This window comes from Euprymna scolopes, chromosome 12, assembly GCF_053919585.1.
Source record: "Euprymna scolopes isolate OS-2025 chromosome 12, ASM5391958v1, whole genome shotgun sequence".
Classification (NCBI taxonomy): domain Eukaryota; kingdom Metazoa; phylum Mollusca; class Cephalopoda; order Sepiida; family Sepiolidae; genus Euprymna; species Euprymna scolopes.
The window spans coordinates 11,698,747-11,759,694 of NC_136493.1; the positions used below are offsets into that span (position 1 = coordinate 11,698,747).

Sequence of the window (60,948 nt, forward strand, 5' to 3'; positions counted from 1 at the left end):
ACATTCTCTCTGTGTACATTTTTCTACATAACAGTTAATACAATAATAATGTTCATTTTCTAACATTTTACTTTTTTAATAATAATAGTCAATTTAGGAAAATCAGCAAGGCAACCCGATATCACTCCGCATAATCTAACAATCGTCCAAACCTGATGAGTATCAACAGCCACTCCAAGCGAGACTATCATCACCATCAAGAAGTTCGCCAACAATCACCAAGTTTCTAAGTATGACAAAGATACCTCAGCTATGGATGCAACTGCAAAATTTGGCACCTGCGACACACTGAAACACAGGCTCACGTCGCAACCACAGACGATGATACTCCAAAGATAGAGGATCAAAATTTTCACTCCAGTCAGGACGAGATGTGATACCTCGTTCAACTCACTCCAACCAGTCATCACATTTTCAACTAACAGGGACACATTCACCATTTGCTCACTCCACTTTCAGCATGTGCTTCTCTGGCATAGTGATGCTAGATTCTGGAAGCTCAACCTGAATCATACCAGCATCTCACCTGCCAGATAAAGCTAGGAAATATATTACCCACCCCAATGTACAAGTGAAGAGAATCAGTGGCAGCATCAACGCCCTTGGAAAAAAAAAATGTGTGATATCACAGTCCGTGGCCACAAATCACCCATATTAAAAAACATTGATATACTGATTACGACCCAGAAAACTCCAATTCTGATCTGGCCAAACGTCCTATTCCTATGCCACAGCACAGTCTACTCTTACCTGATCAACAACCAAAAGACAGAAGTTCAATTCAGTCACACACTGATGTTAAGACCCTCTATATACACGGCCTCTATCATTGATCCATACTCCTAATTATGGCAGTCATATTGACTTCATTCAAGATCATGCTACGATCAGATTAAAACCCAATCTTTACTCTTTAGAGGAGAAGCTAACCTGACTGAAAAACAGGATTATCACTGCCAATCTATCCTGTCTGAGATTATTTAGAAGCTACAGCTGATTTACTCATTCATCGGTACCAATAATGATGACAAGGGCACATTTATCTGACCTATTCGGATACCAACAAATGGCCAATCCCACAGTGAGAAACAAACATTAGAAACTGAGGTTGACTGAGAGATCACACGCATGGCAAATGAGAGCATCATAGAAAAGTGCAGCGACCCAAAAGTCTTTGATAGTCCAATAATCGCAGTGCGCAAAAAAGACAGATTCAGCCGCATTGTCACTAATTTCAAAAAGTCTTAGTCGATTTAGATTTAGACCCTAATCCAACACCGAAGATCAATTACTTATTCAACAAAATCAGAAAAGGAAACAAGCACTTTGCCTCCCTCGACCTACATAGTAGATATCAGCAAATCGAAATCAATGAATGAGACTGACACAAAACGGCATTCACATGAAAAGACCAATGCTATCAATGCACATCCCTAGCATCACCTCTGCAGGACAAATATTTTCATGCTGCATAGCAGAAGCCTTAGCCACAGTCAACTCTCGTGACAACATCTCATCCTACATCAACAACAACTTGATTCATACCAGAACATTTAATGAATACATACTTGCTCTTGAACAACTCTTTGCTGCTCTCTGTAAATTCGGCCTCAAACTAAACCCGAACAAATGCTCATTCCTCATGCCCGAAGAAAAAATCCTTGAAACCATGAAAAACCATGAAAGATTCAAAGCAGACCCTGAATACGTTTGAGCTATCAAAGAAATGAAGTCACCAACTTCAAAAAAGGAATTACAGAGTCTCATCGGCTGATTAGTATGGATCAGGTAATTCCTCAAAACATGATTGGATATTTTTTCAAAAATTATGGTTCCTATGCATGAACTGAACGGAAAATAGTGACAGGTCATTTAAAAAAATCAAGGACTGTCTCCCCTCTCTTCCTATCACCTCCTTTCTTGACTTCTCAAAACTTTTCACACTAATGCCAAGGACGTAATATGTGGAGAAAAAAGAGTATTGTTGCGATCATCTCTTATACATTCAACCGTGTAAAATGGACTTAAAAGTCTACCAAGTCTGAGGCTAGTGCTGAATTTATAACACCACATGACGACCGGTGTTCCACTTTTTCCCGACCAGTCTCAGCGGTCATTCCCATTCTCTACATGCCACCTCCACTTTATGACCGCAACACCGATGTTTTGTTCACTTGTTGAGACAGTTCTGTATAGTTGCGAGTTCGTCCTCGCACTTGTGGAGACAATGGTCTCAGTGGTCGTGTTACTCTCATGCTGCGTCATGAAATCGGGCTTGTTGGTTTGTGCCTGATCGAGTCTTGGTTATCCACCTCCATATCTGTCAGATGTGCTGTCTGCCATCACTACGTCATCATCTGTCTTTTTCTTGTCCATCCTCTCGTGTATGTTATACGGGAATACGATGTCCTCCATTCTTTGGGGAGGTGATTGAAGAGATGGTTGTATGAGCGAATAATCTGGTGTATCCATGATAGTTTGGATCTTCCAGAGAAAATGACAATTGCGTAGTGTGACCCTGTCGCTTCCATCCAACTATATCTGGTATTGTCTATTACCCATGGTCTTGACAATCCTCCCAGTTTTTGTCCATCACCGCAGATATGGCCCCTTCTGATTCTGCACCTGAACGGATTCACCAACCTAAAGCTGTTAGCGTGGACGGTTCTTCATGTTCTTTGTTCAGCACATGCCTTTTTGCCATCGCCCTTTCTCTTAATTCTTTAGTTTCTGTCTACTGATCGTGAATCTGGTGCTTCTCACAAAGTATAGGGAGGTGATCCCTTATTGTTTGACTATATAACATTTCGACTGATGATTATCTGATGTTCTGGTGAGGCATGATTCAATGAGTCATCATTGCCTGTGCTGCTTGATCGTGACGTAGGTGGTCGTAGCCATCAATGCAGTCCATGAGTATTCTTTTGGCTGTTTTTACGGCCAGTTCAGCTCAGCCATTACATTGGGGATAATGTGTGGATGATATATGTCTCTTTACGTCCCAGTTTCCCAGGAACGATTTATACTCCAATAAAGCGAATGGTGGCCCTCCATCAGATGATATCTTCTCCAGTGCACCATATGTGCAAAACCAACTCCTCAATGCATTGCATACTGCTGTAGCCTTCCCTGATGGTAGCAGGACAACTTCAATCTAGCCAGTGTATTGGTCTGCATATTCAGTAGGTCTGTGACAGTCTTTGGGAATGGGAATTCTGAGTTTGAGGGTGGCAATGGTGGTTCTCTAAGTTGGGATGGGGCGAATGAATTGCATTTTCGACATTGTGCCCTTGTTTGTCGAATACTAGCATCTAGACCAGGCCAAAATAATCGTTGTCTAGCGTTAGCTAACATTCCATTCACCCCTTGATGGGCAGAGTGCAGTGCCTCTAGTACCTCAGCTCTAAGCTGATTTGGTATTAGAATTTTATCCTCTTTTATGGGTACCCCTTCCAAAACATATATAGTTGGTCTGCCATTGCCCAGAATTGCAAGACTTTTGGTGGTAGTTCATGCCATAACTTCAGGAATCCGTCTTGTATATATATCACTAATGTTCGGCATTTCTCATCAGTAGCCGCAGCTGCCACGATTCTATCCCAGGTTATAGCTTTAAATTTGGGGTCATGTGTGTATGCTGTTGTGATTGATGCTTGCATGGCCCCCTCAATTTGCTGAGTAGTATCGGTAGTCCTTAATCTGATAAATCTTGACGGTCCAGGTATCAAGAAGTGCAGTCTGGTGCGGCGTTAAGTTTTCTAGAAATGTGCTTAATCTGGAACCTGTACATTAACAACCGTTCTTTAAAAGAAAACAAGCAAGGGTTTTATTTTTGTTTTCCAGGACCTGATCTGAGAATATTTTTACCAGTGGCTGGTGGTCCACTGTAACCAATAAATCTGGGCACCCCAAAACAAACATCTTACAAGACTCCAATCGATATATCAATGCTAGAGCCTCACCCTCTATGGGGGAGTAGTGAGATTCTGCATCCTTCATAAACCAAGATCCGGTCAAAATCATTTTCCAGTGGTCCTTACCACAGTTAGATCCTAATTCCATTGGACATTAGCAGTGTTTCTGAAACAGAAAATACTTGATGCCAACCTTGCTATAGTCTATTGTTCATCTCAAATGTTTTCACCTTCTCCTCGATTTTCTGAACAATGCTTTGTTTTGGCTTTTCGAGAAGCTCATTTAGAGTAGCATCCCAATAGAATTTGCAGTCCTTCATACACAACAATTCTCAAAAGGGGGACATGATATCGGCCTGTGAAAATGCATACGATACCTGGTTAACCAATTCAAACCATGATCTGACGTCGATGATGTTTGTCGATGTAGGAAAGTTGAAATAGCTTGTAATTTTTTTTTAGTTGGCCTTACGCTGTCAGCCATTATTAAAAAGCTGGCAAATTCAACTTCATCACTTGCAAATTGAAAGACAATTCCATTTCTGCCTCAATGGGTGATATAGTCAACTGTGTGCCAGAAAGCAGATTCCATAGTTTTATCCCAGAGAAGGGTATCATCAATGCAATGAGTCCTTTGGGGCATCTCTACCATAATGTCGTCGAACCGGTGAGTGTACCCTTCATCAGAGGTGTGGAAACCTTAGGGTGCTCTAAGGTACCAATAACGGCCCCACTCTTATGAATGTGGTTGCGTCTCGGGCCGTTGGGGAGAACAGTAAACTGTGATATCCGTTCCACGCATCTAACACTGTTTTCTTGGATCGCACAGACACAACAGACACTTGATTAAATGGAGACAGAGTGCGATGGTTTCCCTCATAATTGCGGCATTCAATTTTTATAGGTCCATAGGCCTTCTTGGTGACCCATCCTTTTTTAGTGCAGCCACCATCCTAGAACACTAGACCATAAGCGTACCTGCTGGTACTGACTCGATGATGCTCAATCCAACATCCTTATCTAAATCTTGTTTCACTTTCTTTTTCCAATGATGGAGGACAGGAATAGAAGTGTGTACAGCTGATGGTTTTGCTTCCGGTGTGAACGTTATATCCAATGTTCTCCCTGACATCACTTGTAATAGTTGATGGGGGCAGGTATTGAATGCACTTGATTTAAAGTACTCCCGTAACCATTATTCCAAATGTTCCCTATTATTTTCAATAGGGGTAAACAGGATTCTTGTAGGTTTGTTTGAAACCATTTCTCTCTGGGGACATCCATATGGTGCTATTCCATTATTTGAGGTTGACATGTCAGCTTTTGATATCTGGTGCAGAAAGTCATGAGAGATTAATTCTAAGTCTTTCAGTGCAGACTCGGATAAGTAAAATCTCAACATATTCTCTGATATATAAACGACTTGTTTAGTTTCTTTAAGGCCAACTTTAATATGTGTAAAAATTATTCCCTTAATGTGTAGTGGGTCATCCGTGATCCCACGTGTCCAATGGGTAGTTGGTATTAGCATGTCATTAGTGCATTCCAATACTTCAGTATTTCCAGGCCACGCAAACATATTTGTGCACGATGGCCTGGATATGGTGTATTCAACAGCAAGTCCTCTTATCTAAGGCGCACCCAAATTCAGCAAAGATTCAAAGATACTTCGACTTTTATGGAGGGTGACGGTTGGGGGGGGTGCTTCTTTTAAGTCTACCTCTGCTCCATGCAAGATGTGGTATTGCTGCTAATTCCTGTCTTCGTTCACCAAATGCTGGTCTTCCTTCTCCTCCTCTGCTTCTGAGTATTTTTGACTGGTGTTGTGTTGAATCACTCATTGACTCCATTGTTATTCTCTCTGGTTTTCAACACACTTTTCGTAAGTGTCCAGTAATTCCACAAGTATGGCATCTGAGCTCCCTCCCTGCAGAGTTTCTCCATCCTTTTAGTCTGTTGGGGTGTGATATCCCCCCACACCCTTCACAAGGTTTATTTCGAGGGATTCTGGGTTCCTCCCTCTCCAGAGACAGGTCCTTTTCGGACCTTGTTGAGCCAAACATCGAACACTCATTTAGGCTGCTTTGCAAATAAGGAGTCGACATATCCATTGTCTCTAGACTAACCAGCCTGTGGAATTTCTGTTCCACTATTGTCAAAATATTGGTTTTGGCCAACAACTTGCACTGTTATTCTGTATTTGCAAGTCTAGCTATGATTTGGTCAGCCACCATGTCCTCCAAATAGTTTATGGTTAGTCAGCAGCTCTCATTAGGACACTGGACGATAAAATTGCAAAACCTTGCTTGGGACCAAAGCTAAAAACTGTTTAGGATCCTCCCCTTCTTACTGTCTTGTATTGTTGAATCTATGTCTATGCACTTCTTGATGTAGACCTTTCACTGCAACGAGTCATATATGCCATGGGAGCTGTTCTTCTGTGGCTATATTGGGAGTTTCAGGCCCTACTAGTTCGAACAAAAGTCCGTTTACCTCATTTGAGCAAGCCGTTCTTAATTCATTGAGTATTTCTATGGGGTCAGTTAAACTGCACATTTGTTTGTACCAGGTCCATGTGTTGATGAATAACGCCCAGTCCCTGTCAGTGTAACCATCCTCAATCACAGGTTTGTCTGTTTTTTAGTGTGGAGTCAATTTGACACATTTTCCTTGCTGGCGCGAAGCTCATTGTTTTCTTTTTGTAAATTTATCGACTGCTGAACTTGTTGCAAGTAATGTTCGCTATCTCACGATGTCCTGACATCATTACTGTTCCAATTTCAATAAGAAAAATAATCCAGTAAAAATAAATCCTGTAGAAATGGATCCTGTTCATAGTGCCTTGTAAAGTGGACTTAAAAGTCTACTGAGACTAGCGCTGAATTTATAACACCACATGATGACTGGTGTTCCACTTTTTCCCAATTAGTCTCATTGATCGTTCCCATGCTCTACAAACAGAACTGGTCTACGACAGAATGCAAAGCATTTACGATGAAATACGCAATACAGAAATTTGATTATTTCATATGCAACCGCCCCTTTGTAATATTTACAAACCACAAATCACTGACATATTTCTTGCCTTGATCGAGTAGAAAACCATCATCAAAATCTATCGGGTAAGGACTATTTCACCTCTCTACTTCCTCTTTCTCAAAGAAGAGACGTTGAAAGTCTATCTCTGCTCCATCATAACTCTCATGGCAGGTGCTTGACTGAGCTTCAACCTATGGTCTCTCCCACCCCATAAAACATTCGCAGCAAATATTCTTCTAGTTACACTAATTGTCAACAATTTCCATCACTCTCTATCTGTGCCTAGAACTAAACGAAAATTCCATGAGTGAAGTTTACTTACTAGAACTGTCCACCCATAGAAACCAATACTGTGAGACTGCTTCACAGTTGACTATAACATAGTCGTTTTCATCTAATGTAAATAAGTTCCTGTTAGGCCGTCCTCTTATATTAATTAGTTCAACTATTACTGATCATCGTCTGCCTAACACTCATTAACTATTATACTAGAGTGGCCCTCAGACCTTGATAAGCGATGCCCCTGCCCCAAGTATAAAAAAAATCATTTTCTGTTTTAAAGGAAAAAGCAATGGTAAAAAGACCCTAACTTTCAAACACGCTGGCAGGTGATGTCTACGCCTGTCAATTGAGGTATGGAAGCACAACATCGATAAAATATTTCCACTATTCTTCAAAACTGTTTACTATATATTTGGCCAAAATATTAACATATTTTTTGTTAATATATTTTTTCAAACATATTTACGTTTTTTTTTCAAATATAGTTATGTTTTTTTTTTAATATGCTTTTTTTAAACCTGTGCAATCTATTATGATTGTCATCGATTTAAAAATAAATGTTTCGGCAATATCATCTACTGGATTCGTACTTATGTCGTTTGAACTTAATGTTTTTTTTAACGACTTTAGGAAAACTCGTCCATGGAAAACTCGTCCCCGGAAAACTCATCCGTTTTTACTAGGTAGGAAAACTCGTCCATTATTGAATAATAATCTTGAAGGAGATATTGTTTTTAAAAGAGACTACACCCCTATAATATTTTAAAAAAAAATATTTTTACTTGTTTACTGTTTTAGAAAGATAAAATCAATTTTCTAAGTGTTCGTTTTCTATCTAACTTGCTATGTTGTTAGTGGTTTCACTTATTTTAAAGCGTTTATTCAGTGCAAAAACCAAACTACAAACCGCATAATATTTTTAAAAATATTTATACTTACTTACTGTCGTTTTTTAAACGGGCAAAATCGATTTTTCTGCCTAGCTGGCTAAGTTGTTAATGGTTCAATTTATTTTAAAGCATTTATTCAGTAAAAACAATTAAATAAATAAGTAGCGTTGAGTATTACACAAGAACGAGAAATAATGTCCGACGTGAGGGTATCACATCTTAGGGGTCTTGATGATCGCTCAAAAATAGAAAATTAAAGAAAATACTGAGGGAGATTTAGTTTTAAAAAGAGCTCTCACCTTCCAAAAGAAAATAAATTTTAATATTTTTGAAATATAATTTAGGGAGGTGGGTTTTTTTTAAAAACTATATCTCCCTAAAAAAACAAAACGATAAACAACAAAAATGAAATTAAAAATGTTCTTGATAAAAGGTAGTAGAGTTTCCGATAAAATAGATGAATAAATGTCTTTATTGATTACTGTTTTCTTAATGATTGATTTAACAATTTTGAAGTAAAAATTAAAAAAATAAAAATGAGTTTATGAGAGATTTTCAACACACGGTCTCTCTCCCGTCAAAACAATGTTTTGCTTTTTATTTATTAGTTAATTACAATTTTTATATTTCTCGCATTTAGGCATTAAATTTTCGGCAAATGTGTATTTCAGCGGCGTAAATTATTTGACAGACAAAAATTTATAAAAATTATTCATTTTTATATAAAACACATTATTAGACCCTAAGGCTGAAATAAGACCCGAAAAAATTTAATTTTTATTATTTTTTCAACATTTTTTATTCGACTAAATGTACAACAATCGAGGCCGCCATCTTGTTTTGAAATTTTGGCCTTTCTAAGGCTTACCAGATTGGCCTTTTTGAGGCTAAATTTGGCCTCTTTTTACATTTTTGCATGGAACCATGGTCTATGCAAGAGCGTAAAAAGGTCAAATTTGGCCTCAAAAAGGCTAATCTGGCAATCCTTACAAAGGCCGAATTTCCAAACAAGATGGCGGCCTTGATTGTTGTACATTTAGTCTAATAAAAAATGTTAAAAAATAATAAAAATTAAATTTTTTCGAGTTTTATTTCAGTCTTAGTGTCTAATAATGTGTTTTATATAAAAATAAATAATTTTTATAAATTTTTGTCTTTCAAATAATTTACGCCGCTCAAATACACATTTTCCAAATTTTCTTATTTTAACGATATTTTTGGGATTAATAGAAAAAATAAAACAAAACAAAATAACAATTTAAAAAAATATGGGAAGGTTCGATTCTTCGGTACGTTTTGTTTTGTTTTTTATTAATTTTTTCTCTCTCGCTCTCTTATATGCCAACTAACAACTTAGCCAGCTAGGTAGAAAAATCGATTTTGCCTTTTTAAAAACAACAGCAAATAAGAAATAAAATATAAATATTTAAAAAAGTAGTATCAATTAAGATAAAAATGAAATATAATAAGTCCCCAGACGTACCTCTCCACCGTACAGTATATCGATACACTATGGCTGACTGAGATAGCTTCCGTACATTTATATCAGATCTACCTCTGTGTTCCATGTTTAAAAAGGATGTGTCCTCTATAGTATCAGACCTGAAGGAATGGTTAATTGTAGATATAGACCGTTTCATACCCTCAAAAAAGTTCCAGCAAAAACCTAACAGCCAGCCATGGTTCTCTCCAGAATGTGCTGCTGCCATTGAACACAGAAATCAATTTTTCCATTGCTTCCAACGTAATAGATGTATGGAAACTACTAAAGCCACTTTCAGGGCTGCCAGCAACCATTGTAAGAAAGTAATAAAGAACGCAAGAGAGTTGTATACTCAGTCCATCAAGTCCAAAGTAACTGAGCAGTGGCTTGGTTCCCACCATTTTTGGCAAATAGCAAACAGAATCCTGAACAGAAGCGTGTGCTCTATCCCAACTATCATCAATGAACCTGAGGTAATCTCATCAGCATCAGACAACGCCAAACTCTTTGCCAAGAACTTTGCAGCTAATTCTACCCTTTGCGACCAAGGCTGCCAACCCCCAATATTTCCTCCTGTATCAGAAAACACACTATGTGATATACATATAACTGTATGTGATGTAGCCAAGCTAATCAAAAACCTTGATTCCAGTAAAGCAACCAACCCTGACGGTATTCCACTTATAGGGCTCAAAAAACTTCAACCAGAACTAGCGCCCATACTTACAAAACTGTTTAAACTTTGTCTTAAAGAGAATTGCTTCCCATCACCTTGGAAAATCTCATCAGTATGCCCTGTATTTAAGAATTCAGGTGATCGCTCATCCCCCTCTCGGTACAGGCCAATAAGTCTCCTGTGCGTCATGAGTAAGTTGCTGGAATCTGTGTTAAATACAGAAGTAATCAACCATCTCAGCAAAAATAACCTTCTTAGTGACACACAATATGGTTTCCGTTCTGCTAGATCTACAGCAGATGTGCTTACAGTTATATCTCATAGGATTAGTGAATCTCTCGACGGAGGCAACCTTTCTAGGGCAATTGCTCTTGACATATCTAAGGCCTTTGATAGGGTATGGCATGAAGATTTACTTCACAAAATCTCTAGCTATGGTATAGCTGGAAATATCTTCTCAATTATTAAATCATTTCTTTCTGACAGGTTCATAAGAGTAGTAGTTGATGGGCAAAAATCAGAAGCTCACAATATTAATGCTGGAGTCCCTCAGGGGTCCATCCTGGGCCCAACTCTTTTTTTGATCTACATTAATGATCTTCCAAATCACATTCTTACATCATTTGTAGACATTTATGCTGATGACACTACCATCTATGGTAGCACATCTAAGTCAGTAAACGACCAAATTCTCTCCGATTCTCTCTCCTCTGATCTTGAGCATGTGGTATAATGGGGAAAGGAGTGGCTGGTTACTTTTAATGCATCTAAAACCAAGCTTCTCTCTTTACATCATCAATATTCTGATCCCCATCTGGCGTCAACTGAAATGAATGGCTCTCGTCTTTAGGAGGCCTCAAGTTTTGACAAGCTTCTGGGCTTGACCTTTACTCCTGATCTTAAATGGAACAGGTACATCAAATTTGTTGCCAAGGTCGCTGGAAAAATGGTGGGATCTTTCTATCGATCCAGTAGATATCTCACTGCTGATGCAATTCTCTATCTATATAAGAGCCAGGTACGTCCAAGGATGGAATACTGTTGCCACATCTGGGCAGGAGCTGCTAGAAAGGACTTGTCCTGCCTTGATAGAGTTCAAAATAGACTTTGTAGCCTCATAGGAGATGTCCTTTTCTCTTCCCTGCAACCTCTATCTCACAGAAGAAATGTTGCGAGTTTGTCTCTGCTGCATCGTTATTTTCATGGAAAGTATTCGACTGAGCTTCAGTCTATGGTTCCCCCTCACCAAACTTTCACAGGAAACACTCGTCCAGCTGAAAACACTATCTCGTTATCTGTGCCTAAACCTAAACGTAGACTCCATGAACAAAGCTTCTTTCTTAGAACTGCACGCGGTGCACGCCTGTGGAATTGTCTTCCTTTTCCTGCTTTCCAGCTGACTACAATATAGTTGTGTTCAAGTCTAACGTAAACAAGTTCTTGATGATCCGTCCAACTTGTTAACAAATTTACTGAATTTCCATTACTAACGATTACTATATTGTCCAATTTCTACTGTACACTCTTTAACCCTTATCCTCGAGTGGCCTCTTGGCCTTGATAAGTGGTGTTGTCTATGTAAAAAAAAATATGCGGTCTGTAGTCTCGTTTTTGAACTGAATAAACGCTTTATATAAGTGAAACCACTAACAACTTAGCCAGTTGCAGTTAGGTAGAAAACGAACACTTAGAAAATTGATTTTATCTTTTTTAAAACAGCAAAAATATGTTTTTTATATTATGGGGGGGTATAGTCTCTTTTAAAAACAATATCTCCTTCAAGAACGGTTATAAAATGTGTTTTTAATCGATATTTATTCAATAATGGACGAGTTTTCCTACTTAGTAAAAATGGATAAGTTTTCCAGAGACGAGTTTTCCGGGCACTTTTTTTTAGCATATGTGAAATGTTAAACTATTAAACTATTTTCTGTTGCACATTCACTGTTTTGAAACTGCTAAAACTGTTAAAAAAAAAATGTTTTTTTCATGTTTCTGTAAATAAATATATTTTTAAAATATCTAAATAGTTTAAATATATAGCATATTAACTTAAATAAACATAGTTATTTGAAAAATATGCGATTAAAAAATAAAAAAGTTTACGTATTTGGCACTTCACAGGGAACGTGGACGTGGTGGACCTGCGTAAACGGGTTATAATTTAATGTCTTCTCCCTGAGGTTTTCTTTCACTTTCTTCCTACACTTTTAATCGAGTGTGTATTTATTTTATTTTATTTTAACTTTTTCTATTTCTTTAATTAAATTTAATTTTATTTCGTGCTTTTTTTTAATTTTATTTCGATTTTATTAAACATTTTTTTATTTTATTTCCATTTTATTAAACATTTTTCCGACTAAATATTTATATTTTTGCTACATTTATTTTTTTTATACATATTCAAATAATGCTTTTAGCTTATTTTTTTTTTGCCTCAAATTGTACTTTAAAAAAGTTTTCGTGATTAAATAAAATGAAAATAAATAAAAATAAAAACAAGCACGAAATAAAAGTATGAACCAAATTTAATTAAAGAAATAAAAAAAAGTTTAGAAAATAAAATAAATACACGCTCGATTAAAAAAAAAAAAAAAAAGAAAAAAAAAAGTGAGATATATACGAAGAAAGTTAAAGAAAACCCCAGGGCAGACAACGCTCAGCAGCAGCTATTAAATTAAAACCCGTTTATGCAGGGTCCACGCTCCTCGTGAAGTACCACGTATTTTTATATATATTTATTTTAAGGGGTGAAAAAATAAGCATAAAATATATTTGAAAATTGTATCCATTTTGTGCTTCCATACCTCAATTGACAGACGCAAGCGCAACCTGCCGGCGTGTTTAAAAGTTAGGGTCTGGTTTTATGCACAATTACCAAATTAATTTCATTTTCATTGATTGCCTTTATCAAGGACGATAACTCGATTAAGAGTTTTTGCTCGAATAGAGTTGTCGTCCTTAGTTATGGTCTGTAATTGTACCTATTTACTATGCCTCCCCACGAGACAGAGTTAGACACCAGTGTCGTTTTTTAACGTGGAGAAAAGGTACAAAAATAAAAATTGTCTCAGTCGTGAAGGATTTCTCCTCCACCGAAAGAGAACAAGAAATAGAAGTGCAGCATCTGAAGAACAGATACTACACTTTGATTTTGTCCCTAGGGAAGGAGAGTTCCTTGTAGACTGAGACAATTGTTATTTTTTGTGCCGATCCAGAGTACCTCATTTTCATGAGATGGATTTTCACCACATAAAAAAGCGACCTTGTGTCTAACTTTGCTCTAGTGAGAAGGCAAGTAAATAGGAATGTTAGTGAACTATTTCACAGAATAAACTATTAAAAAAAAACTTGAATTAAAAAGAAATGTTTCTTCTTTACTAAATCTTTAAATATAACTTTTTTATACCCAATAAACGATTATCTCTATAAAATCAGATGTAGGTTTTAAAGAAGCAAACATATCTTTTTTTAAGAAGGGATAGTTTTCCAGCGAACACCGTGGCGTGAAAACAATAACAAACACCGGAGAACATTTTATATCCTGTTCTAATTCGACATTATGATCTGATGGAAAATCACGGACTGTATAGTTTATCCATTAACGAATGGTAAATAAATCCATTGTAAAAAGAAACGGTACTTGTACACTTTATCGCCGAAACTGAAGACGCCATTTTATTTCACGCACCTGCTGAAAATGGGAAAGTTTTTAGGGTTTGTACACTACACATAGATTCGAAAAAAGTTGTCAAAAAACAAATATATAACAAATAAATGTTATCAAAGGCAAAATAAGTTACTTTTCTACCTAACTGGATCATTTTCTAGTGTTTTTATTTAATGTAACATGTTTATTCAGCTCGAAAAACATAGTGTTTACCGATGTATTGGAAAATTTAAAATGGCGCCCAACTCTCTCTTTGACACGGTAAGTTTGGGAAAAGGGGTTAAAAATAAAAAAAATATGCAAAATACTGTTAAACACCCACCGAATATGTCAGCCTATGTTTGTTACGGTAACATATATTGAGCGAGTTTCTAACAGTATTTTGTCTAATTTTTTTTTACCTCCTTTTTCCAAACTTACCATGTCAAAGAGAGAGTCGGGCGCCATTTTTAATTTTCCAATACATCGGTAAACACTATGTTTTTCGAGCTGAATAAACATGTTGCATTAAATAAAAACACTAAACACATATCCAGTTACGTAGAAAAGTAACTTATCTTGCCTTTGATAACATTTATTTGTTATATATTTGTTTTTTGACAACTTTTTCGAATCTGTGTACGCAATAATACAACCCCTTGTGTTCATTTTACGTTACCCTCCCCCCCTCCAAAGAAAAAGTGAAATTAATATTGAAAAGTGATTCCCCATGTCTTCTGTAATTTTATTTTCGTTATTTTCGTTTTCAGCACCTCCGAAAACTTCCAATAGTGGGCGCGGTTTTACAATTTGACACTAATTAATCAGATTATTAAAAAAAAAAAAAAAAAAAAAAAAAAATCATTTCGACATTTGAAAGGTGTGTTCATTTTTTAGTTACAACGTTCTGGTAAATCGGGCACCCATTTTTTTTTTTTTTTTCTAAATACGGAAGTGTCTTCGGGAGATGAAATGGTCCCATGTTGACGAAGCAATGTATCGGGAGGCGTACGATATGAAAATTGACAACGGGATGGAAAATTATGAAACATTTCTCCAGCATGTTAGTGAAATTTATAATACTTTTTAAAAAAAAGATGCTACATTAAATAAACACACTAAAAACATATCCAGTTAGGTAGAAAAGTAACTTTTATTGCTTTTGATAACATTATTTGTTATATATTTGTTTTTTGTTTTTTTGCGACTTTTTCGAATCTGTGTGTACAGTAATACAAACCCCAAAAACTAAATCAGTTAAAAAAAAAACTCGAAACTTATTTTGATAAAAAACAATTAAAAAAAAAAGTCATGTCCTATCTTTTTTTTTTTTCTTTAGAAAAAAAAATATTTCTGACTTCCAAATGCGGTAGGCTCATGTCATTTTTACTTTCTATGGTTTTGATGTACCCGCGTTTTTATTGGTTACAAAATGGGTGACTGATTTACCAGAACGTTGTAACTAAAAAGTGAGCACCCCTTTGAAATGTCGAAATAATGATTTTTTTTTTTTTATATAATTTGGTTAATTTAGTGTCCAATCAATAATAATCCAGTGAAAAAATTTCAAAAAAAAAAAAAAAAAAACTATCAGTATAGAAATTACGCATGGGGGTGATGGTTGTACAACTCCAACTCCGCCTTATAGGTAATTATTAACAGGAAACTTGGTGCAAGTTCACATTAGCACTTGCGACGATAAACAAAAATAACCAAAAACCCACCAGCCACGCTGTGTGGCCACTGTGCACTGATTTTCCTCATATCGAACCCCCCCCCCGTCTCCATGTTAAGAATGGCTTTCTAAATAATAACGCTATTATTTCAGCACGGGAAATTTTCAATTTGGCTTGAACTTGGCGATTTTTTTTTTTAGCCGGATTTAACAAACTATTAAAAAAAAAATAAAAAAATAGCGCGGATCAATAAGTGCACACACGCACGCGCAAAAATTCTTTCCTTCGCTGTTTTCGAATATGAGGAAAAACACTGATGACATTCCGTGAGAGGTAGGTACACGATAAAGCTTTTCTTTATTTGGACTTGCACGAATTTCCCTGGTAATAATTACCTATAACTATAATCTCTGGCCAACAAAATAATCCGAACAGCGCAAAAAGTTCAAGCCAAAATAAATAAATAAAAAAACAAACGAGGCCACACAGTACACACAAAATAAGCGCTACCAACATTTATTTTATTTCTTATTTTGAAGTAATTATCGAGACGTTGCGGCCATTTTTTTTTTTTCGGATCAAGTAAAGATTAGATACCCCATAGCAGACGACAAAAATAAGCGAACACTTCAAGTGGCACCGTTTGTTCGATCTTGACATTGCCGTTAGGTGTTTCTAAACTTGTAAGCAGACCAAAGATCCTGAGCATCCTCGCCCAATTACTGTATCCAATGTTGTGGACAACGTGAGGCGGCCGTGGGACCGGGAAAGACAAATGGTCTACGTTACGATCCTGGCCGTGGCGAGAATGGTGATTTGGACGTCGCGTCTGCAAGGTTGCCGGGGGGGGGGTGTTGTCTTTTTCTGATCAAGATCTGATCGCTTTCTTTAAACACCAACTACGGGTGAAGATCAGATGTGATAGAAGAAGGCTGCATCGCGCGGCATTTGACAGAAGATGGATATATGTGGCAAGTCTGTGTGTACGAAGAGGAGCCAAATTTGAATACGTGTTCCCCGCCTAGGTGTGGAACGCGCAGTTCTGTAAAGTAAAATTAAACAAGTAGCCTCTCAGCTAGCTGAGTGTGTGTTCCAGTTCCACTGTTCCATCCCTCCCCGATTAGGAAGCCTCCCAGATCCCCATCCCCTCTTACCTGCAATTTTTGTTTTCACCCCTTCCTCTAAATTTTACCCATCTTGGAGAAAAAGAAATACAAACTAACCTCCACCCCTTACCCACAAAAATTTATTTTCTCCATTCACCCCCATCTAGAGGGCATCCCCACCTAGAGACTGACCCGCAGAAGCGAGGTTCCTTTTACAAACCTAGTGGAACGGGCAGTCTATCAACTAGACAGGGTTGGGAGGGTCCAAATCACCTTTTGTTTTTTCTTCCCCCGCCCTCGACACAAATGAATTATTGTACCATTTTATTGTTTTGTTTTTACACGTCAATAAAAAATGTTTTAAAAATTGGGAGTTAAGTAGGACGTCCCCAAATATGAAAGGGTGAATGCGGTATTATGGTGAAAGAAGATACTAGCTGGGAGAAACTTCTGACTTTGTTTAGTTCTGGAGTGACAAGGATGACCAACGACCCCCCAAAATCTCCCCTTTTGAGTTGGCCATGTGCCCAAGTTTTTTGTTCATCGTTGATTTTGACTGTATTTTTTTAACATGAATAAAAGATTTAATATCTCAAATAGCAGACATATTCGAATGTTCGCGAGCAAGATTTTTATAAAATATATTTACAAAACTTTTAAAGATTTAAAAGAAAAAATATATATTTACAAAACATTTTCTTTAATATTAAATATTTACAAAACTTTTTTCTATGTAAGCAAAATATATTTAAATAAATGGGTGTCTTTCTGGGTACGTTCTTTTTATATATTTACAGAACTTTTAATAACACTATTAATAATAATAATTATAATAATATAAATAAATGGTAAATTTTTACGACCTGCCCAGGCATATTATAAACACTCCAACCTTCTTATGTTAAAAACGGCTTTCGGAAAAAAAAACACCCCTAACCTCAAAAGCCGCTCTTAACATGGGGAGGTTGGGAGGTGTTTATTCCGAAAGCCGTTCTTAACATGGGGTGGTTGGGGTGTTTATACTACGCTGGAGCAGCTCGTAAAATAATACCAAATAAATAAATAAACCGAGGTTATAACTGAGAATTTCGGATGTCAATGAAAAAATACATGATTAAGAAAAAAAAAATTGAAATAAAATTATTATAACTAAACTTTTTATGACAGAAACAAATATAAAATAACTGACTTGTTCGGATTTTTGCGACTAAGATTAATTTTTATGTACAGTGTGTGTGTGTGTGTGTGTGTATCTTCGTGCGTTTTTAATACAATTCAATATTTATTTAAAGTGCGATGTATGTAGGTGGTCAGTGGAGGAGAAATCCTTCTAGACTGAGGCAATTTTTATGCATAGTAAAATCACAAGTATAAACAATCGAGATTTAAAAAAATATATTTTATTCACATATCTTTTATAACTTTTATTTTTATAAAGATACAAGTCTTTATTTTTATTAAAAAAAAAAAAAAAAAAAACTTGCTATTTGCTTACTTCTCTATAAATCTGTTCTTCAGATGCTGCACTTCTATTTCTTGTTCTCTTTCGGTGGAGGAGAAATCCTTCACGACTGAGACAATTTTTATTTTTGTACCTTTTCTCCACGTTAAAAAACGACCCTGGTGTCTAACTTTGTCCCGTGGGGAGGCATAGTAAATAGGTACTTCTCTATAAATGCAAATTAAGTGAAAGTAAGTTTACTAGTTTAGCGTCCAAACATTTCAGTTTCCATTTTTTTTTATTTTTATTATAATTATTATTATTATTATTATTATTATTATTATTATTATAATTATTAGTTTTATTAAAAGTTCTAAAGAACGTACTCAGAAAGACACGCATTTATTTAAATATATTTTGTTTAAATACGTTCGTTTTATTACTTACTTACATTAAAAAGTTTTGCGTAAATAATAAAAAAAAAAATATCCTTAAAAGTTTTGTAAATATTTAATATTAAAGAAAATGTTTTGTAAATATTTATTTTTACTTTTAAATCTTTACAAGTTTCGTAAATATATTTTTTTTAAATCTTGCTCGCGAACATTCGAATATGTCTGCTATTTGACCTGTTTACAAGTTTAGAAACACCCACCCAACGGCAATGCCAAGGTCGATTAAACGGTGCCACTTGAAGTGTTCGCTTATTTTTGTCGTCTGCTACGGGGTATCTAATCTTTACTTGATCCCTAAACGGCATAAACACTTATATTTTTTTCCCAGAATTTAAGCACCGAAGTGGGATAATAGAGTTTAAAACGGTTTCATTTGTGAATTTGTTACGTGTTTATTGTACTTAAATTAATATCAACTGACCTAGAAAAAAAAAAAAATGGCACTTCTACACTATTGGGACGAGATTTCGGAAATCGTAAAACTGAATTTTACATGAAAACAATGGTATCTATGTATTCCTCGTATTTTTAAGATGATTATATCAAAAAATTACGAAAATCGATAAGGTAGAAAATTATTTATAAAAGAAAATAAAAAAAATAGAATATGATGAAAACGATCGTAAGATAGAGTTCAAAAGAGAGGTAATTTCCATTTTGATTCAAACAAGATGGCGACAATTTTTCACCTCCTCCCACAATTAAAGTCGTATGTTTAATAATTCAGTAATATTCAGGTAATTCCGACTGCATAATTTGAAAGCTACCATCGTAACTTAGAATTGACCCCCCCCCCAAAAAAAAAATCAGTAGAAACCATTGTTTTTTTATCTGAAAACTCCATTTATCAACTACAAAATCTCGGGAGCAAGTCTATAAATGGTCCACAAGTAATCTTCTTTACTATAAAAATCTGCAAAAAATCTTTATAATGTACGTACTTGGCACTGCATGAAAATGTCATATTCCAAAAATCACGTAAATCGATCAAGTATTTTTTTTTTTATTTAAGAAAATCAAATATTATGAGACATTTTATCGAAGAAAAACTTCACATCTTGTTTTTGAATGATAGTAGTTTCCAAGATATGAAGAAATGTTAGTTTAAAGAAAGTGGGGGATCACTTTTCTATAATAATTTAATGATCACCCACTTTATGGCCACCACTAGTGTAAAAGCTTGAATTTACGCCGCTGAAATACACATTTGCCGAATTTTTGTTGGAGGAGCGTCAACGTGTGGGTGCTCAATTTACGTAAAATTCTTCATATCTTAGAAACTACTCGTTTGCTGGAATTTTAAATGTTATTTTCGTTTTCAACATCCTCAAAAACTTATAAATGTCTTAATTTTCCAAGTTTTTTTTTCTATAGTGAGGACAGTCGATTGTCTGCCCCTTTCTGGTCTTATATTCCAAACATTCCCAATAGGTGTCGCTAGCAGTGTATCCTTCAAAAACAAGATGTCGTGAAGTTTTTCTTCGATAAAATATCTCATAATATTTTATTTTCTTAAAAAAAAACTACTTGATCGATTTACGTGATTTTTGGAATATGACATTTTCATGCAGTGCCAAGTACGTACATTATAAAGATTTTTTTCAGATTTTTATAGTAAAAAAGATTGCTTGTGGACCATTTATAAACTTGCACCAAATCTCGTCCCAATAGTGTAGAAGCTCCAAAAAATCTTTTCCAAGATGCGTTTTTTTATTATAGACATTTTTACATTTATTTTTAAATTTTCTCTTCAATTGATTTCTGGGGTAGTTGACGTTTTAGATCAATTATTATTTAGTTATTATTATTATTATTATTCTAATTCAAATTAAATTTGTGGGTTGTAAGACAGAATAAACGTAAGATAAAAATAAATGACTGAAGATAAAACGCATTTTTATTTACGTTTTTTTTCTTTTCTTCTTTTTCAGAAATTTGTTAGACTCTTCATAATATCTACAAATGCAATCTTGATTTTTTTTATATATATACTAGAAAAAAGTTTTACAAAATCAAGAACATTATTTTTTCTTTCCTTCCTATTTCAATGAACCCAGTTTATTAGGTGGCTATTACAGCAAAACAGAAAATCCATTATCTCATATAGTTATTAAAAGAAACGGTTTTTCCAACCAAAATAAGAAAATGCAGAAAGTTGCCGTGGTGGGCTGCGGTGCGGCTGGCCTCTGTGTTTTGCGACATTTAACGATACCCCGAAAAAAGGATCTTTTATCATCAGATCCAATCCGTTTTGAGGTGGTGGCTTTTGAACAAGCACCGGAGATCGGTGGTACCTGGGTCTACTCACCTGAAACTGGATACGATGCTTATGGACTGCCAGTGCACACAAGCATATATAAAAACTTGAGGTAAGTTATTATATTTTAGAAAAATATATCACGTCTTCATTCCATTATGTGTACGTACATCATAAAGATTTTTCTGTATGTGTATATATATTTATTTTTATTACATTTTCACCCCAAACAAGGCACATTGCCACTTTGATGTAGGGGGCTACTATTAGGGACACAGACTACAGGGGTACTAGGTGGGGAGTTGGGCAGCAAGATGTCGGTTCACGTTACACTTGAACTTCTGCATGTCGGTACAGTTGAGGAAGCAGGAACCTGGAAGGGAATTCCAAAGTCTAGCGGTTCTGGGTAAGAAACTACTGGAGTAGAAGGCTCTCTTACATCTAGGGTCTCTACTGTGAAGGTGTGGGATTTTACTGCTTGGCGAGGTATTTACGTAAAGGGGGTACAAGTGCTTGCAATTCATCAGAACATTCACCATTAAAGTACTTGTAGAACAGGTAGAGGGATGCTACATTTCGTCGATGGGACAGAGGCTGAAGCTTAGATGACAGTTCAGGTCCTATCAGGTTGGCGACTCTCTTTTGAACCTTGTCTAGGAGTGAGAGACTAATAGCAGATGCACCGGCCCAAATATGACAACAATACTCCATACATGGGCGAATGGGAGAGGTACAGGATACTTTTGGGCGTTAGTAGCTTTCTAGCATGGTAGAGAGAACCTACCTTTTTCACAGCGGTTCTGGCAATGCTCTCAATGTAATTGTTCCAACTCATGTTTCCTGTGAACATTAGGCCAAGGAGTTTAAAAGATGTGCTTTCAGATAAAGAGTATTTGGTTATTGCTATTGGTGGTAGAGAAGGTTTCTTGTAGTAATTGAAGGAAACAAGTTTAGTCTTGGCAGCATTGAATGTGACCATCCATTTTTATCCCCATTCCACTACAGATTGGAGGTCATCGTCTAGTGTTTCTGCCATTTCTTTAGATAAGTGTTCATTTGGTTTCCTGTTGTGTCTGTTATAGAGCATGGTGTCATCAGCATATATGCCCATCTCGCAGACAATTTTGTCAGTGAGGTCATTTATGAATATTAGGAATAATAGAGGTCCATGGATTTTTCGCTTATCTAAGAAGGATTTAATTATGTTAAGTATTCTTCCAGTGATACCGTATGATCTGATTTTCCTGAGATCTTCATGCCATACTCTGTCAAAAGCCTTAGATATATCTAGAGCTACCGCTCTACCCTCCCCTACTTTGTCAAGTGAATGGTATATACGCTCGGAGATTACAGTTAGAATGTCTGCTGTGGAACGGGCTTGCCTAAATTCATATTATTGGTCGGTCAGAAGTTTAAGGATTGAACTGTGAACTTGCACCTTCTTCACCTAAACACTCACCTTTCAAAAATTTATTTTTATGGTTTTCAGGTCTGTTTTGAAAAGTCGTGAGTTTTTAGTTTAATTATTTCATTGTTCCTATTTACAATGTCTCCCCACTGGACAGAGTTAGACATCAGGGTCGTTTTTTAATGTGGAGAAAAGGAACAAAAATAAAAATTGTCTCAGTCGTGAAGGATTTCTCCTCCACTGACAAAGAACAAGAAATTGAAGGGCAACATCTGAAGAACAGATACTATACTTTGATCTTGACCCGAAGATTTCATTGTTATTCACAAACAACTTGATTTTTTTTTTTTTGCACAAAACCTCAATTTTCGATTTTCTTTTTAAACATTGTCCTAATATTGTAACAGAGTGCATATAAGCACATCGGAAAATATAAGCAGAAGTTGTAAGATAGCTGGCTTGTGAAGATATTAGCAGCAGTAGCCGAAAAAAGGCATATATGCAAATTAGGAAGTGTACGCAAACTTGCATGACAAGAAAAAGAAACAAAGGATACCACGTGGTCTGGAGAAGTAAAGTGCGGTTAAAAAAAGATGGTCATGTAAAGTCAAAGGCAAAAAATTTCGGGAAAAACTAATGGACGGTTATTTGGCAATTGTCTGGAATAACGGAAGAAGGGACGCCACTGAAATCATAGGTCCCACTCCGATAAATCGGAGGACCAAGAAATACTTTTTGCTAAAACAGAAAAAAAGAGCAGAGTTAGATTTATGTCTTTTTGTTTGTTTCTTTTCAACATTGCCGGACGACATGGGGGTCCAAGAGACGTTTGAACTATAACGAACACGGTTTGAGCATAACGGCTACGTTATAATATTAATGCTAACCCTATTTGCATATTTCTGTTGCTTTTTCTCTTCCAACTTCCGCTTGTATAGCAACTCATTGCATGTGCATATCTGGTGAGTGTCTAAAGCAAAAACCAAAATGGCGACCATTGAAAACCATTAGAGAATGCATCGGATAATAAAAAATCTTAATATCATAAAAACTGCTTGTTGGCAACAGTTTTAAATGTGATATTCGTTTAAAACAAACCTGACTACCTCTAAAAATTAATTTTTGAGAGGTGAGTGTTTAGTTGGTACACATTGACACTTTCACCAAAAGGTGCAAGTACACAGTTCAACCTAAAAAATGAAATACAGAAAAATCTTTATATGATATATGTATTCATCATGGAACGAAGATGTCATATTCCAAAAATTACATAAATTGATCAAGTAGTTTTATATTTAACTAAAAAAGTCAAATTTAATGAGTAAGCAAAAAGGGAGTTTTGCGGCCCCAGCTTGAAAAAGAAATCAGGACAGATAACTTCACAATAATTCAAACTTGCGAGCTTAGTTTTGTAATGTTAACGATTTCACATTGTTTACAATTGTTTAAAAATTATTTTTATAAAAAAATTGCTTGATCGGTTTACTTAAATTTTGGAATATGAAATTTTCGTTTCGTTATGGGTAGATAGATCATAAAGATTTTTCTGCATTCTTGTTTTTTATTTGGATTGAATTGTGGACTTATACTGAAAAGAAATTTTTTTTTTATTTGGATTGAATTGTGGACTTATACTGAAAAGAAATTTTTTTTTTATTTGGATTGAATTGTGGACTTATACTGAAAAGAAATTTTTTTTTTATTTGGATTGAATTGTGGACTTATACTGAAAATAAATTTTTATTTTTCATATTTTGTGTTCTTGATAATCTTTATCTCTACTATTATATAAAAAGAACTTTGTGTCTATGAGTTCATTCCCTATGGACTCCAAAACAGCTGGGTCAATTTTTATGAAATTTCACATGAAGATACTTAGTGTGCCTGGCAGTGCCCAAAAACTTTAGCTCTCCAGCATTAGTCACTACCATCTGAGCTAAGACGACAAACATATCAAAACTTTACAAATTAACAAACTTAAACATATAAATGTATATTTTCACATGTGTGGATGATACACAGTCAGTCAACTTATGCATGCCAAATTTCAATTTTTTTATTTTGTCTCCTTAGCAGCTTTTTCTTTTTTTTTTTTTTTTCAGACTAAAAATCAAATCGAATTTGTTCTACAGATCCAAATCTTCATATCAAGTTTCAAGTTTAGAGACCAAAAATTGACAGAGTAGTTTTTTAGAAACTAACCCATGCACACCTGCACACACACAGACAAGATCACTTTTATATACAGGGTGAGTCACGGGAAATGGATGTTTTTAAGGAAAACAAAACTGAATATTTCAACAAAAATTCTATAATGTACATAAAAACATTTACTAAACTATGCCTTTATGGAATAGTTAGAAGCGAAAAATTATCTTTCTCACTCCCTATCCATTACTTAAGGAGAGCAAGGAGTATTCTAAAAACATCCATTTCCCATGACTCACCATATGCGCGTGTGTGTGTGTGTATATATATATATATATATATATATATATATATATATATATATTAGAGATTATAAATAGGTTGAGGGATGATAACCAGTTTGTGTGCAAGAAGATAATAGAGATGGACAAGAAGTCGGATGCTGGGGAAAATTTGTAGTGGATGGTGAAGCCATTGAGGTTGTTCAGAAATTTTGTTACCTTGGTGATATAATTCAAGCACAGAAATTAAAAAAATTATCTGTTCTGATTTTTTCTACATTTAACAAAAGAAAGAAATTTTCTTTGTAGCTCACTTGCCATAATTATGGACAGATTGTGAGTTGTATCTCACCTGGGGTATTAATGATTTTTTCCCAAATGAACTTAAACATTTCAAATCATTATTAAACAGGTTGCTTAGATTTACTTTGATTTTATTTTTTTTTTTTTGTGCGATCTTATTTAATTTATCGAAATTAAGAACCTGGGTGATACTGGATAACCCTGCCAGTTATCATTGTCACCTTTAATTTATTAAAATGGATTTTTGTTTTTGTTGTTCTCTTTAGAACCAATTTGCCCAAAGATGTTATGTGCTTTCCTGATTTTCCCTACAAACCAGAGCTTCCGTCATTTTTGCACCATTCCGATGTGTGTGCTTACCTCAAAGACTATGCACAGCACTTTAACTTGCACAAATATATCAAGGTAAACACTTCTTTCTCTTTTTTTTAAATGACTATCCAGTTGTATACAGGTTTCCATAGCTCGTACAAGTCTGCCTTTTGCCGACTGCTCGGACATCTCTGCTATTTATTATAGTTTGAAATTTACTTAGAACAACAATAGATTGTTTGAAGCAAAACTTTTACAGCTGGATGCGCTTCCTAACATGAACCTCTTCAAAAGGAGGAGTATTTTGTCCGAGACCCCATTTAGTCATAGTTCTCCGCTAACATTTAATGCTAGTAAGACTAAGGTGCTCTCCTTTAACAATTACAAGACGCCCCTCCAATCATCGATATCCATTACAAATAACACTCTAATTGAGAATTCTTTCTTCGAACTCCTTGGCTTTAATATTCATGGGCAATATGAACTGGAACAAACACATTGAGGACATTGCAAAGGCTGCTGCAAAGAAGGTCGGTTCCCTCTATTGTGCTAGAAGACTACTCGCACCTGGGAGTATTCTGCACCTCTACAAGGCGACCATTCGCCCATGCATGGAGTATTGTTGCAACATCTGGGCTGGTGCATTTGCCACTAGTTTCTCCCTCTTGGATGGGGTCCAAAAAAGAGTTTTCAATCTAATATATCCCACTTTGTCAACTAAGCTCCAACCCCTCTCCCATCACTGCAATGTTGCATCCCTGTGTTTGTTTTACAAATATTTTAATGGAATGTGCTCTGATGAACTCATTGCACTTGTGCCCCCTCAATGTACATATCCTTGACAAACTTGCTTAACAACAAAATCACACCCCTTCACTGTTGAGGTCCCTAAATGCGAGAAAGCTTTCTACTCTAATAGCTTCTTCCCTCAAATGGTTAGACTTTGGAATTCCCTTCCTGCTACCTGCTTCCCTGACTGTACTGATATGCAGAAGTTTAAATGTAACGTAAACTAACATCTTGTTAATCATTCTTAGGCATGGTCTCAAATAGTAGGCCCTTATGTCTAAGTGGTAATATGCTTTGTTAGGGGTGAAAGTGAGTAAAAAAAAAAAAAAAAAATTGAGCCTAGTACTTGTCGATTGTCAAGAATATAAAAATATGATTATCCACACACCCATGTTGTTTTCTAACTTGCTGTCACACTTTCATTGGACGACACAAGAACTACTGCTACCCATGAGAATAACAAAATTGTTTATCAAAGTTTACTCCTCTAGATCTGCCGTGCTCTGTCTATGCCCGTGCATATTAACAGGGTTACAATGTTAAAAATTAATTCAGAGTGACCCTCCAAAAGTGCCACCCATGGAATCACAATCCTTTCTGCAATCTAATGATATTTAATACAAATAAATTTCATTCTATGTTTGACTTGTCCACCAAGATTCAGTTTTTTATTTTATCATCGTTCAGTTTTGTGATCATAACATCAGTTGATGGTGTGATCCTGAAAGAACTTCAGTCACTAAACCATAATCCCCCAGATTTTTATATGTGTGGTTATTTAAAAACTACTGTTGTTGAAAAGTGCAAGCTATAAAATTATACGTTCATTCAACAATGCAAAACTATTAAATCAACAATGAATTAAACTAATATTAAATCAATCCTTGGACTTTCCTAAACTCAAGAGGGTATTTACAGCCAAAATCAGGCTTGAAGAGTGTCAGAGTTCTTGACAATTTTGGATGTTGTATCCGGGCGTGCTTATCATTGAATGGTGATAAAACAAAGACTGTTATATTGATTGGACTATTGTTCTCATCTTGAGTGTTTTTTGTGCAGCGTTTTGGTCGGATTAGCCTTCGACCGTCTTCAGGCATGTTGGTTGTTGTTTGGAAAAGAAACAAGAAAAGGTACTGGTTCCGTAGATATTTTTGTATTCTTTGAGTTAGTCTCTATTTTATGGTTATTGAGGATGGTTGAAGGCTAATCCGACGGAAACGTTGCACTAATAACACTCAAGATGAGAACGATAGTCGCATCAATAAAAATAATATAAACAATCAGCCCTCATCTCAAAACTCAGAATTTTAATACAAAAACTGTTGGGCATTATGATTGAAACTTGGTGGACAAGTCATGCATGGACAAAAATTTATTTGCACCAACTATAGTTAGATTTCAGAAAGGTTTGTGAATTTTATTGGCGATTCTATTGGTGGCATTTAGTGTATGTATGATCTAAGTAGTTGTCCACGTCTGCTTATTGTATATAAATAAATATACAATGCATGTGTTAAAAGTGATAAAACTAGGTGTGCTGTGGGGGTTGTAGGCAAAAGAGAGAGAAACGGATATTGTTATCGTCAAACATGATAAATTGGGATTATATAACTAATTTTTAGTATTCTACAATGATTACATTTTCTTTTTGTAGCAGTTGTTTGGAATTGAAATAAATGGTTTCTGACACTAGTCCCATTACTTTTCAGACAAACCTTGTACATTATCATTAACTCCCATAAAATAACAGAATACCTTTGATTGGAACCTTGCCTCTTCCAGTCCTTGTTATCCCATTGTAAGGGAAAACCTCTTTGTCAGCTCATTCAGCTGAGAGTAGTATGGATAAGCAATTGTGTAGATTAACGCCCTTCACTAACCCCGCATCCCCCCCAAAAAACTGAGATTCTACTTTTTGGAAGCGATTACATGTGAAAAACTTATTTTAGAATTTAAAATGATTCATCATTCTAAATTCTGAAATAATTGCATATTTTCTTCAAGTTTTTCACATGTAATCACCTTAGTCCACAATACATTGTAGTCTACATTGCACTGTAGAGAACCTACTGTTGATTTTATAAAATCATTTTTATATAATGTCTTGAATTAAAGCTTAAAATGCGAAAGTCAAATATCATGGTTCAACTGTGCTGTAAAAAACGCACTCCTGTCTTATCAAAGAATCTACTGTTGATTTTATATACTGTGCCCTTCTGCTTGTGCGGAGATAGAACTTCTCAAATGCATTTGTGATGTTAGGCTGTATAAGGGTATTAACTTAAGTCAAAATTGAACTGCTCTTCCTTTAATCAGTGTTTTGATTATCGGTTTTCGATACTTATTGGTGGTATTCCAACTAAAAACCTATCTAAGAATACTGCCAAACACATAAAGTACATTTGTGTGGAATTAAAAGAACATCGACTTAGCCATTTTAGAGTCCATAGGAAACACTCATACACACAGACAAAGTGTCTTTTATATTATACTAGCAAGGAGACCCGATGCTATCCAGAATTGAATGAGGATCAACAAATGTTTCACCCTCCCATACTTTTATTGTCATTGAAATCGGTGAAATTACCCATTTTTTAATCAAATTGATTGCCTGCTCTGTTTGAGAACCCACTTCAGTGCACGAAAAGAAAACTTCACATGCCTCGTTGTAGTGACTTAGTTCACAATACATTATGGTCTACATCGCACTACTGCTGTTGATTTTATATTATAATCTTTAAATAATGGATTCACTTAAAGTTTAAAATACAAAATACAATGGTTCAAGTTTGTTCTAAACAGAAACATTCCTTTGTAACATGTCCCTGTCTTATTAAAAAAAATAACTCTTGATTTTTTAAAATTATTTTTACATAATAACTTGAATTAAAATTAAACATACAAACGTCAAGTATCATGGTTCAATTGTGTTCTGAATAGAAACATCCATTTCGAACACCCCGTGTCTTATAAAAGTATCTACAGTTGATTTTATAAACTGAGCCTTTCTGCTTGTGTGTTTCAAATGCACTTGTGATGTTAGGCTGTATAAAAGAATAAAATCAGACTTCCTTCGTTACTCAGATTTTTTGATTTTCGATACTTATCACACACGTTCTAATACAAAACTTACGTAAGAACAATCCCAGAGACATCAAGTACCTTTGTGTGAAATTTTTTAAAAATTGACTCAGCCATTTCCAAGTCAATAGGAAAAGAACTCACACACAGTTCCTTCTATATAAATGTGTATGTATCATATATATATATATATATACTAGCATTTCAGCCCAGCGTTGCCCGGGTGTTTGAATGTGTCTGTTGAGCAAAAAAAAAAGTGGTAGTAGGAAGGCAGCCGCAAATGAGGAAAAGAACGGGGAAAAAAACCTAACGTCTTTGCGGTTACGACCACCACCAAACCCGAAGTGAGTTATGTTTAAATTAAGGCTAGACAATCGAAAGGAGAGGATATCTTTCAAAAATATCGGCGAAAAAAAATATCTGTAGAAAAGTGCCTAGTTGAAGGTGAAGATATTAATGTTTTTAGCCAATTTTTCGATATTTGTCGTATGAAAGGTCGAACTTTAAAACGATACTGATCTTGGTAAAATCCATTGCTTCTGTCGAAAGTTTTAAGCAGACATGCAAACATACATACATTTATATATTGGTAATTATAATTTTCGACCCAAACCGATGAAAAAGCTTGTCCTATCTCTGAATAACCTTTATGTAAAATTTCAAATATTTAGACCAGAAATTGTCTGAATAATTTGGTAGAGACCGCAGAGGTCAAATTTTTTTAATGTGACCCCTATTATGACCCCCTAAAATTTATTGTTTTGGGCTCAAATCAAGCTATTAAGTTAGATCCATGTCCAAGGAACCTATATCTAAAATTTCAAGTGTTTAGACCCAAAATTGTCTGAGGAGTTTGGTAGAGTTCTCAAAAGTCAAATCGTTAAACTTTGACCCCTTAACAGCCAAATTTCTGGCCGAAAACGGATCACAAAGATTTTCCCAAATCTCAGTACCCTGTATATTAAATTTCGAGTCTGTAGACTTAAAATTGACAGAGTTATTGCATAGGGAAATGTACACACACAGACAGACAGACAGATACGTTCACTTTTATAGATATATAGATATACAGCATAATCATGTTGACACGTTGGTTCCTGTTAGATCACCAAAGTTAAGCAATGTTGAGCCTGGTCAACCAAATGTAAGCAATGTTGAGCCTGGGCGACCATTTGGGAATTCCAGGTGATGTATATGCTCTCCGCTTATCTCAGCATTGTTTTCACTTGTCCCAGACTTCTTTCCATTGAACACAAGCAGTGCCAATTCAGGAGAGGTGTGGTTGGAGATTGCGCAATGTTTGTCTCACAATTACATGTGCAGTTACCTTTACAGGGGGTGTCCATTGTCTCTTGAGACTGAACGGAGGCATTGATATATAGTAATCCAGATTAAGAATGTATTCAACTGGCTTTATATAGTAGTGCTCATTAGTAAATAGAGCTAATTAATTTTAATATTTATTCATACAGACATGTTCAGTCTTTACTACACTGTCATGACAATGTTTCAATCTGTAGTTATTAATAACTACGAAAATATGAATAAATTTTTACTGAACTTGTGAATGTTTATCTTTATGAATAAATGATTTTGTTTTGTGTTTACAACAAAGTTATGAATGAGATGTCTTTTTAAATTAATGCTAATTAATTAATGATATAGCTGGAAATGTCTTCTCAATTATTAAATCATTTCTATCTGATAGGTTCATAAGAGTAGTGGTTGATGAGCAGAAATCAGAAGCTCACATTATTAATGCTGGAGTCCTTCAGGGGTCCATTCTGAAACCAACTCTCTTTATGATCTACATCAATCATCTCTCAAATTACATCTTAATATCATTCGTAGACACTAATATTTATAGCAACATTTCAAAGACCGTATATGACCAAGTTCTCTCTGATTCTCTTTCCTCTGATCTTGAACACATGGTGCAATGGAGAAAGAAGTGGCCGTTTAATTTTAATGTATCTAAAACCAAGCTTCTATCTTTACATTAGCAACGCTCTGACGCCACGTCTGGTATCAATTGAAATAAATGGCTCGTCTTGGGGAACTCCATGTTTTGGCAAGCTTCTAGGTCTGATCTTTACTTCTGATCTGAGATGGAACACGTACATCAAATCTCTTGCCAAGATCGTTCTGCAACCTCTTTCCTACAGAAGAGACGTTGCTAGTCTGTCTCTGCTTTCTCGTTATTTTCATGGTAAGTGCTTGTCTAAGCTCCAATTTATGGCCCCACCTCCTTGCCAAACTTTCACTTTGGCTCCTTTGTAAAAAAAAAGTTTCAAGTAGTGAATATAGCAAAACAATAGTGAGTCAGAAAAGCCAGTAAATAAAGTTAAAGCAAACATCTGTTATTCCAAAATTATTTTTCATGTGATTTCATTTATTACATTTTTCTTTTTAATTAACTATTTTAAATGAATAGATTATTAATTATTATAATTGTGGGTCACAGCTTTGAAAACATCTTATAAGGTTAATTTGAAAATATTAGAAAACCAAAAAAATATTATGAAAACCAAGTCTTTGAAAAAGGTACACTGAAATTCTCAGAAAAAATGTAACTAAAAAATTGATTTCACTTATTTAATAAAATATTTCATAACATTTTTTTTTAGTTTCCCAATATTTTCAACTAGCAGGGCGCCCGGTGTTGCCCAGTCCTGAAATATGCTTAAATATGACATTTTAATTCATGCAGATTTGATTCATACAAAATTACATTTTTTAATTTTGTTTTAAATAAGACTGAGTCTACAACGCGTTGGGTCTTGAGTTGCTACATGTTAGTACATGTGTAAATGTGTAATACATTACAATAGGAGCTTGTCACATTTTTTTTGTTTCTTTGTTTTAATTATTTAATAAAATATATGATACAATATCTGATTGGATGATTTTGTAAATTGAGATATCAAATAAGTTTTTATCAATTATTGGTCACGGTATGAGTTTTTATATATATATTTTTTTTATTTATAGCTTCAGACGAAAGTTGAGGCTGTAGAAGCAGTTCCTTCATCTGATGGTTTACTGAATAATTCTGTGAAATGGAGAGTGACATACCAAAATCTCTCCAAGAAGACAAGCAGCAATCTTGCTGTTAAAAACGATGAAGCAAATATGATTTCTGATGTTTTTGATGCCTTAATTATTTGTAATGGGTAAGTTTTTTTTTTTTTTTTTTTTTTACTTTTATTATGTTACTAGCAGAATTGGAAATAGATTACGTTTCATGTTTCGGAAATTTTAATATTAATATTGATAATTCGTATTATTTGGATTATTCAGATTACTTAATTATTTGTAATGGGTAAGTTTTTTTTTGTTTGTTTATTTTTCCAAAGTCTACTTTCTTTTGTGGGTATATATGCAGTATAAGGACCGTGTTATCATTGGAATTGTCTGAGTGATTTATGAAAAAATTGGAAAGTGCCAAACGAAAATTTTGTTATTTATTTTTTCATGCAAACACTAGCTATTTTTTTTTTTAATGAAAAATCTATTTCTGTCAATATGAAGCTAATTCATTGAGCAAAAATGAAAATTTCAATGAAAAATTAATTGAAAACTGAAAACAATATTCTTGAATAATTATTGGACAATGTTTACGAAACATTTATAAAATTCAAATTCAAATAAAAAAGCAATCATTCTAAGGTAAGTTTTATGAATAAATATTTATTTTTTTGAATAACAAACAGTTGATGGTAAACAGAAAATTTTTTTATGATCTTTTTTATTTTTTTATTTTATGATTTTTTTTTTGTTCAAATCAAGGTGAATATTTAGATTTTTTTTTTTTATAATAAATCAGTGATAAAAATAAATGGTTTCTTTATGATTTTTTGTTTAGGCGTTCAGCGTTTCAACACCTTTTGGCATTTCCCATAAGCAAAAACGATTCTGATGATAGCATAGTCTTTATACTGCATAAGCACCCTTTCATATTTAAATGCAATCTTTTGTAGTTTGGTTGGTGAAAACGGACATGTTCAAACTTGCATAGAAATACACCAAGGGATTCAAACACTTCTCTACATGCCCAATTTAACATTTTCTCTCATCTCATTAGCATGAAAATCTAGAACTGATGCTGTGGAGATGAGATGCTAAAACCTATTCTCATTCTTAGCTAGTGAAATATTATTTATAATTTATGTGACTGAAAGATGTATTCAGTCAATTAATTTCTATTTCAGCCATGTAATTTATTTCAAGTTGAAAAGATAACACACACTTGAGTCAAATTATTTTGTGTTCTTTTGTAATGTGGCTGTTACACTTTAACCATCTCGTTACATATCAAATCTCAGGGGACCACAGTCATTGGCAGTATACTCAATTCAACATATTCTAGGTGACAGTTGATTTGACCTTAAACACTGTAACAGAAATGTGTAAGGAAAAATTCAAGATGGCGCCCGACTCTCTCTTTAACACGGTAAGTTCAGGAAAAGATGTTATAAATGTTGCAGCAATTCAATAATCTTTTTACACCGGTTCTGCACGGATTCCAACAACGGTAAAATATCCTCACACGGCACAAGAAGCAACAGCCACACGATTCCCCAGCCAACTCAATCGTCACTCCCCCACGTCTTTCCCCTCACCCGCTTTTATCGTCGTTCTAGGCCGGCTAAATTTGCATATTCCGAGAATTTGTGTGACTTTGCGAGACATCATACTTTACAAAAGACGGCGGCCGCCATCTTGGTCTTTCTTTTCTATTTTTGGTCGGTAACGCTGAGCTGGTCTCGAGGTAAGTCTTTTTCCCCTCATCCGTCTCTCCCACGTACCCACACAACACGCAAACACGCAGGCGCTTATCTCCTGGATGCACGTTACAAACCCGTCAACCATTGATCTTAGTTGTTGACACAATGCAACATTACCTAACGAACCATGACATTATAACAATCTCAAATTGACTTTGCTACAAAATTGTCTCGATTCTACTTGCCTCCCCCATGTGGACAGGTCCTGGATAGGACCTTAAACTATATCCAGTGGTGAGGCCCCAGCTTGCGGGCTTTGGGGAGTGTGGAGCCACCCTTTAATTGCCATTGCTCCCAGGTCCACTCTGACCCGGAGTGGTAGTACCTGATAGGGTCCCAACTATGGGTTAAATAGAAACCGACTTGAAAACAACAAATATATTCTATTAAAAATTTTTTCTTCAAAATCTTTGGATTCGGCATTAAATAACCTGAAAAGGGTTGATATGCCGTAAAACAAAAAACAACCAACCAACCCATGTGGACAACAAAAGTCAGATACAAGATACAAAGCTTTTTATTGTGGGGAATTCCAGCTCCCCCAAAAGAGGCGCTCAATTTTGTGCTACAGGTCACCTCTACAGTCAGCGAAACTCACAATACATCATCTCGAAAGTTGTGCAGAACTTTTTATCCAAATATAAATTGACGTCAGGCGATTGACCTGAAAAGAGTCAAGATTTTGAATCTAAAGAAAATCCATAGGAAAACAGTTGAGAATAAGATTGTAAAAAAGCATCTTGTAGTAAAAACAACACAATGAAAAAAGTTATCAAAAAACAAATATATAAGAAATAAATGTTACCAAAGGCAAGATAAGTTACTCTTTTACTTACCTGAATAAGGTTTTGGTAGTTTAACTTATTTTAAAGTGTTTATCAGGTTTGAAACGCAAGTAGTAATGCTGAGTGTTACATTAGAACAATAAAAAATGGCGGACATAAGACGGGCATTTTTGGAGTCTCGATAATCGCTCAAAACTCAAAAATTAACCAAAATAATGGTAGGAACCAACCCATTAAATGTCACAGTGACATTTATTGGGGAGTAAAGGGAGCAATTTCATCACTACAGATTTCTTAAAATGGATTTTCATACTTTTATAGATGCAAAAACTTTTTTTTATTCTGTTTCATCCCAAATGAGGCATATTGTCACTTGAAACATGAGGGGATAAAATTTGGGATTGTGTCTAATAAGAGACTGTGTGGAGTTCAGGAGCAAGATGTTTGTTCACATTACATTTAAACTTCTGCAGGTTAGTACAGTTAAGGAAGCAGGAAACCGGGAGTGAATTCCAAAATCTATCAATTCGAGGGAAGAAACTATTAGCGTAAAAGGCTTTCTAGCATCTAAGGATCTTAGCAGTGAAGGGGCAGGATTTTGCTGCTCGTCAGGTTCGTTGGGGGTGTCATCAAGGGGGCACAAGTGGTAGAAGTTCATCAGAGCACATTCTATTAAATTATATGTAAAACAGGTATAGGGATGCAACATTGCAGTGATGGGACAGAGATTGTAGCTTGGTTGATAGTGTAGCACCTATTAGATTTGAGACCTTTTTAGAACCCTGTCTAAGAGCAAGAGACGAGTAGTGGATGCACCTACCCAGATGTGGTAACAGTACTCCATGCATGGATGAAGGCTGGCTTTGTGGAGACAGGGGATACTCTCAGGTATAAGTAATTTTCTAGCATGGTAGAGGAAACTCATCTTCTTTGCAGCAACCTTGGCAATGGTAAAATATTGAAAGATGACTGTTTTTCTTTTCATTATCTGGACAAAGTGTCAAAGAAATTTTTCATTTGAATGACTAAAAAAATATTAAAATTTTGTATCATTTTTTTCCAGATTTTCTGCAAAGTAAAATGTGGTTAAATAGTAAATTGTTAACTATTCTGTACTTCCAAAAATGGATAGTTAACTATTCTGTACTTTCATCTAACAATTTTTATGGTTAAAGTTATCACACTGCTGTTCAGCTCACTCCAAATTTCCACCACCCCCATTTCTGAAAAACAGGTTTCATATTCAAGCCAGCAACATCTCATTTGCATATGTTAACAAGAAATCTCATTACTTCATGAAACCCTGTATATAATTAGATGGAGCAGCCATTGTTTTTTGTTCTTTACTTTTTTAGCTCATGACAGGACTCTACATGCTTTACAAAATCAGGTTTGTACCAATTTTTAACTAGTATTTTGCTTATGAGTAGTGACCAGGTATTTTATCACAAAAACTTAAAGTTCTTATAAAAAAAAAAACTTCTCAGTTTTCACTAAAACTTTTAAATAGCATTTTCTATGCAATAACAAGTTTGCATAACAGAAAATTAAAATTGTTAACAGTAATCTTTTATGCAAAAAAAAAGTGTCTAAACCTTTCTACACCAACTCTGTAATTCGTCCTCTTGAGTTAATTTACACCACCAACTTTGAATATCTCTGCTTACTCTCAGCTATCAAAAACTCAACTCACTTTTCATGTTCTTTCACATATGCAAATTAATGCCACATGTATATAACGAATCGACAAACTCACATTCCTCTTTTGCTTTTTCCTTTCCCTGATGGTCGAAACAGACACAATGCCGCTTGTAAATAATTTTTTTTTTTTTTTTACTAGCATTTCAGCCCGGCGTTGCCCAGGTATTTGGAGATGTATGTTGAGCAAAAAAAAAAAAAAGCGGTCAATTTTTTTAAACTTTGACTCCTATTATGACCACTTAATATTTATTGAGTTGGGCTCAAATTAAGTTATTAAGTTAGATCCATGTCCAAGGAACCTATATCTAAAATTTCAAGTGTTTAGACTCAAAATTGGCGGAGGAGTTTGGTAGAGTTCTCAAAGGTCAAATCATTTAATTTTGATCCCTTAACAGCCAAATTTCTGTCCGAAAATGGATTACAAAGATTTTCCCAAATCTCCGTACCCTGTATATCAAATTTCGAGTCTGTAGACTGAAAATTGACAGAGTTATTGCGTAGGAAAATGTACACAGACACACACACATGCACTTTCACTTTTATAGATATATAGATTACATTTTCACTCCAAACAAGGCACAGTGCCACTTTAATATAGGGGCTACTATCAGGAACATAAGTTGCAGGGATACTATGTAGGGAGTTGAGCAGCAAAATGCCTGTTTACATTTATTCTATAACAGTATTTTCATTTGCCTTTACATTTAAGACCACAAAAACTTCAAATTCTTTAAAAAAAAAAAAATTCTTAAAAGAAAAATCCTGTTTAACTAAAATATTTAAATATTTTTCCACGCAATACAGAAATTAAAACTGTTAACTTAATATAACTCGAATAAAATTTATTGGTGCAAACTATACTATAATAGCAAAAATTAAAATTTTTAATATTGAATTTCACAGCATACCAATGGTTTCTACTTAGCCCTTTATGACCTGAATTATGATGTAGATGATTAAATATTTATTGTTTCTAGATGGTGGCATGCTGAATGTAAGCAATGGACAGTTGCAATCTGAAGGTACCTGGCATCTACCCAGATACTGAACTAATACATACAAGGCATGTTTGAATCAATTCCCACTTTATTTATGCCGTTATATTTATTTATTTACAACTGAACGAATGAGTTCAACCAGGTCATAAAGGGCTAATTGTCATGTTACAGTAATGAATATATTAAAAAATTATGTAAAATGATAAGGTAGAAAAAAAAGTTGTTAAAGAAAACATTTTTTGATGAAAATTAGCGGAAATATGTTTCGCTAAAAAAAAAAATGGAGAGTTCCAAAGGGAGGTAAATAGCATAAATATTGCCTATTTTGGAGAAGTTTTTCAGCATAGACTTGAATGCATTAAATTAGTGTGTTTTTTTTTTGTTTTTTGTTTTTTTTCATATTATATATAACTGCAGGTTGTTAGAGTTCCTTTGGGCACATAACCTTCAAGCAGGCTCGCAATTGTATTCCTGTGAGAAGGAAATGCAATTAATACCAAAAGTAAAGTTATATTAAATTATTCTGTTATTTCTTAAATGTTTATTTTTTAATAAACTGTGTGTTAACAATCATAACTATGAGTTAACGGCCTTTTATTTTAAAATAGTAACTACCCATATTATTGCGTCATGTGTTGTGAAATATGGTGACGTTTTTTTAACGATAAAGATAAAAAATTTGTGTTTATTTTTTTAAAATAATGTGCAAATATTTAAGTATTTCTGACATACCAATTAAGTAGATATAATTGCTTTTAGTTGAAATTGACATAAAAAGTCAGGAGATACTATTTTTTTTTTAATTGATTTTTTTTTTAATTGATTTTTTTTTTCACTTTCTGAATTTCGCTGTTATAGTGTAGTTGTACTGATTTCTTTTTTGTTTAACGTTTCAGACATTATTCTGTTCCCTTCATTCCTGAAATCCAAGGGAAAGAACTCTTCCAAGGAATTGTGATTCACAGCCATGATTACAGGGAACCAGAAATGTTTGCAGACAAAACTGTTGTCTGTTTAGGAGCAAGAAGTTCTGGTATTGATATTAGCATCGAACTGACGTCTCATGCCAATAAGGTCACTTTTTCTAACAATTTTATTCTTTTTTTTTTTTTTAATATTTAAGTAATGAATCGTGATTAAGGACGGTTAAAAAATTTTGTTTGTCTGATTAACAACATTTTTTAACTGTAGAAATAGAGGAATCATTTTATTAAAAATTTATTGAAATACTAGATGTACACAGCATTGCCCAATATTAAACAGAATGTTAAATTCCTTTAAATAAATGAAATTTAAAAAAAAAAAATGGAAAGAAACTTAGACATGTGCTTGCGAGTATTATGTTTTTCCTAAACAGTTCACTTCTTGTAAGTAAAAAAAAAAAATACTCAAACTGAGATCGAAACCAAAACCTAAAGACAATGAGTCAAGTACAATAACCATTAGACCAACTTGACACGATCTTTAAAAAGTGTTTTCAAACCTACTTATTCTTAATGTAATGTGAACGATTCATGCATGCACAGTCATGAAACAGTTGGTAAACAGATAAAAATCCAATGATCCCAAGTACCAAATTTTCAATTTTGACCCTTTAGCAGCCTTCTTTTTTTTTTTTTTTTTTTTTTTTGGATGAAAACCGATTAAAAAGTTTCTAACATGTCTGAATATCCTATATACCAAATTTAAAATCTGTAGATCAAAAATCTGTTGAGTATATAGGTTGAGAAGTGTCCTCACAACACACATACATGACATTCTCATTTTTATAGATATATACATAATTAGTTTAAAAAAATTTTATTATGGTGTCAGTCAATGGACAATGATAGGATAATTTATTAGAATTTGGTGAACAAAGAAAAAAATTCTGTCCAGGAAATATCTTTGGTTAGAAATGCTAAATGCAAAGAATGTTTATTTATGTCAATGGTTACATAAGTAAATGGAATCGGTATAGATAGATGAAACAAGATGGTGAGGAAAGACAGATGAACAAATTCATGTTAGGTCAGCCACACACTTACACACGCACGCATGTATACACACACATGCACGCACACATACCTCATAGTTTACTGATGACATCAAATATAAACACACACATGCATGTCAACATAAACATAGAGATTCAAATAGCAGTCTTGCTACAAAAGCAACAAGGAATTGATAATAAGAATTAGGAGCAAAAAAAATAATAATTGTACATGTTTTCTTTTTGTGTCTTAGGTGTATTGATGAAAGCAACAAATCAGGAACAAAATCAACAAGTAGCAACAGCAAAAGGATGTAATATATGAAGCAAATGATTTGATACAAGTTAGAAAAATTGTGACTAATTAGGCCACCCATTGGACTCAAACTAGTTTGTTGGAATCAAGGAAAAGTGAGTTTGCAAAGCGTGTGAAATCTATATATCTATAAAAGTGAACGTGTCTGTCTGTCTGTCTGTCTGTTTGTGTGTCTGTGTGTCTGTCTGTCTGTGTACATTTCCCTACGCAATAACTCTGTCAATTTTTAGTCTATAGACTCGAAATTTGAAATACTGGGTACTGAGATTTGGGAAAATCGATGTGACGGGTGTCAGCCAGAAATTTGGCTGTTAAGGGGTCAAATTTCAACGATTTGACCTTTAAGAACTCTACCAAACTCCTCCGACAATTTTGGGTCTAGACACTTGAAATTTTAGATATAGGTTCCTTGAACCTGGATCTAACTTAATAAAGTGATTTGAGCCCGAAACTATAAATTTTAAGGGGTCATAATAGGGGTCAAATTTTAAAAAATTAACCATTTTTTTTTTTTGTTTTTTTTGCTTTTTTTGCACAGCATACACCTCCAAACACCCGAGCAACGCCGGGCACCCCTGCTAGTATAAAATAAATATAAAGATAGAATCCAAAATTAGTCTCTTACAGCTCACTATATCTTCCTCTTTCTTTCCATCTGCGGGTATGGGTTGTGGTGATATTCCAATATTTGTATTCTTTCTTCTCTTTATTACCTTCTAATTATAATATATTTATATAGAGGACTAAGAGTGATAGATTCCATACAAAATCAGAATGGAATGGTCAAAAAATAGAGTGAGAGAGGATGAGAGTAATAGATAGAAGTAAAAGATGGGTTACTTAGTGCATTAATTGTGACTAATTATAAAAATTAAAAAAGAAATGTTTCAAACATAATTCAATCCCAAAACTGAGAAATAGTTGAACACGTGTTTTTGCAATTATAGAAAACAATTTACAGGGGAACAAACAATGCATTAACTCCATTTTAGTATAATAATAATAAATGATTAAAATTAAAACATATTCTTGCATTTTCAATTTTTAACTGCCAAATATTATTTGGTATATTATTAAGTATAATTCTCAGGTTAGGAATTATTCATATCATTTAGATTCTTTGAACTACTTTTTTCATCTTAAGTGTTATCCACACATTTTGGTCACTGTAACCTCTGACCTTCTTCAGGTGTATGTTGTCAAACTCAGCAATATTTATATATTATTTTTTATTGGAATCCTTTGAGATGAGTAATTTGTTTATTTATTTATTTGCAGATGTTAATCTCATCTTCATAGTTATTGTTTCGCCATGTTTCGGCCCATTCCTATGGCACTCTTCAGGTGATTGCTAACTTCAATGGGATAGGAATAATGAGTCTCTTAACTGCATCCTCAGTAATTACTGCCTTCCATAGTTGTTGTTGTCTCACCATGTTTTTGTACAACTAATCCTCTGGTCTGCTTTGAGTAAGATTGAAACTATGAAGATAAGCATAACAGCCTGCAAATAAATAAATAAATAATAAATAAATATACAAATTACTCATCTGAAAGTATTCCAATAAAAGCTAATACATAATACCATTCGGTATGGATCCGAAGATGGAAGATCGGATAAGAACAAAAACTTGGATTTATAAGACCAAAACATCCAACCTTAATTGCCCTTTGGGGCCTGTGATGCAGTGGATAGAGGCATTGAATCTCTATGGTTCCTGGTGAGTATTGTCTGAAGATAGCGGTTTCAATCTTACTCAAAGTAGGCTAGATCATTAATTGGCCAAAAACGTGGTGAGACAAGAACTATAGAAGGCCATAATTACTGAAGATCCAGTTAAGAGACTCCGCATTCCTATAGTTAAAACCACTTGACGAAGGCCAGATGATGAGTTGGCCGAAACATGGTGAAACAGCAACAACTATGAAGATGAGGATAAGTCTGCAAATAAATAAATATTTAGGAATCTTTCTGTCAAACTCTGGAATCTGCATGGAATATCGAATGGAAATATTTAATCAATAAGAGTATCATACTCATTCCACCAGCCATGACGGGGTAGAAGTCTTAAATAATTCAACCAAAACATTGTGAAAATAACATGATGAGAATAGCGATCCGAATGATTCGAATAATCCAAATTATCAATCCTCATCTAAAAAACTGAGAAACATAATATGTTAGGAAGTTGTTTGAATTTATGACTTCCAAACCTCTTATCAGGTTCCAGCTGTTGACCTTCAGAAAAAGCATTTATCTAAAGATGCTGACCTCTGGTTGTGACCTCTGACAAGTAAACAAAAACAATACTGATAATTTTAGATGCCACTATTTAGTCTGCCTGTTTGACAGTGAAAATGCTATTTCCAGCTTAAGCATAGCAGAGTAACGAAAATGCTATTTCAAATTTAAGTCTAGTTTTATACTACGACGACTATAGAGAGGGTTGCAGACATGCATCGCATGAAGAGAAATGATAAAATGAATGTGTAATGTGAGCGTTAAAGATAGGCTTGAATCTAATAATATCAGAGGAGCATTAGATCTGTACAATGTTCGTAGATGTGTGCCAAACAAGAATTTTTGTTGGTATAGTCATGTTTTAAAAAAATGGATGAGAATTCTTGGTTTAATAAATGTAGAATAGTTGATGTTCATAATGAACCATGATAAATGAAATAGATTGAATGTATTTCTACTTAAATGTTACAAAACACAATCGGAATGCATGTATTGCCGCAGTTAAACCCATTGAGAATGCATGGGATATGTAAATTAAACACAACTTATGTTTTTTTTATACTAATGCTGCAATGATGACTATTTTTATTACACATTTCATTTTTATTTATAGGTTTTCTTGAGTCATCGAGGGCAGCCATTACAATGTGAATTTCCAGAAAACCTTTTTGAAAAGCCTGGCATCCGAGAATTGACTTCTGATGGCGTTGTGTTTGAGGACGGTGATTTTCATCAAATTGACACGCTCATTTTGTGCACAGGTTATAAAATCGATTTCCCGTTTCTCCACGAGAACGTTGGCGTGCAGACCGAGCATAACCGAGTGACGCCCCTTTACAAGCACCTCATCCATATCGACTTTCCAAATATGGCATTCATGGGTTTATGCTTGAACGTCACACCGTTGCCTCTCTTTCATATCCAGGCGTCATTTGTAAAAGCTGTGCTCACAGGTAAAATTTCCCTTCCGACAGCTGATGAGATGCGGAAAGATGAAGAAGAAGATTTTGATGAGAGACTGAGGAATGGGATGGCCCAGCACTATGCTCACATGCTCGGGGATAAACAGTGGAGCTATAATAATGAGCTGGCCACGATTTGTGGCTGCGAGCTTCTGCCCAAATACTTTGAGGACATTTACGAGTTTGTGAAAGTGAAAAGATCCAAGTTTCCAGCAACGTACAAAGAGATGAACATTGATTTCCCTTTCGAAGACTAATCATCGCCATTAATGCATTTAAAGGGGAGAAAACTCTGGAAATATCCCACCCTCCAAAATCAATTTTATTTTTAAATTATTATATATTTTAAATATGGAAGACTAGAAGTATTATATATTTTAAATATGGAAGACTAGAAGTATTATATATTTTATTTTATTAATGGTTGTTTTATTATTCCACCTACAGGAATTTACATATTTATTTTTGTAAGTTTATATATGAGATAATTTATATATTGACATATATAAAAAATACCAAAAAAATAAGAGCATCTGGAATCAGAAGCAAACCAAATTAAGACAGTAGACCTTGGGCAAATAAAGGGCTCAGTATCCTATTGGATAGAGCTGTATCAATAATCAGTGATAATAAATATCTTATTGCAGTTTCATGTTATTACCAATCATTAGAAGTATTATCACAATTCTTCAATTGACTTTTTTTAATTGATCTAAGTCAGCTACAATTTTGATGATTGGTGATACTGTAAATCTGCAGTAAAGCGTTAACACTTATATAAAAGGTACTTTCTGTGTGTGTGTGCGCGCGCGCGTATGTGTGTGAGAGTTCGTTCCCTATGGACTCCAAAACAGTTGGACCGATTTTTTTTTTGAATTTCACGCAAATGTACTTTATGTGCCTGGAAGTGCTCTTAGATAAGTTTTGTATCAGAATGCCTCCGATAAGTATCAAAAATCAATAATCGAAAAAATCCAATTAAAGACTGAACAGTCTAATTTTGATCAAATTGCATTTGAGAAGTTTTATCGCCGCAAAAGTGGGCATATAAAATTAGCAGTAGGTTCTTTGATAAGACGGGCGCATTGGAAATGAATGTTTCTGATTAGAGCACAATTGAAGCATGATACTTGATTTTCGCATTTTAAACTTTAATTCAAGCTATTATATATAAAATAATTTTATAAAATCAATAGTAGGTTCTCTACAGTGCAATGTAGACTACAATGTATTGTTGACTAAGTTACTATGCGGAGGCAGGTGAAGCTTCTTCCATGTATACCATTATGGGTCCCCAACTACAGGGTGGTTACAAAGTCTGGCTACATTATGTTGCCAGACTTTGTAACCACCCTGTATATATATATATATATATATATATATATATATATAGCAGCGGGCTACTTTAGTCTTGGACAGACTATGGATACCCACTCAAAGTTGCTTGCGCGTGAAATTTTTGTGGTTACAAAGTCTGACTACATTATGTTGCCAGACTTTGTAACCACCCTGTAGAGCAGGCAATCAATTGATTTGATTGAAAAATGGGAGGTTTCCCACCTAGGGATATATCACACCATTTTTTAAGGTAAAGGTCAAGATCATAGCCTATATATATATATATATATATATATATATATGGCGATTAAGCTACACTGAATATTCAAAGAATCCTAGAGTGGATGAAACACGGAATATTCAGTGTAGCTTAATCGCCATATATATTTTATAAATTACTAACTAGCCCTACCTACGTATTGAGCACTTTTGAAGTAAATACTTAAAGTTTACGCATAAATTTATACTTTCATATATTAATTTTATTTGAGTAAATGAAGTAGTTATATATATATATATATATATATATATAACTACTTCATTTATTCACATAAATTTAATATACGAAAGTATAGATTTATGCGTAAACTTTAAGTATTTACTTCAAAAGTGCTCAATACGTAGGTAGAGCTAGTTAGTAATTTATAAAATATATATGGTGATTAAGCTACACTGAATATTCTGCGTTTCATCCAACTATAGGATTCGTCAGGCTTACGAATCCTATAGTTGGATGAAACGCAGAATATTCAGTGTAGCTTAATTGCCATATATATTTTATAAATTACTATATATATATATATATATATATATATACTTTCATGCAGTTCACATCACTGGACCAATGATGATGGTCCCTGATCTAGGGATGGTGCAGACCATTTTTCAAGGTCAAAGGTTAAGGTCATATTTGGTTCAGCTCTTATAGCATCCACTTACTGCAACAGCAACATCTCAAGCAAAGCATGGGTATCTTTGCTAGTATTTAATATAGAAGATACGTCGGGAGAGACATATAAAAATGCATATAAAGGTACAGCGAAAAAGGATAACAATAAAAGTAAAGTATTAAAAATTAATAACACAAGCAATAATCCAAACTTTATAGATTTAGTTAAGTAAGATTGAAAGATAATCCAGTGGATATTGAGCTGAAAGTAAAAAAATCCAAGATTTAAGACTGAATCTGAATCTTCGTTTACTATACATATAGTGTTGGGACGATTAATTGGAATTGGGAATCGGAAAAGTCAGAACTTTTGGAGGTATCATATTGAAATCAGAAAAATTTGTGCCTATTTTCCAATGCCAAAAACGATTCTTGTAATCGTCTTTTCTTATTTGATCTTAGTTAAGGCAAAATCTTCGACTACTCGTAGTAGTGATAAAATAAATATTCATTGATTTTTAAAGGATCAATAAAACTAAAATCTATAGATCACCTCTTACGAGTGTATTTATATGTTCGAGAAAATATCTGCACATTTAATGTGTGTTTTTACGGTTATTGGGAAAAATAACAACTCTATAGTGTCAAACTGCTGGAATGAAAATAAACACAATTTTTTTTTTTAAAGTAACTGATTAAGCATTAGCTTCCATATATGGATATTACTTGCATCACATCAACAGTAAAGAAATTTGAGTAACAAACATGGTTGGAAAAGAAAATAATTTAAATAACATTTACTTTTTGGTATATATTTGTATGATGATATTTATTTACTTATTATAAGTTATCATATACATCTCTCTCTCTTTATATGTAAAGTTAGATATGATATGTAAATGATAAGATGTGATTATATGTAAAGGTAGATATGTGTATATATATTTATATATCTATATACTGGGATTATTATGAATTTTGGAATACATATGCTGGGCAACATGGTGAGTAATATGGACACATTTTTTTTTTTTTTTTTGTAAATGTTATTATTGGTGAGGGAGATTTTATTTTTTTATGTACCAATTGTTATGAATTTTGAAATAAATATTCTCAGAAACCCAGCAAATAACATGGACATGTTATTTATTTATTTATTTATTTTTCTTCAAACTTTACGAATTAGTGGGTGTGCCCACACAAACTCACAAGCACATACACACAAAAAGTTTAAAATAAGTTACATACAAAAAATTTAATAGAAAAAAGAATTGCTCTATATCAAATTTTCAGTTATATTAAATAATATTTTTTTTAAAGATTGGTGTATGCACTTTATTAAATTTTATAATATTAGGGGGTATTGAAACCATACCACACCCTTCTATTCCAAAGAAAGAAAAAAACATTTAAATTTAAAACAAATGGTATATTCATTGCTTATACTGTCCTGGGACAGGTATTCTACTAGTGTATTGTATCGTATAGTATATATATATATATATATATATATATATATATTATACTATACACTAGTAGAATACCCGTCCCAGGACAGTATAAGCAATGAATATACCATTTGTTTATATCTATCTATCCATCTATCTCTCTCTCTATATATATATTTTTTGGTATATTTATGCAGCATTTTTTCATTCAAGCAAACATTAAATGCAATTATTAAATGCAACGGAGATATTTTGCTTTATGATTCTTTTTTTATTTTTCTTAATTTTCCGTATAATCTTTTTTATACCAAAATCGAAAATTTTAATGAAGGTTCCATAATTGTTACTGTCACAAGTGCTTTCGACGAGCATGGACGAATTGAAAGCACCCGTGACAATAATAATTATGAAACCTTCATTAATATTTTCGATTGTGATATAAAGAAAAATATAAATATAAAGCAAAGTAACTCCATTGCATTTAATAATGTTTGCTTGAATATATATATATATATATATATATATATATATATATAGCCAGTAGAGTTTAGTTTCCTAGGAGTACATCCAATGAAACAACATGTGTCTACCAAAATAGTGCTCAATAAGTGAACAGAGCAGGTATATTAATTTTATTTATACAAACATTAATGGCTACATATGTGCATACATGTTTCTGTAATCACCCACGTTGGGGGATTACGTACTCAGGCCAAGAATTCGACGGTAATTCTTGGCCTGAAGACGTAATCCCCCAACGTGGGTGATTACAGAAACATGTATGCACATATGTAGCCATTAATGTTTGTATAAATAAAATTAATATATATATATATATACATATATATATAAAAGGAACTTTGTGTATCTGTAAATTTGTTTCTTTATTGACTCGAAAACGACTGGGTCGATTTTTATGAAATTTTACATCGAGGTACTTTATGTGCTTGGCAGTGTTCTTAGATAGGCTTTGTGTCAGAATGTCTTCTATAAGTATCTACAATCAATAATTGAAATAACCCAATAATGAAAAAGGGACAGGCGATTTTGACCAAAAATAACATCTTACACAACATAACATGACAAGTGCATTTTATTACCACACAAGTGGAAAGGCCCAACATATAAAATCAACAGTAAGTTTTTGATGGCTGCGTTCAAAATTAATGTTTCTGTTTAAAGCACAGTTTTACAATAATATGTCTTTTTCATTTTAAACTTAAATTCAAGCCATTATCAGCATGCAACCAGTAATGCCAGGCATATAAAATCAACAATAGGCTCTTTGATATGACAGGGATGACAATGGATGTTTCTGTTTAGAGCACAATTGAAGCATGATACTTGACTTTAATGCAAGCCATTATATATAAAAGTAATTTTATCAAATCGACAGTAGGTTCTCTACAGTGCAATGTAGATCACAATATATTGTGAACTTAGTCATTGTGAGAGGCATGTGAAGCTTCCTCCAGGGGCATTGTGATTTGTTCTCAATTAAAGCAAACAATCAATCGATTTGATTGAAAAATGGGCTATTTCATTGATTTCGATGAGAATAAGAATATGGGAGTATGAAACATTCATTGATCATCATTCGATACCGGGCAACATAGGGTTACCCTGCTAGTATGTGTGTGTGTGTGTGTGTGTATATATATATATATATATATATGGCAATTAATCTATACAGAATACTCCGTGTTTCATCCACGCTAGGATTTGTCAGGCTTATGCGAAGAGTTGTGGTTATCTTGCGTTTTTTATTGAATTTTTAGTTAGCCAATCAGCTTTCTAGTTTCGATCGCTCCCTTCCTAATCAGCCAATGGGCAGGCACTTACAGGACAAAGGCCCAGTTATATATAAAATGTGTCTGTAGATGTGAAGTCTGGTAAAATAAAATCGATCTTAAAATAAATGCACATACGTTTGAGCAAAAAAAAATCGATCTAAAAGAATGCTTTTGAATTTTTTTTTCTCATTTTTTTGTCTTTTGAATCATTGTCCTAGAAGATTCAAGATTTGAGTGAAAACCTTCATTGTCTCGACAATTGAAAAACTAAACTGTTAAAATGAATCTTTACTGGAAAATAAAGATGTTGAATTCTGTTTTAATTTTTAATTCTCTCTCTCTCTCTCTCTCTCTCTCTCTCTCTCTCTCTCTCTCTCTCTATATATATATATATATATATATATATATATATATATATATATATACACACACACACACACACTAATATTGTTGGCTACATATGTTCATACATGTTCCAACTGCAAATTTTTTTTTAAATCAAGTTCCTTTGGGTCATTGTCAACTGAAGCATGTATGCACTTTTGCAGCCACTGATGTTTGCATGAATAAAAAGATTGTAATATAATTTAGTTTTACTTTTTCTTGAGTACCTGCTTCTCACGTGACTACAACTTGGATGTCTTCAAGTCCAACGTTAACAAATTCCTAATGAACCGCCCCCTTAAGTAAACACTTCATCAAATCTCCACACTAATGTACTGTACTTGCAATAACCCTTATCCCTGAGTGGCTTCTGGGCCTTGATAAGTGGTGACCACCGTGTTAAAAAAAAAAAAAAGGAAAAAAAAAGTACTCATCTTATAAACGAGTTTCATTGGATTAACATTTAAAGAAAAAAATAAGAGAAAAAAACTTCTTTAGACCATGGAATTTCGAGCATAAATGCTTCTCATCAGAAGAGAAGTACCAGCATTAGACAAATTATAAAATACTAGCGGGACCTGCGGAAATTCTATGACAAACTCTTTCAAATGTAAAATATTAATGTTGGCATTCTGTGGATGTTAAGCGTAAATGGAGACGATCTGATATTATTGTAGCTCTTTTGTTAAAACTACAAAAATATTTATCTAAGCTAGCAGGGATGCCTGGTGTAGCCCAGTCATAAAATACACTTAAATATGATATTTTAATTCTTTCAGATTTCATATATATTATTATAGAGATAATGTTCTATTGATTTTTATATATTATAAAGTTGCGATTTCAAAAATAAAAAAAATATGTCCATATAACTTTGGTGCATCAGCTTGAATCGAAACTGAAACCAAAACTTATGAAAAAAAAAAAAAAATATATATATATATATATAACTTGAGTTCCTTCAGCTATAACCAAAACTTATGAAGAATATTTGATAAAATTATTGATAATAAAATAGATTACTGGAGTGCCATTAGTTATAATCAAAACGAAAACCAAAACTTATGGAGAATTCTTCGTAAAGTTACTTATTACAAGAAATGGAAGTCCATAGCAATTAAACGACAGTCACTCAGATGTAAGCATGATACACAAAATGAATAACACACGTTATCCTATTAATATATAGATAAGAAAAGCTGGCTTAAGAACATTTAGATTGGAAATGAAAGAAGTATATATTAGGACATATTCAAGAAAATAAACATTAAAATATATCGAAGATATATAGACATATCTAATGTAGATATTTAATATATAGATATATCTAATATGATAATGTTAAGCATACGTGAAAAGGAAGGTAAAAAAAAAAAAATGAAACGGCAGTAAAAAATAGTAAAAGGAAAATCGGAGTCTTTTAAAAAAGAAAAGACAATAAAAGAAAGTAGGGAGGAGAGAAAAGAAAGATGAAAAGGAAAAAAAAAAAAGCTAGGAATGTGGATAGGAAGAGCAGATAAGAGATACAGAAATCTAATATATAAAAAGCTATATGTATGTCTGTCTGTCTGCCTGTCTCCATATTTTCAAACTCTATTTTTACCGAAACTAAAAGTCACAGAGCAATGCTAGGGACCTCAAATGATTGGATTTTTTATAGACCGTTCTTTTATGGGTCTTTAGCCGGTTAAAATAGTTTTAAAGGGGTGAACAATGAGTCAAAATTGAAAAATAGTTTTTAAGGGGTGAACAATGAGTCAAAATTGAAAAATAGTTTTTAAGGGGTGAACAATGAGTCAAAATTGAAAAATAGTTTTTAAGGGGTGAAGAATGAGTCAAAATTGAAAAATAGTTTTTAAGGGGTGAACAATGAGTCAAAATTGAAAAATAGTTTTTAAGAGGTGAACAATGAGTAAAAATTGAAAAATAGTTTTTAAGGGGTGAACAATGAGTCAAAATTGAAAAATAGTTTTTAAGGGGTAAACAATGAGTCAAAATTGAAAAATAGTTTTTAAGGGGTGAACAATGAGTAAAAATTGAAAAATAGTTTTTTTAAGGGGTAAACAAGGAGTCAAAATTGAAAAATAGTTTTTAAGGGGTAAACAATGAGTAAAAATTCAAAAATAGTTTTTTTAAGGGGTAAACAATGAGTCAAAATTGAAAAATAGTTTTTAAGGGGTGAACAATGAGTCAAAATTGAAAAATAGTTTTTAAGGGGTGAACAATGAGTCAAAATTGAAAAATAGTTTTTTAAGGGGGTAAACAATGAGTAAAAATTGAAAAATAGTTTTTAAGGGGTGAACAATGAGTAAAAATTGAAAAATAGTTTTTAAGGGGTAAACAATGAGTCAAAATTGAAAAATAGTTTTTAAGGGGTGAACAATGAGTCAAAATTGAAAAATAGTTTTTAAGGGGTAAACAATGAGTCAAAATTGAAAAATAGTTTTTAAGGGGGTAAACAATGAGTCAAAATTGAAAAATAGTTTTTAAGGGGTGAACAATGAGTCAAAATTGAAAAATAGTTTTTAAGGGGTAAACAATGAGTCAAAATTGAAAAATAGTTTTTAAGGGGGTAAACAATGAGTCAAAATTGAAAAAAGTTTTTAAGGGGTGAACAATGAGTCAAAATTGAAAAATAGTTTTTAAGGGGTAAACAATGAGTCAAAATTGAAAAATAGTTTTTAAGGGGTGAACAATGAGTAAAAATTGAAAAATAGTTTTTTTAAGGGGTAAACAATGAGTCAAAATTGAAAAATAGTTTTTAAGGGGTAAACAATGAGTAAAAATTCAAAAATAGTTTTTTTAAGGGGTAAACAATGAGTCAAAATTGAAAAATAGTTTTTAAGGGGTGAACAATGAGTCAAAATTGAAAAATAGTTTTTAAGGGGTGAACAATGAGTCAAAATTGAAAAATAGTTTTTTAAGGGGGTAAACAATGAGTAAAAATTGAAAAATAGTTTTTAAGGGGTGAACAATGAGTAAAAATTGAAAAATAGTTTTTAAGGGGTGAACAATGAGTAAAAATTGAAAAATAGTTTTTAAGGGGTGAACAATGAGTCAAAATTGAAAAATAGTTTTTAAGGGGTGAACAATGAGTCAAAATTGAAAAATAGTTTTTAAGGGGTGAACAATGAGTAAAAATTGAAAAATAGTTTTTTAAGGGGTAAACAATGAGTAAAAATTGAAAAATAGTTTTTAAGGGGTGAACAATGAGTCAAAATTGAAAAATAGTTTTTAAGGGGTGAACAATGAGCAAAATTGAAAAATAGTTTTTAAGGAGTGAACAATGAGTCAAAATTGAAAAATAGTTTTTAAGGGGTGAACAATGAGTCAAAAATGAAAAATAGTTTTTAAGGGGTAAACAATGAGTAAAAATTAAAAAATAGTTTTTAAGGGGTGAACAATGAGTCAAAATTGAAAAATAGTTTATTTTTTACATAGGAGTCACCAATTATCAAAGCCCAGAGGCCACTAGAGAATATATCCATGGGCACATGTTTCTGGATATAACCGTCACCATGGAAACAAAAGAAGGCCTGTTCACTGATTTACGTCATCATGGTTAGGTAACGTCTAGTAGGCAATAGACCAGACTTCCAGTAGAGATAGCCTTGTTTTTCTTTTTTTTTACATAGGAGTCACCACTCAAAGGCCACTCGAGGATAAGGGTTAAAGAATGTACAGTAGTCAATGGGACAATATCATAGGAATCGTTAGTAGTGTAAATTTGGTAAATTGGATTACTTAAAGGGGCGGCTTATCAAGAACTTGTTCACATTGGACTTGAAGATGACCATATTGTAGTCAACTGGAAAGCAGGAAAAGGGAAGAGAATTCCACAGGTGTGCAGTTCTAAGAAAGAAGCTTTGTTCATGGAATCTATGTTTAGGTTTAGACACAGATAAAGAGTGGGGGAAATTACTGATAGTGTTTTCAGATAGATGAGTGTTTTTCGTGAATGTTTAGTGAGAGGGGACCATAGATTGGAGCTCAGACGAGCACTTGCCATGAAAATAACGATAAAGCAGAGAAAGGCTCGCAACGTCTCTCCTGTGAAAAAGAGGTTGCAGGGAAGAGAAAAAGGCATCCCCTACTAGGTTACGAAGTCTATTCTGAACTGTCAAAGCAGGATATGGTCTTTCTAGCAACTCCTGCCCAAATGTGGCAACAATACTCCATCCTTGGACGTACCTGGCTCTTATATAGGCAGAGAATTGCATCAACAGGTAGATATCTACTAGATCGATAGAAGGATCTCACCATTTTACCAGTGAGCTTGGCAACAGATTTGATGTACGTGTTCCATTTCAGATCAGGAGTAAAGGTCAATCCCAGAAGCTTGTTAAAACATGGAGCCTCCCCAAGACGATAGCCATTCATTTTAATTGATGCCAGATGGGTATCAAAGTGTTGATGATGTAAAGATAGAAGCTTGGTTTTAGATGCATTAAAAGTAACCAGCAACTTTTTCCCCATTGTACCACATGCTCAAGATCAGAGGAGAGAGAATCAGAGAGATCTTGGCCATTTCCGGTCTTTGAAGTGTTTCCATAGATGGTAGTGTCGTCAGCATAAATGTCTACGCATGATTTAATGGTGTGATTTGGAAGATCATTAATGTAGATCAGGAAGAGAGGTGGACCCAGAATGGAGCCCTGAGGGACTCCAGCATTAATACTGAAAGCTTCAGATTTCTGCCCATCAACCACTACTCTTATGAACCTATCAGACAGAAATGATTCATTAATTGAGAAGACATTTCCAACTATACAATAGCTGGAGATCTTGTGAAGTAGACATTATGTCATACCCTATCAAAGGCCTTAGATATGTCAAGAGCAATTGCTCTAGAAAGGAAGCTTCCATTGAGAGATTCGCTAATCCTCTGAGATATAATCGTAAGCATATCTGCTGTAGATCTAGCAGAATGGAAACCATATTGCATGTCACTAAGAAGGCTATTTTTGTTGAGATGGTTGACTACCTCTCTATTTAACACAGATTCCAGTAACTTACTCATGACGCTCAGAAGACTTATTGGTCTGTACCGGGAGGGAGATGACCGATCACCTGAATTCTTAGATACAGGGTATACATATGAGATTTTCCAGGATGTTGAGAAGCAATTCTCCTTAAGACAATACTTAAAGAGCTTTGTAAGTATGGGAGCTAGTTCTGGTTGAAACTTTTTTAGGACTATAATTGGAATACTGTCAGGGCCAGTTGCTTTAATGGAATCAAGGTTTTTGATTAGCTTGGCAGCACCACGCACAGATATTTGTATGTTGCATAACATATTTTCTTATACTGGAAGAAATACAGGTGTGGGGGGGGGGCCTTGGTCACTAGGATAGAATTAGCTGCAAAGTTCTTGGCAAAGAGTTTACCTCAGGTCCATTGATGATAGTTGGGATAGAGCACACGCTTCTTTCCAGAATACTGTTTGCTATTTGCCAAAACTGGTGGGAACCAAGCCGCTGCTCAGCCCCTTTGGACTTGATGAACTGAGCATACAGCTCTCTCATATTCTTTGTTATTTTTTTACAGTGGTTGCTGGGAGTCCTGAAAGTGGTTTTAGTCTCAGTACATTTGTTACATTACGACCCCCTCTTCCTTGTATCTCGTATTCTTTAAAACATCATCAAACCAATTTAGAACAAGAGTAGCGTTCTCAATGTTATGATGAAGTAGGTTCATTACATAGTCAAATTTCGCTGTGGTTTGCTTGATCTGGGTTAGTTAATAGACTTTCTTGTGTGTATGGTGGGTTTGCTCAGGTGGCAGAGTACTCGCCTTGCATGCAAAAGACGCAGGTTTCAAATCTTGAGTTTGGATGTATTCAGCTGATGAGTCCAAATTAAATCTTGGACTTCCAGTTTGTTGAATGTCAGGGCTCTTGTGAGCTGCGATGTTGTTTAGCTGTGGAAACAATTATATATATTATTATTTTTATTTATTAAATATTAAAAATAATATTTTTACATGCATGAAATATATCAATGGATATTACTGTCACCATTAAGAGACAAGAAGGCTTCTTAACTGATCTATGATGTCACGGTTAAGTAGTACCTAGTAGGCATTATAGCAGACTTCCAGTAGAGATGGCCTTTCTGGTTGATTTATGAAAAATGTGTTTTTACTGTTCTGTCCCAAAGTGTTGTGGTAATTATAAAAACAGACCAAAAGTGCGACTTGAAGTTCTTTTCTATTCTTTGTCTCCTTTGTGACTGAGCATATAACGTGTTGATTCCCAGACTATGTTACACACACACACACACACACACACACATACATCACACACACACACACATACATCACACACACACACACACATACATCTCACACACACACATCTCACACAAACATCTAAAACACACTCACATCACACACATATTTCACACACTCACATCACACACACACACACATCTCTCACACACACACACACATCTCTCACACACACACATCTCTCACACACACACACACATATATATTATCTCGATGCAAACGTTTTTGTTGGTTTGTAGAAGGGATATTTTAAACCATTGTCATGCATTTCATATCATATTGTTATTACTTAAACATATCACCATGATTAAATTTATAACTTTGTCCTAATTATTAAAGCATCATTCATGATTTTTCTGCAATGTTCTCACTTATGTTGACTCCCAAAAGACCTTTAGTCAACAGGAACAAATTCATCTTTCATCATGATAATACTCTTCCTCACACAGCACTACTGACCAAAGATCTATTAAGAGAATTTGGTTGAGAAATCTTGTCCCATCCTGTATATTCTTCTGACTTAGTTCCCTCGGATTACCACTTATCTTGAGGATTACAAAACTATTTAGATAGCCTTATGGTTAACTTCAAGAGAAAAGATTGAACATGACTTGTCTATCCTGCCTTGACAGAATACAAAATAGACTTTGTGGCTTAGTGGGGGATGCCCTTTTCTCTTCTGTGCAACCTCTCTCCCACAGAAGAGACGTTGCAAGCCTATCTTTGTTTTATCGTTATTTCCATGGCAGGTGCTCGTCTGAACTCAAATCTCTGGTCCCCCCTCGCCAATCTTTTACAAAAAACACCTGTTTAGCTGAATCCACTGTCAAAAACTTTCCCCACTCTTTATCTATGCCTAAATCAAAACGTAGATTCCATGAATAAAGCTTCTTTCTTAGAACTTCATGCCTGTGGAACTCTGTTCTGTCTGCCTGCTTCTCTCCTGACTACAACTTGGATGTCTTCAAGTCCAATGTAAACAAATTCCTGATGAACCGCCCCCTTAAGTAGACACTTTAGATATCCATACTAACGTACTGTACTTACAATAACCCTTATCCCTGAGTGGCTTCCGGGCCTTGATAAGTGGTGACCACCTTGTAAAAAATAAAAATAAAAAAAGCTGCATATTTCACATCAAAACCTAAAGAATTTTACAAGTGAGACATTCATAAGCTTGTTGACAGATGAGATGAAGTTATAGAGAGCAAAGTTATTGTTATTGTTATGAATAAAGATTTTCAAAAACACAGTTTTTTTATTTTCAAGAGGAAATTTTAACCCGGCAAAGACTTTTGCACCAAACTGATATATGTATCAAATACAAGCATGTTAATTAAAATAAAATAACAACTCAAAAACAAAGAATTATATAAAAACATATTTATTGTTCGTGACTGCAACTGGGTTCATTATGAAGTTGTGCCATTGAGAATGTGTATAAAGAGAATCTGTAAATGGTGTGTGTGTGTGTGTGTGTGTGTGTGTGAGCACGTTGAGAGAAGAATTCTTACATACCAAGTAAAGTGTATTTTTAAACGTACACATGGTAGAAAACTATCTTCATAGCAGCGATACCGAAGAAAGAGATATACAGTCTGACTTATATTGTCTGCAGCAGTTCCTGAATGAAAAAAGGGTGTAAGAATGTCAGTAGTGTGTTATATCTCAGCCAGGCCGGATGGAATTAAGAGATTGAATTTGGTTTGTGGTGTTTTTTATAATCACCGATACTAGTATTGCCTGTACTGATGACTGAACCTTCAACCTCCAGAAAACTGTCACTTAGAATTGCTTAACTTAACACTTTTATCCATTGTGCTACAGAATCTTGCAGTTAAATTGGCCAAAACAGAATCTTGCAGTTAAATCGACCAAAACATTGTGAGAATGACAGATGAAAACAATAGTCCGAATAATGCAAATTATACAATGCTTCGTATGTTTTGATACTAAAGGTTTACAAATTTCGTAAACAAAACCTTAGCTACTTTAAAAAATAATGATACTATATCTTTTTTTTTTCTTTTTTTTTTATTCAATTTTCACCCAAACAATGCACAGTGCCACTTTGAAGTGGGGGGGGTTACTATCGGGGACATAAGTTGCAGAGGTATTATGAAGGGAGATGAGCAGCAAGATGTTTGTTCACATTACATTTGAACTTTTGCATGTCAGTGTTACATAGCACGGGGCTCATATTGGGAGACATAATGAGGACTTGTAATACAGGGACTCATAACAGATAACGATAGTGATGAGGGAGACATTTATATCTGACTGGGATGCTTCTTGGGGACTTCATGTTATTAATAGACTGCATGATATTGGTGCAACAGTTCTTAACACATATAGAGAGGAGGAGGAAATACTTCACTTATGATGTAGGTGGGTCTAAATGTTACGATCAGGATTCGGTTCTGGGTTTGGGAAGGAATGAGTCACTTGCTCAACAACAGCACGTTTCTTCTCTCTTCTTTTCCAATCGACCACACCTGGCCTCTCGCCACCAATGTCACACCGCACAATCTGAACATCAGCAACACAAAATACTTTTCAAGAGAAGATGTTCACGACTCTTTTCTTTTTGTCTTGCAGGGAATTTTTCCCAGCTTTTATATCCTTCTATCAAAAAAAAAAAAGGAAGAGACAAGAAAAAAAAAAAAAAATAGCTTCTCCCATCATGCCCCGCCTTCCCAAGATGCCCTTCGGGTATATAAATGAGCTAGCCATCCTTTCCTTCTTCTTTCCCAAAGAGCGATGCAGATACGCCTGGTACGTCGTATATTACTTATTTTTTTGTTTGTTTTTGTTTCTAACCATAACCTAGCCTCAAATGGTATCTCCCCCCCCCTCCTTTCGCATATACCCAACAGTGGGGAGGACACATAATACTTGGAAGGGTTGTACAAAGTTCATTACAAGATGATGATAAACACATTTACCTTTCCCTTTGTTATGAATAGCAACACGAGACGAACGGTTACAAACATAAATGCTGATTTCTTTATTCATCTGATCGGTCTTTTCGATTAATCAGAAATACAGCCTGTATGGCTACATTGCTCTACTCTTTTCCGTTTACCTCTAAGGGCCTCCCACTCTCCAACTCTCTATCATCGTCTCTTGATTGATCAAATGCAACTCATCAACTCTTGACTCTCAACTCTGTCTTCCAACTGCCTTCTAACTCCAAACCCTCAGATTCCTATATTGAGAAATCTCCTTTGTTTATGACGTCATAAGTGTGTTTTTCAAACGTGACTAATTTTTACATGGCTTTACATATGTTTGTCCAAACACACTTTTGGCAAACAAAAGAATCCTTAATTCTAATTCTAACCTATTTTTAAACAATATATTTTTAATTTGCATTGCCCATTCATTTAACTGACATATTCAATATCTAGATTTCTAAAAGAATGGACAATCGACTCTTTTTCCGACATAAACAATATTTAACTATTTCGAATAGAATTAACAATGGACTTAATTTCTAACATTCCATTTTCCATTATCTTTAACACTTGCTTAAAGGGTTCGATTCTAACCTTATCCTCATATCATTCTCACTTATCTAGTATGTCTTCTTACTTACATGATAAGGGGACAACCCTTTCATGTAACATCAGTACAGTTGGGAAAGCAGAATCCTGGAAGGGAGTTCCAAAGTCTAGCAGTTCTGAGAAAGAAACTACTGGAGTAGAAGGTCTCCTGTGAAGAAAATTTAGGAACACATGACTTTTGGAAAATCTACAACAGTGTAGTAAATATTGGGCAATCAACAATTCCTCCACTAACCAACAATCACGAGGTTGTTTGCTTAGCAACCGACAAGGCTAACATGCTTGCCAGTCGGTTTGCCTCAAACTCCACACTGGACCCTCTCAACCACCCCCTACCTGACTTTCCTATGCGGACAGACGCCATGCTAGACGATCTGAAAATCACTCCTGCTCAGGTGCATGCTATCATAAAAAACCTTGACACTTCAAAACCATGTGGACCCGATCTCATCCCAGCTGTGCTATTAAAAAACTGCTCAGCTGAAGTAGCTCCAGTTCTCTCCAAACTCTACAACAAATGCCTTAATGAATCTTGCTTTCCAGGCTGTTGGAAAACTGCTTCTGTGGTACCAGTATTCAAGAATTCTGGCGAAAGAACGGACCCATTAAATTATCACCCCATTAGCCTCCTCCCACTTTTTTCCCATTCCATAGCAGACATCCTAACTGTAATCTCTGAACGTATATACCACTCGCTGGACAAAGCCGGGGAGGGCAGAGCGGTAGCTCTAGATATATCTAAGGCTTTTGACAGGGTGTGGCATGAAGGGCTTATCAGGAAAATTAGATCATACGGTATCACTGGTAGAATACTAAACATAATTAAATCCTTCTTAGATAAGAGAAAAATCCAGGTTGTCCTCAACGGTCGTACATCTAAACAATATGATATAAATGCGGGAGTACCCCAAGGGTCTATCCTTGGACCTCTGTTGTTCCTAATATTCATAAATGACCTCCCCAACAAAATTGCCTCTGAGATGGGTATATATGCTGATGACACCACACTCTATAGCAGGCACAACAGGAAACAAACGAACACATATCTAAAGAAATGGCAGAAACACTAGAGGATGACCTCCAATCTATCATTAATCTATCATTAATAGTGGAATGGGGACAAAAATGGATGGTAACGTTCAATGCCGCCAAGACTAAACTAGTTTCCTTCAATAATTACAAGAAACCTTTTCTACCACCAATATCAATGGCCAATGACTCTTTATCTGAGAGTACATCTTTCAAACTCCTTGGCCTAACGTTCACAGGAAACATGAGTTGGAACAATTACATTGAAGGCATTGCCAGGGCCGCTGCAAACAAGGTAGGCTCTCTCTACTGTGCTAGAAATTTACTAACACCCGAAAGTATATTGTACCTCTATAAGGCCACCATTCGACCATGTATGGAGTATTGTTGTCATATTTGGCTGGTACATCTGCTACTAGTCTCTCACTCCTGAACAAGGTTCAAAAGAGAGTCGCCAATCTGATAAGCCCTGAACTGGCATCTAAGCTTCAACCTCTGTTCCATCGATGAAATGTTGCATCCCTCTGCCTGTTCTACAAGTATTTTAATTGAGAATGCTCTGACGAACTGCAAGTACTTGTGCCCCCACAACGTAAACACCCTCGACAAACCCGACAGACAGCTAAATCCCACCCCCACACAGTAGAGATCCCTAGATGTAAAAGATCTTTCTACTCCAGTAGTTTCTTGCCCAGAACCGCTAGACTTTGGAATTCCATTCTAGGTTCCTGCTTCCCCAACTGTACTGACGTGCAGAAGTTCAAGTGTAACGTGACAGACATCTTGTTGCCCAAATCCCCACATAGTACCCCAGTAGATGTTACCCCTGATAGTAGCCCCTTACACCAACGTGGCAATGTGCCTTGTTTGGGGTGAAAATGTAATAAAAAAAAAGAAAAAGAGGGGTGGGATTTAGCTGCTTGTCGGGTTTGTTGGAGGTACGAGGGGCGTGCAATAAGTAATGCCCTTGACCCACTTCCCATAGCAGTAGAGCAACAAAACTTGGCACAGTTATTAGTCTTTCTCCACATAGGAACCACCCAGAGTTATGCATTTCTCCCATCGTTTGATGCAGCTCTGGAGACCGTTTTTGTAAAACACCCCAGGTTGGTCCTCTAACCATGACGTGACTTCAGAAATCAAGGCTGCATCATCTTGGAAACGCTTTCCTTTCAAAAACAACTTCATGGCTGGTAAGAGGTGTAAGTCAGAGGGTGCAAGGTCAGGAGAGTAGGGAGGATGGGGAGGATTTCATAA

At 34.6% G+C, this 60,948-nt stretch overlaps 1 protein-coding gene and 1 long non-coding RNA gene across 5 annotated transcripts; one reads left to right on the forward strand and one right to left on the reverse strand.

Moving 5' to 3' along the window:
* The first annotated feature begins 13,772 nt into the window (after positions 1–13,772).
* On the forward strand, positions 13,773–43,904 carry LOC145291186 (uncharacterized). Of its 4 annotated transcripts, none has more exons than XM_080136761.1 (6): positions 13,773–13,895; positions 20,543–20,980; positions 25,275–25,413; positions 32,182–32,363; positions 38,358–38,535; positions 42,608–43,904. In XM_080136761.1, exons 2-6 carry the CDS (start codon positions 20,757–20,759, stop codon positions 43,211–43,213), a joined length of 1,329 nt encoding a protein of 442 aa, XP_079992887.1. In that variant the 5' UTR covers positions 13,773–13,895; positions 20,543–20,756; the 3' UTR covers positions 43,214–43,904. The 4 variants fall into 4 exon arrangements, with proteins under 4 accessions (XP_079992887.1, XP_079992888.1, XP_079992891.1 ...); XM_080136762.1 differs by having other exon boundaries at positions 13,803–14,001; XM_080136765.1 differs by having other exon boundaries at positions 13,807–13,923.
* LOC145291187 (uncharacterized) lies at positions 34,479–38,276 on the reverse strand. Its single transcript, XR_013869348.1, has 2 exons — positions 35,583–38,276; positions 34,479–34,641 (listed from the first exon to the last, which is right to left on the reverse strand). It is a non-coding gene; the product is annotated as an uncharacterized LOC145291187 (long non-coding RNA).
* Positions 43,905–60,948: the final 17,044 nt, after the last annotated feature.

Bases quoted from the DNA above. Each gene is read 5' to 3' on its own strand.
- LOC145291186 (XM_080136761.1), top strand. From the start codon at position 20,757: ATGCAGAAAGTTGCCGTGGTGGGCTGCGGTGCGGCTGGCCTCTGTGTT. The intron at 20,981-25,274 runs GTAAGTTATTAT...TGTTCTCTTTAG, and splicing joins AGCATATATAAAAACTTGAG to AACCAATTTGCCCAAAGATG. The intron at 32,364-38,357 runs GTAAGTTTTTTT...TTAACGTTTCAG, and splicing joins GCCTTAATTATTTGTAATGG to ACATTATTCTGTTCCCTTCA.